This window comes from Ostrea edulis, chromosome 4 (genome assembly GCF_947568905.1).
Source record: "Ostrea edulis chromosome 4, xbOstEdul1.1, whole genome shotgun sequence".
Classification (NCBI taxonomy): domain Eukaryota; kingdom Metazoa; phylum Mollusca; class Bivalvia; order Ostreida; family Ostreidae; genus Ostrea; species Ostrea edulis.
Genome location: NC_079167.1, coordinates 60,620,463 through 60,685,082, shown reverse-complemented (window position 1 = coordinate 60,685,082; position 64,620 = coordinate 60,620,463). Strand labels below are relative to the sequence as shown.

The following is a 64,620-nucleotide window of genomic DNA, read 5'->3' as shown; positions in this document are numbered from 1 at the left end:
TTGTACTTTCCTATGAATATAGTTTGCTAGAACTGACTGCTGGGTCATTAATTTGGCATCTCCACTATATTACAATTTTACATGAGGATTTTTGCATATAAATATGACAAATAAAAGCCTACTTGTTCTAGTGCAGCAAATCACGCTTATGGTGAAGTATTGAGGTTGAACAATTTTGATTCATTATAAACATAATTTGATCCTTATATTCAATGATTTCATATGTTTTAAGCTACAGGGTCTGGGAATGAAGATCACTTCACTCAAAGCATGAATTCATTATAAGCATGTTCGCTATAAACAAGTTTTACTGTAGATATGAAATGTTTGATGATTTTGCCTAATACATGTATGTTATACATTTATTGCATGATAGTGAGGGAAATATGAAGATTTATTCACCCAAGAAAAATCATATTCCTTGAGGGCAACGACCGAGGGGAATATGATTTTTCTTGGGTGAATAAATCTTCATATATATCTCCTGAACATTCATGCAATAAATTGTTTATTATACCGAAACAAAGCAAGACCACAAAATTGCATTTGAAATTGGAGTCCGCTCAACTATAGTCCTACATTGTCTAAGTATGTAGCTGTGATCACCCCAACAGTAACACCGTGCCATCAATGTATTAGAAGGTATAAACAGCGAAATACAGTGTACGTGATATGATAACCAGTTTTTGTTTTTCCATTCTCCTTGAATGTTGATTTACTTGCTTGTTTTTGTATCAACCAAAACCAGGCGATTTAACTGTGTATCAGAGACCCGCATAGTTTGTGCCTTACGAACTATAGAAGTAGAATGACTCGGACTTGTTGTCACGTCACAGTACATTTCGTCATTTTTGACACTGAATTTGTGGAAAATGTACGAGGCTGCCCAAGGGATGAAATATGATAGGGGGATATGATGTCCAAGAGGGAGATATGAAGTTTTGTCATTCCTGGCACGTGACTGTCTAAACCAATCAGATTGCGCGTTGCATAGAATTCTCATACTGAGGTATAATAAATTCCTTTATAAACCCTTCTTGTGGCACCATCTAATAGCCATCATCATAACCCCCAGTCTGGTCGAGACCGGGTTCCATTGATGTATCTTAGTGGCCCAATAGGAGTCATGAAACTGCATGATTACAGAAAGAATAGGATCAGGCTAATTGTAAGCTCTCTCTCTTCATAAAGTGTTGTCTTCACTGGGAAATGTACCGGTAATTGTACACGCCGTATGTGAACTTCATCAATGATCTTATTTCAGTGCTGCATATAGCCGAGTTCTTCCACAAATTGTACATTGCTACTTTATCACTATTATCGTTGTATATATATCATGATATGTATAGGCCTATTAGTCAGGTTATTCTGAAGGTCAGTCAGAAATTGGCAAGGTCCTGTTATATTTGTGTTAATTGGTCCAATAATAGCACTGAATTAGTCAGCTTGACAAATTTAAATAAATTCTTCAGGAATCCGACAATGAAAATGAAAGTGGTTTCCAAATTTATTAACCTGCAAATTTTTGGTATACCAATCCGAATGAGATTTTGTCACATTATTAAAGGGGAGACAACTAGTATTAATATAGCACCATGTTCAATTTGAAATAGTTTAAAGGAGAAGTCCCTGAAGAAAGGGAGAGTTTATGATTTGTTGTTTTAATGTTTATTTGGCCATCTGATTTTCCTTTTGATCCTGCAGAGAAGACCAAACATCTTGTAAATATTTTTGAAGACATTCAAATGACTGTATTAGTCAAATCATAATTGTAAAAAAAATTTTTTGTATTGAACTGTTATGTTTAAAAAATGTGCTAATTTTTTAAAGGAAGATTTTACACAATTCTTGTCATTCCAGACCAAGGTAACAAAGAGGAAACATTTAAAAAATGCCATCATGCTATTCCACTACTGAAAAATTTGAATTACTTCCCCTTAGAAGGAAATATGACCCTTCAGTCGACTTAATAAGCAGAATTCCCTTCACTTTTGTGAATGGGTTTACACAGATAAATCAGTTGTTCTGAAAGGAAATGTTTTCCTTGTGAAAACAGAATACTGATGGGTTTACTAACAAATTAAAATCTTAAAAGGTTTAATTTACTATTCAACCTTAACTCCTTCGATAAATCAATCTATATACTCTTTGAAATTTGATAGGTTTGAAAAATGATTAGTGTACTGTACATTTTGCTTGATACCAAATAAGGTGAAAATCCTAATTAAACGCACACTGACTAAATAAGGATGCAATTACCAGGCTCAGAACTGCAGACTATATAATTACTAGCTTACACTAAAACTGATTGATGGAATAATAAGGATGGGTTTGCACTAATAATATACTGTGAGCATGAATAGAAGAAGAAAAACGAGGGGAAAAGGAAAACAAATCCTTATATATTGGTAATATTTTGCTTACTTCCAACAAAGAAAATAATCTTATTGAATTTGCCTGCAACTTTGATGTATGAGCCATGCAGAGCACATCTTGCAAATTGAATCAGATGACATCAAGCTGCCTCAAATTCCATTTTTATTAACTGCTTGTCTCCCAAGCTCTAAAAGTTGGAATGATTCACCATGAAAATTATTGTCATCCTCTCTCAAATGCATTCATAGAGAACTAATCACAGGTTTATAATGGCAACTAAGATTAAGCTTCCACAGTGAAGTGGCAGCCATCAGGGTCATCTCAGCTGCTCTCTGCTCCATAATTACCAGTTTGTTCCTGTGGACAGGGCATTGGAGATCATTAGCCTTGAACTCTTCATCTAAGGAATTATGGGCAGTATGTCTCATTTCAAAATTTTGTACTTAGTGGGTGCTGGAGTCCATTGTATATTTGAGGTATATCTGCATGACTATCGAGATTTTAAACATTTTAACACACAGCAGATTGATAGAGAGTCATTCAATGTTAAAGTGGTATTATAAACTACATGTATTTTATGTAATTTCAGTTCTATTTGTAGAATTTTAAAAATGGAGTATTGAGACACAGAGTCCCAAATTCCATTTCTGTACACACCAGTATAATACTACGTGCACAGGATTGCTACCATTTCTAAGTATGTCATTTCTGTATAATTTCCAAATAGCATGGAAATTTCACAAAACGTGCAGCTGTCTTTCTGATCCTACATGACAAAGATTTCAAAGGAATTTTCCAATAAAACTTCATCAAATCCTCCAATTGTGGTCCCCTCCTTGGTCCTAGAGATTATTTGAATCTACAATACATGTACATCAGTGGACACCTGCACATTCATTTGACAAACTGTACATTGTGGTTCTTAAATGTCTTGATGTCTAGGGTATAAAAGTATTGAATAACTTGATAATATGATTTTTAATTAGAAGAGGTGTTGTTATGAAATATTCTAAGGGCACTAAACTTTCTAAATATCAAATTATTATTGTTTTTCTATTCTCACCTTATTATTCAATTCCCAACTCAATCTATGCATGTGCATATTTGTTTGGTGCAGAAGAAATGATTTCTCTTTTGGAAAAACGATTCGATAAACTTGACCTTACATGAGGTTTGAAACTCTATTCTTTTAACAAATACACTGCATCACAAATTCTAAAAAAAAAAAATAAAAAAAAAGAGCATACTTTTCATGCATTCAATAGGAAATGGCTATCATTACAATTTCTAAAATCAGCAAAGACAAAAACATTGGAAAATGTAAATATTTAGTAATACTCATAGCTTTAAAATACCACTACAGAAAACTATGAGTATTACTGAATATTCATATTTCAAATTGGCTATGTAGTCATGATAGCTCAGTGGTAGAATGTTCATAATAAGAGATCGATCATGAATTTGAGCCCCACTCTTGCCATGGCCACATCAAACTTAAGATGTAAACATAAGTAGCAATTGTTCCTACACCAAATGCATGGCATCTAGAAGTGATAATCATGGGTCTTTCAGATACAACCTCAAAAACAGAGGTCCGGTGTCGTGGCAGGCATTGGCCACATTAAAGAACCCACACTGCTTCAGCCCAGAGTGCTAAACATAGGTCTAAATTTATGGTATTTCATCTACAGCTGGTGACATCTCAATATGAGTGAAAAATTCTCAATGGGATTGTAAAAAGACCATAATATGAAATGAAACATTTTGCCAAAAGAAATCTATATAGAAAATAAGAAAGCTCAACTATAAATAGTTCAGAAGATATTGAATAGGTTATAAGTTTTCTGAAACAATAGGTCAAACTCTGAGGCCAACGTTACAAGGTTAAAAACTTTGGTGCCAAATAAAAAAGACCTTGTCACATGGAATGCATATATGAACAAGATGTGTTTGTGAAACACAAATGCCCCCGATAATGGCCAATTCCGAAGATGGCCAAGGTCATAAGGGCAAATATCTTGGTACCAGTAGAAAGATCTTGTCAAAAGAAATGCTCATGTACAATATGAAAGCTCTAATATTTACCATTTAGAAGTTATGACCAATGTAAAAAAAAAAATTAAAGTAGGTCAAATGTCAAGGTCAAAAGGTTCAATACCAACGGAAAGATCTTGTAACAAGGAATACTCATGTGAAATATCAAAGCTCTATCTCTTACTGTTCAAATGTTATTAGCAAGGTTAAAGTTTTCAAAAAGTAGGTCAAATGTCAAGGTCACGGGGTCAAAAATGTTGGTACCCACAGAAAGGTCTTGTCACAAGGAATACTCATGTGAAATATCAAAGTTCTATCACTTATTGTTCAAAAGTTATTAGCAAGGTTAAAGTTTTCAAAAAGTAGGTCAAACTCCAAGGTCACGGGGTCAAAAATGTTGGTACCCACGGAAAGGTCTTGTCACAAGGAATACTCATGTGAAATATCAAAGCTCTATCTCTTACTGTTCAAAGGTTATTAGCAAGGTTAAAGTTTTCAAAAAGTAGGTCAAACTCCAAGGTCACGGGGTCAAAAATGTTGGTACCCACGGAAAGGTCTTGTCACAAGGAATACTCATGTGAAATATCAAAGCTCTATCACTTACTGTTCAAAAGTTATTAGCAAGGTTAAAGTTTCAGACAGAATGACAGAATTACAAAATGACAGACAGGACAAAAACAATATCCCCCCCCCCCCCCCATCTTCGATCTCGGGGGCATAAAAATGAGAGACCTATCACTCACCACACAAAATTTATGAGCAAGGTTGAAAGTTTTGGATAAACAGACAGGACAAAAAACTTGAATCCACACAATTTGGGAACATTTGCATTTCAATATTATTTAGTGTGGTTCTGCTAACTCTTGAAAAGAATTTGGTTTAATTAATTTCCTGTATATTATAATACAAAGCTTTGATCTCCTATATTGTGGCCCCACCTAAACCTAGGGGCCCCTGATTTGAACAAACTTGAATTTCAACTACCTGTAGACATGGTAGATGCTTGCAAATGGCCCTGCTGTTGCTGAAATGATGTTTCCCCTATAAATTCTACTTTGATCCCCTATTGTGGCCCCAGCCTATCTCCAAGGGTCATGATTTAAATAAACTTGAATCTGTACTATCTGGGTATGCTTGTATATCACATGACTAATCATGGCCCTTCTGTTTTTAAGAATTAAATTAAGAAGATTTTTTCCTATATCTGCATTACTTTGATCCCCTTTTGTGGCCATATTCTAACCCCTACCAGGGGCCATGATTTGAACAAACCTGAATTTATTTTAGGTCAGGAAGCTACTTTTCTGGCCCAATGGTTCTTGATAAGATTTTTAAATGACCCCACCCTATTTTTGCCTTTCCTTGATTATCTCCACTTTGATGGGAGCATGGTCCTTCATATTGACAAATTTAAATCAATTTACCCTAGGATGACTTAATTGTGTCAAGCTTGGTGGCTCTTGATAAGATTTTTAAAACATGCAACAAAATGTTCACGAATTCTTAATTATCTCCACTTCAAAAAGGATGTACATGGCACTGCATTTGAACAAACTTGATTTCTCTTTACCCAAGTATGCTTTGTGCAAGTTTGGTTGAAATTAGCCCTTGCTTCTGGAGAAGTTTACTGATGGATGCTGGACAAAAGGTGACCAGAAAAGCTTTTACCAAGCTATCTTTGAAAGTATGGAATAAATACTTAATTTGTATTATGGAAGGTATAAAAATAAAGGAAGCATTTGGCAATTTGCATAATTGGTAAAGTCTCCATAAAATTAAACTAGACAATTATTCCTCACATTCATATTTGTGAAACAACATATTTTTATTAGCATTACACAATTATTGACATTCTTTAGGTCAATATATGGTCAAGGCGTTTATGCCAAGTTGACAGGTAACTTGTATATAACAAAGCTTATAAAGAAATCAAAAACCAAAAAAAAGTTTAGTACTGAAATTTTATTTAGATAAGACATTGAAGCTGGGGATGCAGGTTTTGAAGGGGAAGGATTTGGAAAGGGTATTCCCTCCTAACATTGAGAAAATGTCAATTTCAAAATCTTAAGAGATATCATTAATCATTTGGGGCATCTTAAATGTATATTCCTTAGAAAACTGACCAAATTAATGAATAAATCTCAGATCAACTCACAAAGGAGAACTTCAATTTGATACACACGCAATGCACTTAATGTATGACATCGAAGTCATTCATCAATATTTTTATATCGTTATTGATTTACAGAGATGCTTGTCAATGAAGATTATTAAATCTCAGTTATTAAACACTTTATGTATATCATACATACATCAATCAATTCAAGAACTATTAAATGTCTTATTTTCATCAACATATTGTAAGCATGATACAATGTTCAGCCAATGTATTGACATCAACACAAACACAATATGTTGTAACTTTAAGCTCATATGAAAAGTTAACATCTACCATCAAGGATTTTGCTTGCAGCATTGCTTTTTATTTCTTGCATGATATTTAATGAATATCAGTGAATAATATGTAGCTGAGGGGGCTCAGTTCGGAGTCATGGTATGCTAATTAATACTACGAATCAATTTTACCTGTGACAGTAATAGTTCAAGAAAAGTCGAAAGATATATTCCAAATTGCTTGAGTATACATGTATATCCATACCTTATTCCAAAGCAGATTTTCAGAGAAGAAATTTAACTTTCAGTATTTACATGCCTTTAATAAAAACTATTATTTTCATCTTTTTAATAAATACAATGTATAGATAAGCAAACCATAGGATTTTTCATACTTCACTATTTTAAGAAAAACATTCTTTGAGTTACAATTCCACAATATATAGTGATGAAAATTAAAGGAAACGATTACTCATTTGAATTTTTAATCTATGAATATAACATCATTGCAATACACAGAAGTCAAAGGGGAACAACTAGTAAAGTCAGTCCAGTCAAATCTATTCATAAAGATACTTTAGTAATGGATACACATTACTCAGTTTCCAGGTGCCTCAGCTCCCTTGTGCATATAATTTCCATCTGAAGTTGAAAAAACAATGTAAATTGGTCATCAATACACGAAATGCACCTATAAAAAGATGTTTTTGAAGGCTTCAATTTTTGAGTTATGTATTTCCAATGAATTTTAAAGTAAAGATTTGTAAAAAAAAAAAAAAAAAAAGAAAAAAAAAAATGTAAAGAATAAAGGTGGTTTCATAGGGAAAGTTTTGTAGTAAATATAGGTTTTTAGCAATATTAAACATTTGCAAATAGTTTTACAAAATTCTATAACAAATTTTGGGGGGTATCCTATGTACTTAAGGTAGCTCATTACACTAAAAAATTTATTAAATGGCTCGTTAAAGCACCTCTCATGAAGTATGATTTCACCATCAAAAGAGTGATACAACCTCTCAATTATTTTATATGATTTTTTTGTGATTTATCCTGGAATGATTCAATAATTCAATCGATGCACATAATAATTCAGAATTTAAGATATCATTAATTATTTGAAGATATCTTTAATACTGTTGCAGACAGTATAAAGGGAACTTATACTGCCTCACTAGTGAGCTAGCTTTTCTAGATAAGCAATGGCGAGCATGATCAGTCTTTGGATGGATGACCGCTACAAGTTGCAAAATGGAGGCAGTGCTGGAATTTTGATGTTTGGTGAGCCTGCTTTAGGTAGAGTATGGATGTGGTTTTGTCTGGGGATAACATTTAGTTGTTGTTGGAAATGGCGGATGCCGTTGCTGAAGAGTTTCCAAACATTCAGAGAGAATTAACTCACACTAAGCTTTGGGACGAAACTTCTCTGAGCAGGGGGAAGTGTAGTGGACAGTATAGAGAGAACTTATACTGCCTCACTAGTGAGTTAGCTTTTCTAGTGATGAAGGGCCGTAGCAGTGAGGATTCTTTAACTTGCCAATGCCTGCCGCGACACAGTACATCCGTTTTTAAGATCGTATCTGAAAGACCCGTGATTATCACTTCTGAATGCCACAAGCATTTGGTCAAGGAGCAATCACGACCTATATTAACATCTTTAGGTTTGACACATTCATGGCATGAACAGGACTCAAACTCATGACCTCCCGCTTACGAAGCGAACGGTCTACCATTGACCTCCCGCAGATTGTATAAGACAATACTATACTATACAGGTATTGACACTTTTGAGGACAACACATGTACAAAGCTTTAGCTACATGAGAATTACAATATCCAATGAGACACAGAGGGCAAGGAAGATTTGTACTTCAAGTGTATCTAGAGCATCATAGTGATTGAGGAAATGTCAATACATATGTAATCCTTTTATCATATGATTGAATTATTATGATATGATTGAATAACATTGAAAATGTCTCCTAGAACCAACAAAACACTACCTGGTCTGCCACAGTGCAAGACATAGACAAAATTAGAGATGCAGTTTTTGTTTACAATATGATTGAATAATTAAAAACATGGGAATCGACCACTAGAGTCTTAAGCTACGTACCTAAATATACTTAATTTGCCATCATTAGATCAGAATCAATACTACATATAATTCAACAATTGTTACGTATGTATTCCAGTTCGCTGAACTTCACCCTTTCCTTACATTGCTAAAATGCTAGAAATTGCTGAGAGAATAGACACTAGACACAAGTGACAAGACTTTTCATTGTAACTTCTGATCCTCTCACAAGAAGATTGAAACTTTATAGTTATCTTCGTGGATTAGCCTATACTGTCGGCTACCGTTAATGAAAATGTGATCTGGAACTCGGCCAAAGACTGTAATGTTACATTAGATATCCTGATCAGGCTACATTGCATTAATTCAAGTCAAATTACAATGACTAGTAACTAAGATACGTGGCGCGATAAAGGAATCTGCATTCCTCCTGATTTGAAACATAGATTTAGCATACTTACAGTAATCTCGCCGATATTCAACTTTATAATATTCAATTACATCACACAATCTGAAAAACGGTCAGCACCAATCATCATCATGTCATCATGAACATGTGAGAAAAGTAAAAGTGAAAGTACGAAGCATCGGGTAAACCTAGGTTGCCGTATGGTTGAATGTCGTTGTGTATAATCGGTGCACGCGTTTTCATTTCTCAGCGAGACTAACGTGACCAATCAATAAATCTGACACAGCACTATCGTGGAGATGTGGAGTCACAAAACCTTGACTTTGTGCGGACATAATAATTAATCAATTAAACATGCACATGGCGTATGGTATCAAGAAAGGGGAAAATGTGTGGTAGAGCATCTTTACCTGTCTGGAATAATAAAATGTTTAATTCATATCACTATATGTGTTCAGTGTTTTTAATTTTACGATAAATAATATCAGCTTAATAGTGCAATAAATACACACACAGGTTTCCATAGTTGGTATTAAACAACTTTTAACATTTGAATATTTCCCTTATGGCCAGCTATAGTTTATGTTGGTTACGAATTGTTTTTCATGGTTCATCGGTTAGTTTCTTAATTACTGATCACATGACGGTTCTTGGTCAGTGTAAGATTCAGTTTGAATTTAGAAATTGAATTGGGCAGTTGTGTTGTACTTCAGTTAAAAACTTTGGACATTTGGACTACAGACTACAATCTCTAATCAGGTCAGTTACTAATTATATAAAGGATTGCATGCATAGAGTGAGTGAGAGTGAGAGTAAGAGTAGTATGGTTATTTTATTTTTATTGATTTTATAATGAGTATATTGCTTCAGAAATCTGAGTAATATATATGTTTGTATTGATTGATATACACCAGACCGATATGTTACTAGATCCATTCGGATTTTAATACCATATATTTGGTAAGAGTGTGTTATATATTGTTTAGGTGGTGTTTGGTATGTCTGCCTTGCCATTATATGTTCTGGACAGGTTCTTAGTTTTAAATGTAGTATATTAAGTAAACTTTTATTAATTATGATTTTTATGTTTAATGATGTGATCTGATGAAGGAAAGACAATTCTATTTATGTGATTAATGGAACTTTTAAAATATCGAATAATTTCTTTGTCATGTATGTCCGTGTTTTTATGTCATGTGTCATATGTAATGTGTGCATGTTTAATGTTTGTTATTACTTGTTGTAGAATCTGTTGGATGATTTTTTGGATAACATTTAGATGATCTTTGGATGGTGTTATTCTGATTGATTGTGATAAAAATAAACCTTGTGACAGGTATGCTTGTCTGAGTTATCACCCGGTAACATATATGGATGCCCCCCCCCCCCCCCCTTCAAATGAATTAGTACTGTTTGAATAATCTAAGACACAATTGTTGTAACGAGTTAGCTCAATTATCACTTGACATTACGTCTTAGACTGCCGTGGTTTACAGTGTATAATGTACCAAAGCAGCTGTGAAGTGACAATTTCAGTAAACTCTAGAAATAAAATAACCTTGACCTGCAGTAATCAACTTGAGTGACTATGGGGTACAAATTTGTTGCTGTTATCTGCACCATTTCTGTAAAGTAATAATCCATGCCCGGTAAAGATATATGAGCTAGACTATATTAGGTAATACACTTCATGCATTGCCTTGATTACCATGCGTAACCCCGTTCTCTACCCTGAGTTTCATGTGCTACGAGCACTAACACGCCCTCTGAGAAAATGGAGTAACCCTTGTCCGAACGCCTCCATGGATCATATGCAAGGTCGATTTATATAAAGGATTATCAAAGTTCATTGAACACATAGCCTTCTTTTCTTTTTCTTCAAAAGCTTGGTTTTAAAGGGTGGGTGTAATGTCCTGATAAGTGTAGAATGTTCTGATTGACCTCATGGGATATGAAGTAATACTAATAAGGATATAAACTTTGCATTGAAATAATATTTTTTATGATGTTAGAAAAGAAAAAAACTGACAAGAATTTATTTCAACACCCATTTAATCGCATTTACAAAAAGCGAAGAGTGTAATGTCCTGATAATTAGTGTAATGTCCTGATAATTAGTGCAATGTCCTGATAATTAGTGCAATGTCCTGATAATTAGTGCAATGTCCTGATAATTAGTGCAATGTCCTGATGAAGTATTTTACCAATCTGATCTGTAATGTTAAAGGACACAACGCATGTTTCTAAACTTTTTCATTATTTCAGCAACATTAATTCTTTCCATGCCTAAAACTACTTTAAATGTGTTTTTAATGAAATATTTTGCGTAGTTTTCCAGTTTGAAAGCGATAAAATTCAAATCTTGCTATATGCATATTTACTGTCGCTATTTTACGCGCCATGGTGTGTTAATCGACAACAACAAAAAATACCAACAACCCCCCCCCCCCCCCCCCAAACAATTATTACGTTAACGGCTTGTAAATAATATTGCATTAAGGTGTTTAATTGTACCGTGCTCGGGTGTACTGGTTGTCGGTAGAAAGGATTTAGACTGAGTATTTTTCAATTTTTCGAAGAAAGGTACGAGAAAAAGAGAAAGAAAAAACAACGTGGCTCACTACACCCAGAAATAGTTTCTCATATCAGTACGAATTGATTTAATTATCAAAGATATGGAGATATACATGTACATTAAATGGTGATATACAATAAGTCTATATGCCCAAAAAGGCACAAAATGATAAGTCCTATCGTGATCACCGGGGACAATATATAAGAGGGGGGGGGGGGTATAAAACCTCAGACGCTACATGTATGTAATGTCCTGATGAAGATCGACCTGGTAAAACGTGTCGTATAGCTTTATTACGTTACAGTTAATTTGAATGTTATATGTGAAAAAGTGGTTAGTTCATACCCAGGCCTTATTATTTATAAAGTACTGACAATGATTCTTTTAATTTCAGCAATTTGAAAGGGGTATTTTTGGTATTCAAAAACTTGTTGAATTGAAATTATTGGTTTGTGCTCGCAGTATTTCAGATCATACTTTTCATTTATTATTTCTTAAGTTTATGTTATTTATTTATTCATTCATCCAATTTTGGGCTGTGTCGGGCATTCAAAGTTCAAAAAGAAAAAGAAAAAAAATCAAGATGACATCAGTTTACAGTAATAATGGAAAAGTAGACACTCACGCCCATATATATTATGATATATATGTAAGATGCATGACAATAAAAGATGTACATAATTTACGAATTATACCAGTTATACTTTTTTATCACCGTATGTTCAGTGTGTTTATTATTTCTTCTTTTGAAAATGTAAATCGTTGCAATATTACACAAATCTTGTTTTATATTCAATAATCTTGGTATTCATATGCGAAAATCTTGATTTATATTCGATAATCTTGATATCTATATACGAAAATCTTGATTTCTATTCCTTAATCTTGACATATATATGTGAAAATTTTGATTTATATTCGATAATCTTGTTCAATTCATCAAATATAAATAACAAGATTATCGAATATAAATCAAGAGTTGTATCTTCTCTACAGACATACTGACCGACCACAGGCACTCAACGTTTTAAATATATATCATATTAAACAAGAAACAGTGGTGCACACACCAAAGTTATGGGCCGAACAAATTTCCAAGAGAGTATCATTGTTTCCATAAACTAAAACTGTCTCGTAAACATATTGATTGGACAAGTGTCCAAATTCGACCCATTAACATACAAAATGAACAGTAATCTGTTACTCCTTAAATATCTGTGAACTACGTGTATGTCCAGTAGGCAAAGGTTCTCCAGTGGACTTTTTTTAAGAGCAGTCTGAACCTTAACCTTAAACCATTGTGACCTCAGAATAATGTGTTTATATGCTGCTTTACGTCTCATTCTCGAATTTTTCACTCTTATAGAGACGTCACCTTCGGGCGAATTGAGCAGTGAGGGTTCTTTATCGTGCTAACGCCTATCGTGACACAGGACCATGGCTTACAAGCCTCATCTGAATGACCTCAAAATAATAGATATGGGTTATTCTGCTCCTTGGATGTTATAAGTTTGATGAATATTTACAATCTTCATTATTGGAAAATATTGAGCTTTTATCACTTGAATATATTAAGCAAACATTTTCTAATGTGCAAAATAATTCAACCAATGACTGTTGCATGAATACTGCATTAATTTAATTTCACACTTTCCATATTAAAACTGTGACATTTAATTTGGGTTATCCAAATATCATAACCTTTCGCTATGAAATAAATCAGATTTATTCAAGATTGAAAATTTTATTGGCACAACCTGTGACAATATTTAACAAAATAGTATAATGCAATAATCAAAACATTCTTTAGCACCCTTGGAATTATGCATTTTTCAAAACAAAACAAAAAAAGATATCAAATGTGGACTTCAAAGGTTAATGAACAAACAATTAAGGACACTAGATACACTGATGAAAATTTATTTCTAGACATTGAAAAATTATTTCATATAAAGGTGTAAATACTGAGCCATCTATTTCATCTTCATTGTAGGAAAGCAGCTATTTACTCTGAGGAAAATTTTTCAAAATAGCATACGCCATAGCATTGGACTATTGCTGAACGCAAATCAGGGTTGTTTATTTAAATGGGAAAAATACATGCAAATAAAGTGTAACATTACTTAGCATAATGTTAGAAATGTTTGAATTTAATATATCAAGTAATATTTAGAGAAATCAATAAATTAGATGAGAGCAGATCAGTTTAACTGCATAAAAATAACATGAAATGACAACTTTTTAGTGTGCAGTATATAGAGGGTCCTTAAGTGTTAGTACTTCTAAATATGATGACTAGTGAAAAAATGGAATGGACTGGTTGTAATGACTAGAATAAAAAACATCATATTTCAAAAGCAATACTGAACAAAAATAAGACTGTAATACTGACAATAAATATTATACCCATTGCTATAAAAGTTATTGTTTTATCATGATGTAAAATAATTTAAAAGCAAAACAGAACATTGATGACATTAGGTCTTCATTATATTTGATAGTGCTATTGTACATTGTATTGAAACCTATGTCGCATAATAATACAAAAAAATACATGCGTCTACAGTAAGTGCAAATCCTACATTCTTGTACTTCTAATACTTCCTTAGTAATAATGAATTCAAACAAATCTAAAAAGTTCTTTAAAAAAAAATTAGCTACCAAAAAAAGGGCAACATCTACATTGTAGGTGAACTGAAGGTGTGTGACTGCATCCATCTTGCAACATTTAACAATCACTAATATCGTAAAAAGTGTTACGTGCCGAAACTTGGGATTTAAACTTGATTGGCAACTTCCCTAATAGTACACTTAAGCAAGCTGCCTTTGATTCAATAGTAAATGTGTCCATCATGATTTCCTTCAAAGTATCTTTAAAGATGGTTGCTTTTTCATCTCTTTTCGATTCTGTTGAAAACAGAAAAGTTACTCGGATGTTTTTCGCCACCTCTATAAATAGGTCAGCAGATAAGCGCACGTGACCTGTGTGTTACACAAAAAAACCCAACAAAAACAAAAAAACAAAAAACAAAACAAAAACAAATGTTTAAAAAACACCACCGAATTACTTTACATACAAAATGAAAACGTATCATGATAATCAGTAATCCAACTTAAAAAAAAAAAATACACACTCATCCCGCAGAAACTCATACACTTCTCAAATTCTTATTTCATAGAATGGGCCGGCTCATGCCGGCCCATAAAAAAATTGTCTTCCTGTAAATGTAATATTCACAAGGTATATCACGCTGCTATTTTGGTTTTCTTTTTCACCGGCTGCATCGCTCCGAAATTTCGGCGAAAAGTTCGATATGATATGATTATTGGACCCCTGCTTCTCAAATGCGAAAAATCGCTAAAAGGTGACATAATTATGCAAATGAGAATTCCCTTGCTAATGTACCCTCTCACGCTTGTGCGGGGAAAGGTGGAGGGGAGGGGGTGTGACACTGAATGCAGGGTAGTTGCAGCCCTGCAAACAATAAAATTCGGGCACAATTGTGTGGTTTTGGGACAGGCTGGCACGCGAAGTTTAGTAAATCTATCGCAATACCAAAACAACATTAGAAATGCTCATGACCCCCCCCCCCTCCCCCTCCTTGCTTTGACTCCAACCCATCCATTATTGTGACAACACTGAAAAATTACAGATAAGCAGGACAGGACATTTGGATGTATAAATGTCACTCTGAACGTTTGAGAGTATACCCATGTGTACGCGCGCGTGCGCGCGGGTGTTAATTCAATTCTGAAGTTTTCTTATTACGTATGACATTTACTTTCAACGATGCTAATTCTAATACAACGAATGCATGAATAAGTCAAGTTATTATGTTTAACGTTGTAAAAAATAAATAAAGTACATGTATATGCAAATAAAATAGTGTTCAAAATCCATTACTTCGCTCTTTAGAACATAATTACTGCTAATTATATATACTATTTTTGATTTTATCGACCAATGAAAAAAGGGCTACCCCGAAATCAAAATCCTTGCCACATGCACATCTTCCATGCCCATACACATACTCTGTAAAATAAGAAGGTCCTCACTTCGAAACCGTGGAAGGAAAAAACAGACAAATCATGTACTCTCTATGTAATAATTCCACAAAAGTGACTAAGTTCAATAACCTGTAATTTTCTATATAATAAAAAAAAAAAAAAAAAAAAAAAAAATTGAAGAAAATCTTCATCCTTGCCACATGCACATTTTTAATGTCCATACAAACACTCTGTAAAACAAGATGTCCTCCCTTGAAAAGTGTGGGAGGTGTTAGCCGGACAAATTATGTACCTTTTATATAACAATAATTTTCAGATAAAGGGGCAAACTCCTGCAGAAGAGGTCGGAATGGATCAAAATTGCAACAAGATCTAGAGTGATCCACAAACAAACTACATAGCAAGTTTTGGCTTGATGTGTGACAGAGAAATGAAATTAGAAACAGAAAACCCCGAACGGACAGACATACATCGCTGTACCATAATACGTCCAGTCTAAAGATGGGCGTATAAAAAATAAATCAAAAAATTAAAACTTAACATCAAGACATTTTAAAAGGCACATGGCGTTGTCTCCTTGCAAAACATAGTGGATTTCAATTATCTTAATCAGTTAATCTGTAAAAATGATATTATCACCTGCATATTGTGTTTATATCTCTCAACTGATTCGATACGCAAGAGCTTTTTCTGCGTATGTTCAGTTTTTAAATCGAGGCAAGCTACTGACAAACAAGTTGATGGTACAGGGGTTTCAACAGTCTCGATTAATGTCAGCAGTTCGCGAATTATATGGTCGTTATAACGATCTAGTTTGCCAATAAAACCTATCATTGGGTCAAATGCTGTCTGACATCTTTCATACCAATTGTTAGACAGTTCTTGACAGACTGATTTTGACTACAGATAACACCATTTACCTGATCAGGATATAGGGATTACGGCGGGTGTGACCAGTCGACAAGGGGATGCTTACTCCTCCTAGGAACCTGATCCCACCTCTGGTGTGTCCAGTGGCCCGTGTTTGCCAACTATTTGTATTGCTAATAGGAATTATGAGATTGATTACTGTTCGTTATCTTCACCTTTCATATCACTCCTTTAATTATTTAAACTCGAAAATCCAGTGAGTGGTTCAAAACACTTTTTTAATCCAGTGGGTATGTCAATATCATGAACAAAATAAAATACATGTATGTTAGCAACTGAGCCACTGTCAATCATTAGTCAAGAGTGAGACGTGCAAAGACATGAACTGTAAATTGTCATCATAATTTCTTACGGATCAGAAATTCAATTTCTTTAGTTCTACCTAAAACGTCAAAGTTATACACACCATTGGAAGAAAAACATGAAAAGAATAATGGCATCTATATTCAAATAAAGTCCATATCTTTAATGCAGATGATGAGGTTCATCTCCTTAATGTTTTAGTCCAAATAAGTTTCCATACTGTAGTCTAGATAATGTGCAAGGCACGCTCTAATCTCCTCCATGACGACAGTGGCTCAAACTTTTCCTACTTTAGTGAGTGTATCCATATAATGTACAAGTAACACTCTGACCTTCTCTAAGACGACAGTGGCTCAAAACAGTTTTTTAATCCAGTGGGTGTGTCCAGAACATGAACAAAACCAGGGACATTAGCAACTGGTACCACTGTCAATCATCAGTCAGAGTGAGACTTGTAAAAACACGTACTGTAGACTGTCATCCTTATTTCTTAAGCTGGAGCATTTAAGTTTCCTCTACAATCTACACCAGTAAGGTTATGCAGAGAATAGAAATGAAAACTGCAAACTGAAAAGCATTTTTAGATACATAAAATGAAAGAAGTTCTATATCGTTAAAGATGACAAATAAACACCCCCTTCATTGTCTTAGTATTACTAAGCGTTTTCATATTGTAGTCCTGATGTTGTGTAATTCACACTCTAACCTTCTCCAAGACGACAGTGGCTCAAAACAGTTTTTTAATCCAGTGGGTGTGTCCAGAACATGAACAAAACCAGGGACATTAGCAACTGGTACCACTGTCAATCATCAGTCAGAGTGAGACTTGTAAAAACACGTACTGTAGACTGTCATCCTTATTTCTTAAGCTGGAGCATTTAAGTTTCCTCTACAATCTACACCAGTAAGGTTATGCAGAGAATAGAAATGGAAAGTGAAAAGCAGTTTTAGATACATAAAATGAAAGAAGTTCTATATCGTTAAAGATGACAAATAAACACCCCCTTCATTGTCTTAGTATTACTAAGCGTTTTCATATTGTAGTCCTGATGTTGTGTAATTCACACTCTAACCTTCTCCAAGACGACAGTGGCTCAAAACAGTTTTTTAATCCAGTGGGTGTGTCCAGAACATGAACAAAACCAGGGATGTTAGCAACTGGTACCACTGTCAATCATCAGTCAAGAGTGAAACGTGCAAAGACATGAACTGTAAATTGTTCTAATAGTTTCTTACGGAGCAGAAATTCAATTTCTTTAGTTCTACCTAAAACGTCAAAGTTATACACACCATTGGAAGAAAAACATGAAAAGAATAATGACATCTATATTCAAATAAAGTCCATACCTTTAATGCAGACGATGAGGTTCTTCTCCTTAATGTTTTAGTCCAAATAAGAATTTCCATACTGTAGTCTAGATAATGTGCAAGGCACACTCTAATCTCCTCCATGACGACAGTGGCTCAAACTTTTCCTACTTTAGTGAGTGTACCCATATAATGTACAAGTAACACTCTGACCTTCTCTAAGACGACAGTGGCTCAAAACAGTTTTTTAATCCAGTGGGTGTGTCCAGAACATGAACAAAACCAGGGACATTAGCAACTGGTACCACTGTCAATCATCAGTCAGAGTGAGACTTGTAAAAACACGTACTGTAGACTGTCATCCTTATTTCTTAAGCTGGGAGCATTTAAGTTTCCTCTACAATCTACACCAGTAAGGTTATGCAGAGAATAGAAATGAAAACTTCAAACTGAAAAGCAGTTTTAGATACATAAAATGAAAGATGTTCTATATCGTTAAAGATGACAAATACACACCCCCTTCATTGTCTTAGTATTACTAAGCGTTTTCATATTGTAGTCCTGATGTTGTGTAATTCACACTCTAACCTTCTCCAAGACGACAGTGGCTCAAAACAGTTTTTTAATCCAGTGGGTGTGTCCAGAACATGAACAAAACCAGGGATGTTAGCAACTGGTACCATTGTCAATCATCAGTCAAGAGTGAAACGTGCAAAGACATGAACTGTAAATTGTTCTAATAGTTTCTTACGGAGCAGAAATTCAATTTCTTTAGTTTTACCTAAAACGTCAAAGTTATACACACCATTGGAAGAAAAACATGAAAAGAATAATGACATCTATATTCAAATAAAGTCCATACCTTTAATGCAGACGATGAGGTTCTTCTCCTTAATGTTTTAGTCCAAACAATCTTGAGTTTCCATACTGTAGTCTAGATAATGTGCAAGGCACACTCTAATCTCCTCCATGACGACAGTGGCTCAAACTTTTCCTACTTTAGTGAGTGTATCCATATAATGTACAAGTAACACTCTGACCTTCTCTAAGACGACAGTGGCTCAAAACAGTTTTTTAATCCAGTGGGTGTGTCCAGAACATGAACAAAACCAGGGACATTAGCAACTGGTACCACTGTCAATCATCAGTCAGAGTAAGACTTGTAAAAACACGTACTGTAGACTGTCATCCTTATTTCTTAAGCTGGAGCATTTAAGTTTCCTCTACAATCTACACCAGTAAGGTTATGCAGAGAATAGAAATGGAAAGTGAAAAGCAGTTTTAGATACATAAAATGAAAGAAGTTCTATATCGTTAAAGATGACAAATAAACACCCCCTTCATTGTCTTAGTATTACTAAGCGTTTTCATATTGTAGTCCTGATGTTGTGTAATTCACACTCTAACCTTCTCCAAGACGACAGTGGCTCAAAACAGTTTTTTAATCCAGTGGGTGTGTCCAGAACATGAACAAAACCAGGGATGTTAGCAACTGGTACCACTGTCAATCATCAGTCAAGAGTGAAACGTGCAAAGACATGAACTGTAAATTGTTCTAATAGTTTCTTACGGAGCAGAAATTCAATTTCTTTAGTTTTACCTAAAACGTCAAAGTTATACACACCATTGGAAGAAAAACATGAAAAGAATAATGGCATCTATATTCAAATAAAGTCCATACCTTTAATGCAGACGATGAGGTTCTTCTCCTTAATGTTTTAGTCCAAATAAGAGTTCCCATACTGTAGTCTAGATAATGTGCAAGGCACACTCTAATCTCCTCCATGACGACAGTGGCTCAAACTTTTCCTACTTTAGTGAGTGTATCCATATAATGTACAAGTAACACTCTGACCTTCTCTAAGACGACAGTGGCTCAAAACAGTTTTTTAATCCAGTGGGTGTGTCCAGAACATGAACAAAACCAGGGACATTAGCAACTGGTACCACTGTCAATCATCAGTCAGAGTGAGACTTGTAAAAACACGTACTGTAGACTGTCATCCTTATTTCTTAAGCTGGAGCATTTAAGTTTCCTCTACAATCTACACCAGTAAGGTTATGCAGAGAATAGAAATGGAAAAGTGAAAAGCAGTTTTAGATACATAAAATGAAAGAAGTTCTATATCGTTAAAGATGACAAATAAACACCCCCTTCATTGTCTTAGTATTACTAAGCGTTTTCATATTGTAGTCCTGATGTTGTGTAATTCACACTCTAACCTTCTCCAAGACGACAGTGGCTCAAAACAGTTTTTTAATCCAGTGGGTGTGTCCAGAACATGAACAAAACCAGGGACATTAGCAACTGGTACCACTGTCAATCATCAGTCAGAGTGAGACTTGTAAAAACACGTACTGTAGACTGTCATCCTTATTTCTTAAGCTGGAGCATTTAAGTTTCCTCTACAATCTACACCAGTAAGGTTATGCAGAGAATAGAAATGGAAAAGTGAAAAGCAGTTTTAGATACATAAAATGAAAGAAGTTCTATATCGTTAAAGATGACAAATAAACACCCCCTTCATTGTCTTAGTATTACTAAGCGTTTTCATATTGTAGTCCTGATGTTGTGTAATTCACACTCTAACCTTCTCCAAGACGACAGTGGCTCAAAACAGTTTTTTAATCCAGTGGGTGTGTCCAGAACATGAACAAAACCAGGGATGTTAGCAACTGGTACCACTGTCAATCATCAGTCAAGAGTGAAACGTGCAAAGACATGAACTGTAAATTGTTCTAATAGTTTCTTACGGAGCAGAAATTCAATTTCTTTAGTTTTACCTAAAACGTCAAAGTTATACACACCATTGGAAGAAAAACATGAAAAGAATAATGGCATCTATATTCAAATAAAGTCCATACCTTTAATGCAGACGATGAGGTTCTTCTCCTTAATGTTTTAGTCCAAATAAGAGTTCCCATACTGTAGTCTAGATAATGTGCAAGGCACACTCTAATCTCCTCCATGAAGACAGTGGCTCAAACTTTTCCTACTTTAGTGAGTGTATCCATATAATGTACAAGTAACACTCTGACCTTCTCTAAGACGACAGTGGCTCAAAACAGTTTTTTAATCCAGTGGGTGTGTCCAGAACATGAACAAAACCAGGGACGTTAGCAACTGGTACCACTGTCAATCATCAGTCAGAGTGAGACTTGTAAAAACACGTACTGTAGACTGTCATCCTTATTTCTTAAGCTGGGAGAATTTACGTTTCCTCTACAATCTACACCAGTAAGGTTATGCAGAGAATAGAAATGGAAAGTGAAAAGCAGTTTTAGATACATAAAATGAAAGAAGTTCTATATCGTTAAAGATGCCAAATATACACCCCCTTCATTGTCTTAGTATAACTAAGCGTTTTCATATTGTAGTCCTGATGTTGTGTAATTCACACTCTAACCTTCTCCAAGACGACAGTGGCTCAAAACAGTTTTTTAATCCAGTGGGTGTGTCCAGAACATGAACAAAACCAGGGACATTAGCAACTGGTACCACTGTCAATCATCAGTCAGAGTGAGACTTGTAAAAACACGTACTGTAGACTGTCATCCTTATTTCTTAAGCTGGGAGAATTTAAGTTTCCTCTACAATCTACACCAGTAAGGTTATGCAGAGAATAGAAATGGAAAGTGAAAAGCAGTTTTAGATACATAAAATGAAAGAAGTTCTATATCGTTAAAGATGACAAATAAACACCCCCTTCATTGTCTTAGTATTACTAAGCGTTTTCATATTGTAGTCCTGATGTTGTGTAATTCACACTCTAACCTTCTCCAAGACGACAGTGGCTCAAAACAGTTTTTTAATCCAGTGGGTGTGTCCAGAACATGAACAAAACCAGGGATGTTAGCAACTGGTACCACTGTCAATCATCAGTCAAGAGTGAAACGTGCAAAGACATGAACTGTAAATTGTTCTAATAGTTTCTTACGGAGCAGAAATTCAATTTCTTTAGTTCTACCTAAAACATCAAAGTTATACACACCATTGGAAGAAAAACATGAAAAGAATAATGACATATATATTCAAATAAAGTCCATACCTTTAATGCAGACGATGAGGTTCTTCTCCTTAATGTTTTAGTCCAAATAAGAGTTTCCATACTGTAGTCTAGATAATGTGCAAGGCACACTCTAATCTCCTCCATGACGACAGTGGCTCAAACTTTTCCTACTTTAGTGAGTGTATCCATATAATGTACAAGTAACACTCTGACCTTCTCTAAGACGACAGTGGCTCAAAACAGTTTTTTAATCCAGTGGGTGTGTCCAGAACATGAACAAAACCAGGGACATTAGCAACTGGTACCACTGTCAATCATCAGTCAGAGTGAGACTTGTAAAAACATGTACTGTAGACTGTCATCCTTATTTCTTAAGCTGGAGCATTTAAGTTTCCTCTACAATCTACACCAGTAAGGTTATGCAGAGAATAGAAATGGAAAGTGAAAAGCAGTTTTTGATACATAAAATGAAAGAAGTTCTATATCGTTAAAGATGACAAATAAACACCCCCTTCATTGTCTTAGTATTACTAAGCGTTTTCATATTGTAGTCCTGATGTTGTGTAATTCACACTCTAACCTTCTCCAAGACGACAGTGGCTCAAAACAGTTTTTTAATCCAGTGGGTGTGTCCAGAACATGAACAAAACCAGGGATGTTAGCTACTGGTACCACTGTCAATCATCAGTCAAGAGTGAAACGTGCAAAGACATGAACTGTAAATTGTTCTAATAGTTTCTTACGGAGCAGAAATTCAATTTCTTTAGTTCTACCTAAAACGTCAAAGTTATACACACCATTGGAAGAAATACATGAAAAGAATAATGGCATCTATATTCAAATAAAGTCCATACCTTTAATGCAGACGATGAGGTTCTTCTCCTTAATGTTTTAGTCCAAATAAGAGTTCTCATACTGTAGTCTAGATAATGTGCAAGGCACACTCTAATCTCCTCCATGACGACAGTGGCTCAAACTTTTCCTACTTTAGTGAGTGTATCCATATAATGTACAAGTAACACTCTGACCTTCTCTAAGACGACAGTGGCTCAAAACAGTTTTTTAATCCAGTGGGTGTGGCCATGACATGAACAAAACCAGGGATGTTAGCAACTGGTACCACTGTCAATCATCAGTCAGAATGAGACTTGTAAAAACACGTACTGTAGACTGTCTAACTTGGTGCATTTCATTTTCTTCTACAACCTAAACTAATAGTTATGCAGAGAATAGAAATGAAATTGAAAAATTATTGTATCTTGTTTAACGTCCCTCTCGAGAATTTTTCATTCATATGGAGACGTCACCAATACCGTTGAAGGCTTCAAATTTAGGCTAATGCTCGGCGCTTACGGCCATTGAGCAGAGAGGGTTGTTTAGCGTGTCACACCCACTGTGACATGGGAGATATGTTTTTAAGGTCATCTTCGAGAACCCATGCCATTCACACCTGATGCCGAGCGTTTGGCGATGGAATTGTAACTACCTGTTTTAACGACTTAGGTCCGTCGCAGGCAGGATTTGAACCCCGACCTTCTGCATGCCTGAAGAATGAGATGCATTTTGTGACACATAAAATTAAAGACGTTCTATATCTTTAAAGACGCCAAATAAACCTCTCCCTTAATTGTTTTACTCTAATTAAGGGTTTGCATTTTGTAGTCCAAATATTGTGCAAGTGACAGTCTCACCTTTTTCAAGACGAAAGGCGCTCAAAACTGTTTTGTAATCTTTGGGTGTGTCCACATGTGCATGTCACACTCTAACATTCTGCAAGACGACAGTGGCTCAAAATAGGTTTGTAATCCATGTCATGAACAAAACCAGGGATGTTAGAAACTGGAACCACTGTCAATTATCAGTCAAGAGTGAGACTTGTTGATACATGCACTGTGAATATAATAGTTTCTTACGGTACATGGGTTTAATTTCTCTTACACTACCTAAAAAGAAAATGTTATACATAAGACAGAAATAAATCATCAAAAGAAAAATGATATTTATATAAAAATACACCTTTATAGTTCAAATACGTGTTTCCATATTGTATTCTAGATAATTACTTACTTTGACTTTCTTTAAGAGGACAGTGGTTCAAAACAGTTTTGTAATCCAGTGGCTGTATCCATGCGATGAACAAAACCAGGGATGTTACAAACTGATACCACTGTCAATCATCAGTCAGTGAGACTTGGAAGGATCATATATATACTGTAAATTGTCATGATGCCTTCGTAAATTAAAAGGATTTTTAAAAAAATTTACATTACCTAAAACGTATGATTTTATATGTTTACTTTTGAAAGTACTACATTGACGATAAGTGAATGACAAAATGTTTACTTTTTGCTCCCTTCTTTAAGGTTTTTGAAAGTATACAGTGATGCACACTGGACATACCTATCACCTAAACCCTTGTGATTAGACTGCATTCATATCTATCAATTTATAGATCTATCTAAGTGTATATATATATTTTTTATATAATTCTTATGGAGTTCATATATTATAAACATAATCAAGAAGACTCTGAAATAAAGAAACTAGTTTTTTGATTTGTAATGTATCTATAATCTTAAACAAGTAAACTATCTAATGTTGATGTATACTGTATGGTGTATGGATTTTGACTGCTCTCGGATCGGATATATAAATAATCATCAATCAAGGACAGATCCAGGCCAGAGGGGGGGGGGGGGGGTCTAGGAGGTTCGGACCCCCCCCCCCCCCTTTCTTTGCGGATCAAAGAGTTTATAAGATTTATTCAATTCGAACGATTCTTTGAGTCAAAATGATATGAAAGATGGATACTTACATGTAATTGCATCATTAAAATTTATCAACACCAGTGTATTATTTAATTCTAGGATAAATAAGACGACACACTATATTGACATTATTTTCGTCAGATACCAGTAAAAGTATATATATGTAATTGAAAAGATTTCGTTTCAGAAGCAGACAATTTGAAAGTGAAAAAGAAGTGCCATGAAATGCTCAGAATGATTGCAGGATTTTGCAGCATTTACCCCAGAGCTTCTGGGGGCCTAGGCGGCCCCCAACCTCTTGGGAGTAACCTTGAAATCAACTTTTTTAAAATTTCAATTCGAAATCATATCTGAGTATGGCGATTAGAATGACCAGAACTTTGAAAACTAGTAGTAAATAAACTAAACATTTGCATGTATAAAAGTAATTCCAGATCTTTCCCTATGATGTTATGTACACAAGCAAAGGTGTAAAATGGGGTATGGGTGGAGGATGTGAAAACTATCTAAAAGATCAAGTTCCAGGCCCCCCTTTCACAAATTTCTGGATCTGCCTATGTCAATACTTTCAATATTAGAATATTATCTTTAACATCTTAGATGGATTTCAAAAACTGCTGAATATTAGAGTTTTAAACCTGTTCTAGGACCTATATGGATATTTGTTTGTTTTCCCGTGCAGCTTCCGTGATGCAAAACTCGTGTGAGGTCATATCTGCCTCCAGGGTAACCACACACGACCCGAAACAAAGTACGGGAAACGTTTTGACTGTGACGTCATGATACAGGCCCTAAAATTAAGTGACATGACTGACGCTTTTTAAAAGAGTGATGTTTCATTCAAAATTCTACTTTTCCAATGATCATGCATTGTCTAATTTCTGTACAACGAAAATAAGAGATTATATTTCATTGTAAAAGAAAGACATAGGCTAAAAATAAACACATTCACGTTTCTTACAAAAGCGTTTCAATAGGGCCTTAGTATCTTTTTTGACACCACTTCCTTTCTCTCAACATTCCTCCGGGCCCAAATACAACCTGAACCATCCTACTTTTTTTGGATTATCACGGGAAAAATAAACACGGCAACAAGTTTCATTAAAGAATAGTTCGTAGCATGGCATATATATATATATATAGGCTATACTCGATTAGTCCGAAATATCTTACGTTTTCCTGGCTTTTTTACGATTTTGATATTTATCAAAATCATTAAAAAAGCCGTTTCCTGGCACAATAAATATCAAAATAATAAAAAAGCCAGGAAAACGTAAGATATTTCGGACTAGGCCTAATACTCAATATAGGCTAGATCTAGACAGCTCAGTGATCTGCGTTCGGCTCGGTTTCATCTTTAAGAGTTGCATGGATAGAAAATGACACAGTCTGTATATGTTAAAGAAACCTGCTTTAAACCGTCATGGGTCCGATGTATCTGTACTTCCGTGTGTTTTCCCAGTCAATCCGAAGCTTCCGCGCTCTGAAACTCTCTTGTGAAGCCATGGTAACTGCATCCAGGATGTACTGTTAACTTCTTAAGGTAGGAACGGTTCCGTGTTAAATTCCGGATTTCCCTTCAAGGGATACATTGATTGTTACGTCATGAAAAAGACATACTTTTCACCAATGGAATCACGGGCTCGTCCTTTTCTGTAACCGGTAAGAATAAGTAAGAAGAAGTTCATTTGTGGTTACAGAAATAGCCAAGTAGTTACGATTGACTTTACACATTCTATAATTAAAATAATCTTTACTTACAGATCTATACTTCATGCACGCTAATCGATATCAGAACTACTGGTTCTGGTGTGAGCTGGGATGAAAATCTTAAGCGTTTTTACGGTGTGCGAGGACGTAGAAAAAAAAAGGGGGGGGGAGCTTTAATTTGCAAAGCATTTTCATTAATTTTTAATATACTCGGAAATTTTCGTACAATGCGACTCACATCGAGTGAATAAGAGGTAATGAGTTTTTTAAAAAGCCAAAAAATGTATGGCGAGTGAAGTTCGTTATAAATAATATATATAAAGATATATCATCAAAAAATATTTTGAAAATAAAGATGCGTTAAGTTCTACCAGTAAAATCCGCCAGTATATTTAATTACAACTTTCATTATTTTACTAACAAGAAACCTCTGGACAACTGTCGTTGGGAAGAACTAGATTTGAAAATATATACATGCACTAGATTTACTGCCCCCCCCCCCTTTTTTTTGCAATAATTCAATTCGCTTTAAACACTATGAAATTAAAATTGCATGCTTCGTTTTGAAAACACTAACTACTTACAAACCGGTCATCTTTTGAAATTCAAGTTCAGTTTTTTTTAAACATATTTGTAATTGAATTAATTGAATAATTCAATTATTACTTTGATACAGTGTATTAATGCACACATCGAGTAATTTACAGTATTCCTATATGTGATATCGAAAAGAAACAACAAATTTTACCACTATCATCTCATCATCGACACGATCAAAGTCTGCATATTATTCTTACAATACAAAAGAAGTGATTGTCCTATGTCAGAGGTGTAATACAAAACTATGTGTCCTATCTAATAAATGAATATATATGTATGATTAAACAACAAATTTACTTCATTATCATTGTTACAGATCTCATATAATAGTAGTCCTTGAATTTGTCTGGAACCTTCACTCTTCTCCTCCTTGAAGATGGTATATAAATTTTCTTTTCACTTTCGCGATCACTGTCATCAGCACTATTGGTAGCAATACCATCACTATCATCAGAACTATCAAAACTGTCATAGGCTCTGATGACAAGGTCATCTTCACCATCACTTTGGTCTTTTTCAGTTTCTAGCGATAACACTGTAATAGCTACATGACGTTTAACAGCTTTTCTGCCATATTGTGAAATACACCTAACTTGTGATGTTCGAAGTATTTATCTAGAGTTGCAACTGTTTGCTTTTCGATCAAGTTATTTTCAAACATTTCATTCCACTCTATTTCCTCATATGTTCTTTCAGCAACATCGTTTTGTCGTTTTTTGTTGAGAAGAAATATCAAACTACAAAACAACATGTACATGGTAACAAAATAATATGAACAATGTAGACCCTATGTTCTAAAAACTGCCAGGGACCATAGTCCTGATGCACCTGTAATTTTACCGCAGTGTTATATAATTCACTGGTATTAAACTGATGATAATAACGATCGTTACTATCATCAGAAGATGGCGGAAGGAAATTCGGGTAAAACCATGTATTGTTTATTTGCGAATGATATGTAGGTAAGAAATATCATACACTAGCAACAATTACAATCAGGTGTTATTTTATCTTTTATACGGCTCATATGAACAGAAAATTCGTCGTTAAAAAACCCAGCGAGGATGATAGTAACGAAAATGAATGATGATAGTAACGTAAGAACTTATATGTATCAATGTTGATAGTAACGACAAAAAGATGACAGTAACGATAAAAGGGTGTACATGTAGACAATCAACCATAATTATATACACGTATATGAAAGTGTTATTTGAATGTTATATTATTCGAAAGATTTTGAAACATGAAATTGCATAAATATGTTGAAAATTAACATATAAAAAAATGAACATGACATGCAAAATCCAAATTAAAACAAAGCAAACAAACATAAAGAGGAACTTCTTGTATACAGATGATAATCCTGTGATTAAGAACAATTCAAAAATTTTCGAACAGTGTAGAACAAAAAATAATACCATCTACCGACTGTAAAGAAACATCCTAAAATAGAGCAAAACAGGACAGATACAAATCGGACAATTTTGGTGTTGTTTTATCTAGTCTTCATATCCTAAAAGATTAATTCAGTTCTCAAACATTAAACAAATAATAAACATATTATCCACCAGTATGGAAAGATTCAGTGCTATTAAAACGAAGCTAAAAAGTCTACAGTCTACAGACCACTTTTGTACCCTTTCTAAACCATTAAATGTGCATGCATTGTAATTAATATACTATTTTTATATAAGTTATAAAAATCACTAATAGAGATGTATGTCTAAGACCAGAGTAAAAGTAAAAGCATTTATTTAAAGCATAACATTAATATAAATTTTGCAGGGAAATGTTTGTTTTACAGAAACATCGTGTGAACATGGATTTCTGAAATTTCGTGAATTTCAAAGCTTTCATGTATTAAACTTACATGACTTCAATAAAAACAAAGATACCCACAAAAATTGATAGATGGACAAGATACTGTCTGATTCAAAGACTGTTCCATATTAATATTCACGTTATCCATTTCTGAAAATTTAATAAATGTTGAAACAGTAAATATTTGGCCGACTTTTAAACTTTGGTCAGATAAGTGGGTGTTACGTTTTGTTTGAACAGGAATTTTTTTATATGCATTTCGTTTCTTGCTGCAATCTGTTCAAAAAAATCTCTTAAAATTTAAAGACAGGTTGTTGTATAATGTGTAATGAATTGACAGATAAATTTTCACAATTTTTTACTTTTTTTTCCACAAGTAGATTTCTAATAGTGAAAATTTATATATTCTCCAAGTTGTAATATCAATAATAAATTATGATGAAGCTTGAACGTGCATCAGTTTGAACAAAATGCCATGGAAATAACTCACCATACTTCTTGTGAAAAAAGTAAATATAAGAGATAATCAAAGTGCCGTAATCTTATATATGGCTGGATAGGAGGGGGTCTGAACTCGGATTCCCGGGAAATATTTATAAAATACTGAATTTCGAGAAAAAAAATTAATAATCCAGCATCCCGGAAAAAAAAGGGGCAAATCCCGAATCCTAATAAGGTTAATTCCCGAATTCCCGCTGGGGAAAAAAATTGCCAATCCCGGAGTCCCGAAAAAAGGTCCTCCCGTCCCTCCACTTATAGAAAAGATAGGGGAAAATTAAAAATGACAGTTTTAGAAACAGGAGATGTGTACAAATAAGAACGTTTAATGCGACTCAAAAGTTCACGTTACTATCATCTTTTATTTCCGTTACTATCATCTTTATTTTTACTTTTACTTTCGTTACTATCATCCTCGCTGTTTTTTCAACGACGAATTTTCTGTTCATATGAGCCGTATAAAAGATAAAATAACACCTGATCGTAATTGTTGCTAGTGTATGATATTTCTTACCTACATATCATTCGCAAATAAACAATACAAATAGATATAATAAGTAAACACGGTTTTACTCGAATTTCCTTCCGCCATCTTCTGATGATAGTAACGATCGTTACTATCATCAGTTTAATACCAGTGATAATTGTCCTCAGCGTTTCCAGAAACCAAGACAATATAATTTTCAATGACCTGTTTTGATATACAACAAAAATTCAAAGGTCCAGTATTTTATTGCAAATTGTCTTTTGCATTCAACTTGGACATGAGATAAAGCATGCATATTATTCAGCATTATTGTTTGTAAGATAGATAAGTTCTAGGATTTGAATAAAAAGTTTTAAATACTTTTTTATCGCCGATCCCTACGATAATATCCAAAGACCTTTAAAAGTAATAAATACGATCACGAAACGTAGCAGTTTTTAATCATTTTATTTATTATTCTTTGTTGTGGAAATAATCACATAAGATGTAGTTGGAGTTATTATTTTGCATAAAATGGATTACTCTAAGCATTTTGGGTTGCGACATTTATAAAACGTACTTGAATTACCGCTTTTTGGCAGGTGAAAACATTTTCATGATGTTTGTAAAAGAATTTTCAGAAAACAGTTTTGAAAAAAATATGTACCTAAATTACAAATAGTAGCCTCTGCGTGGAGAAATCACGGAAGGGGGTGGGGTGGGGTGGTGTGGGGTGGTGGTGGTGGTGGTGGGAAGGGGGGGGGGAATAATCGCTATCCGGGACTTTCGGCTTTCGGCCATACTACATTTACCACATACCGACATCCGGGTGTTTCCACTTTAAGTCACGTGACAATTAGCATCGTGGAGGAAGGAAAAAAGGTTTGACCTGAACTAAAGATATATTCTTTTCGTCATGAAAATTATTGCATTTTTTAATATATAGATTATTGTGAAGTACTAAGCGTGTAATTACTATATTCAGATGCACCAATATTTTGTCTACCAAACAGGTCGTACTGGGGAAGACTCCCCAGATCTGCATTATGCATTGGGCCAGGGACCTATTTTAGTAGGCTAGATAGAATGTTCTATCGTTAAAATGATAATGTCCTACGGACCCGAATTGAGGGCCCGTCCCGAGACACAGTTAGATTATTCTAACTAGCATTAGGCTAGTTAAACTTGCAGAGCTGGTCTTTTTTCCATGTATGGCAAGGAATAAGGACTCTGTCTTGCCATATCTACTTTTTTCATCCGAGATTGATCAGTCTTTTGCATCTATAACGCTTACTATGTTTCAATCATATTTAATTTTGTGTTCTGCATTCACTTACGGTCTATCCTCTGGAAGATTAGAAAGAAAAGTTTGCATTCGATTGTTCATATGCATACCTTCATCACAGAATCTGAATTTTAATCAATAAATAGTTATAAAAAGAAAAGAAAACAAAAACCAACACCCACACACACATATGATATATATATTTGTACATGGTGGTGAGGCCTTGGTAGGAATGTTTAAAATATCGTTAAAGTATGTCCGTCCGTTGTTGGATTGTTGCGAGGGAGTTTAGACTTCTGAAGCAACGGATGAGAAGGAAAATAATTTCCGAGCTTAATTGATTATAAAATCGGGCCTGAATCGAAGGGGGGGGGGGGGGGGGGGGGGAGCAAAATGTCGTTGCACACCTGGTATATTTATGTATATATATATATATATAGATGGGTTTTTTTTTTCTATAAAATTTATTGATTAAAAATCAGATACCCAGTGTTCGAAATTAACCATAGACCGAGTCTATGCCAATTGTAATTGGGATAGACCAAATTGTCTCTTCCGATTTTCTAGGTTTAAAGCAATAGAGTTATCCCAAAAGTCGACGTCTGATAAATGTTATGAGGAAAGGAGGACATTGTTATGGAAATAGAAAGTAAATATGCTTTCTAAGTACAATAGAAGTAAATGACAATGTTTCAAATTTGTGTTATTTTTTTTTATGTTGCAGCTTATGCCAATTAGATGAGGTCTATATCATCTTGTTTTGGCATAGACCCGTGGTCTATACCAAATTTTAAACCAATTTCGAACACTGGATACCTGTGCCTTAGGGGTGGGATAATTCCCTTCCCAGCTGATCCGATACGTATCACAATACTTGGCTCATGATATGATACATATTGTGGTACTTTGCATATCAATAAAAACTAGAAGAAGAAAAAGGATTTCAAATCTATTCAGTTCCAATCAAAACAAAAAAATATCACTCATTTCAGCTACATGTAGTTACTTGACTAGAATATCACAATGCACCAAATACTTCACAAATTCGATGTTTCTTACACTGTTTTCCCTTTTGTAAACTGGCAAGCCAAACCTCTCCCATACCCCTGACTTGCTCTAAATCGGTTTTGTTAATGTTATGTAGTCCGTCATGTTTTTTTTTTTATGTTCTACTTTTATTTTCTGCAAGGCAGACTTAAAAATAACCATCTTGTGACAATCGAATATTTTTGGAAAACACTGTGATGGGTATCGTCATTTAATTGACATGTATATCGATCCGTATATTGTCAAGATGAATATCACCGATGGATCGTCCCTCCTTTACTGTGCCTTGATTTATGGAAATACACTTAGAAATTAATTATGGTCTTTTTTCCAGTCGATTGATGTTAACATCAAATGTAAGCTTCTTTACCCACAAAGTACAGCTAAGACATTGCATTGTAGGAATACGATATTTACACTGTCGCAATGATCCATACCATTAATGTCAATTATGTGTATCATGCACATAGGTGGCAGTTTGTAAATTACCAGTTTTGCTGCAAACATGACTGATCTTGCTTTTCATACCCATGTTTTTTCTGTTGATATACATGTATATACGCCTACGGTATGACTGTTGGACTGAACTAGTGATGAAACGATTGTCGGTCGGTTAGAGCTCTATGATGCTACTAATCAATAACAAAATAAAAGGTGTCGACATTGTTGACCCCAAAAAAAATGTTAGATTTTCTTTTCGATAAAATGGCGGGAGAATTAACGGTAATAACAACGCCATTCAACATTCAGATTTAAAGGAGTCTGACTCTTATAACTTTTGGACATTGTGATTATAGATAAATTCCATTACTTGATACCTCGAAATTCTCATTGATTTACCTGTGAACAAAAGGAACATAGAAGAATTCAAATGTTTCCATATGTTTAATGATTCTTTTATGTATTTTGAAACAAAAAACCCACTTAAATGACAATTCCGATTATAATCAATTATTAATGGATTACATGTGTCCGATTATTACTGATAATCGATTATGGTTTTTGGTCCTATTGCCCATCACCATGAACTTACTTAGTGGGGTACTTGAGATTCCTCTGTCTCTTATCCCCACTTTTACATTGAAGATTCACTAATCAAATGATTATGCCACAAGTCTTTACTAATATTATGCTATCCATGCGCTTAGTAAAACGTGCCCTATCCCACAGATGAAGCATCACTTTGAATAAGATCCCCTCGCTATTCTCTATTTATTTGCACATGAAGTCAGCACACAAATACACAAAATTCCAATCGGGGTTGGAGTATCACATTTAAATGGATCATTCTGTTATGTTTTTTTGTCCTTTATTAAACAAATATATGGTAGTCACATTTCACAGACTGATTTTTTTTGGGGCCAAAATGCCACCGATATTTGGCTGTTTCCGCTCACTAAAATTAGCTATTTTTTCCCAATTATATATATATATTTTCCCCAATTTCAAATCTAGGGAAATTAGGCCATTTAAAAAAGGGTTACTGTGTATTGCTGACAAAGAGTAAATACGTTTTTTTCTTCAGTTTTATTCTCCAAACTGCACATGCAAAAGGTTTTGTAAAGAATATGTAAAACAATAGAGGCATCCATATAAGCAGATATGCAGTGAAGTATAGATAGTTTCCAGATACACATTAAGCCATATTGTTGACAATTTAGTTTGACCGCCATTGTATGTAGGGTCAGGCTAATAACTGGAAGTGGCCAACAGTATAGGGTTTTACTAAAATCCGAAAAATACAAAAAGGAGAGACATTCTGGAAACTTGATTATTAATATAATATTTACAAGATTATGGGTACAAATGCTGGTGAATTGATAATTTATTATTCTTTATGAAATTAGACAATAAGTATTTCTTAGGAAAAGTAAATAATATCTATGCAAGGTGTGACTTCCAATACATATTTAATGTTAAATAATGATTTATTTTATGATTTTAAATCAGATCTGAAATAAACCTCAAACAAAAAAATTGTTATTTGATTATTTTATGCATCTTTACCATTTTCATTTACTATGAATGATTTTTCCCAATTTGAGGAAAATGTCGCTAATTTTTCCCAATTCAAAAGGAGGGGTGGTAGTTTGAAAAATAAAAAAAATCACTGACAGATAATTGAATTATAATTTTGTATGACTTGTAGACTAATATGGCTGAAGAAACAGACACCACAATGGAGGAAAAGTTGTTGGCTGGTGATGAGGTTAAAAAAGAAGGAGGAGGTAAATTGTATTTAATTATACAGTTATTTTAAGCACGGTGTTATCATCATTACTGTTATTTTTGAGGCACCTGGGTTTGAAGATTTGGGGAACATATTGCAATTAGTTGATCTGCTTTTCTGTCCTTCTCTTCCTCTTTTTCTGGGCTATAACTTTAGAAACGTAAGAAATGTTTCCTATTTTTACTTTGAATTGAATTGCATCTGGGGTCAATGGATTTAGGGCCTCTTACTGGAAATATTCGATGTTTCTATTTGCACCAATAAAAAATCTTGTCTCTAAGGATTGCCATTGTTTATAATTTTACATATGAGTTCCATTTTATTGACCTCTTCTTTCTATTTAAGAGGAGGTGAAGAAATTGGTTAACTCATACAATGTATCATACAAAACAAATTATTAGCCTCGGAATTTCCAAGAAGTTTTTTACTCCTCAAAATTGGGGGGAAATCAGTAGTATGTTGCTTACACAGACATGATTTTTCTCCGCTTTAAAGCGAAATTCCGCTTTCCGAATTTCTCATTTCCGCTCTAAATTTTAAAATCCGCTTTTGTTAGTATTCCGGAATTTTCCGTCATTGATGCGGGTTTTACTTGTTGTAAAATGCTTCAAGTTATATATGTCTTCTGATTGTTCATTGGTTGAATTGTCGTCTCGCTATTCGGTTTCTCCAATCAACAGTTTGTTTAAGTAACTGATCTCATTTTAAAACAATGTCTGCACACGTTGTGCAGCGAGGTGGCGATGTAAAAACTATCGATAAGGGCCTACGTAATGTATGGGAATGGCTGGAGAAGGTAGTCAAATCTTCACAACTTTAATATGGGTCTCTGGAGGTCATTCCTGAGGGGTTTCAAATGTTAAAATAGCCATTTTCGGCAGGGGGCCTTTGGCCTCCTGGACCCCCAGATCAGGGGCGCTGCCCCTTAACACCCCGCTGGGGGAGGACCCCCAGACCCCCTTCAGTTGTTTTTTTCTTTTCTTAGGAATCATGTCTGCTTACAGAATGGTTATGTTTATCAGTAACAGTTAAATAAGAAAGAAATACTGTGAAAAGAATGTCATTTTCCTTGTGGGTGAAAAGGCATGGCATCTGTTAAATGCAGATAGATATTGATAATAGCATTTGTGTTTGTGTGTGTAATGACCCTTACTTTTGAGTGAGCTTAGATGAAAAAAAGTTGGAATATGGCAATGATGGGAGCAATTGGCTTTTCCTAAATCTTGTTTGTTTTTGCCACTAAATAAGTTGTTTCACTTGTAGACACAATGGACACAAGTGAGGATGCAGGAGCATCTGATTTAGTAGAAGTACAAAAGGATGAGGAAGAAGCTGAAGAGGAAGAAGATAAGGATAAAACAACTGAAAAGCGAGAGGAAGAAAACTCGCTTTTAACCAATGGTTTGTTTTGTTATGAAAAATGATTTTTGAAAATTATTTATAAATTGAATACTATAAGGTCACAGTAGGGATGCCAAGTATATAAGGCTTTAGGGGGTGTCTATTTATAATCTCTGTTAGTCTCTTTCATAACTTTGAGAGACATTAGATGATCATAATTTGTACAGAGGTAACATTTGGTATGGCCAGGTGGTGTATCATAACCCTAATACAAGTTTTATGTCTAGGACAGGGTCAGTTCAAATCATAGTCTTGTTCATAACTTTTTAATGACGGGATAGGACCTATATGATATTTAGTGTAACCCCCAGTTTGTTTTGTATTAGTCTCATTAGGGTAGGTCTTATTTAACCCTTTCACTGACTACCCCTATATGATATTTAGTGTAACCCCCAGTTTGTTTTGTATTAGTCCCATTAGGATAGGTCTTATTTAACCCTTTCACTGACTACTTCCCTTATATGAATAACACTACGATGATGGAGTTCTTGAGGAAATTTCATAAAAATGTATATTTTATGTTAAAGTGTCATAATTATTTGATAAAAAAAAAGATATGGAATTGAAATTTGGTTAAGTTGATAGAAAACACGTTCAGGTATATATTCGTACTGTTTGCAAGGTCGTAACGGATTAATTTGCAGGTAAATTAGGTATAGAAAAGCAATTAGCAGGTAAAATCTGAATTTTTAAAACATTTTTTTCTCTCCAAACTTCAATAATTGCGAAAGATTTATTCGACAAACAATTATGTCCATGCATTTTTTCTAGCGCAGTCAATTTTTTTTTTTTCAAACAAAGTGTCCATGAAAAACATGGGAAAAGTTCAAAGGGGAAGAGTTCCCATCAAAAATTCTTCACAGTTCAGACCTTGCTGAAAAATTTGAAGACATGCAGTATGGTGTAATTGAATTGAAAATTGATATCGCAATCATATGCAGGCAAAAAACTGATAAATTCTCCATTGTTTTCCTCCTCATTTATGATTTGTAAAATTATATCAATCAAGTTGCTCATCGTCCCAAGCATGATATAATTTAACAACTTTCTCATTATAATGATTATTTTGACCTGCGCTTGGAAGTACTGTTAAGACCCTCATCTCAGGTCAGCCATTACTGTAAACAAGTTCCCAAATCACATAAAATCTCCCTCAAAGCGACATGCAGTCTTTGTGCGTAACCTTTTTTTTTACTACAAGCCCAATGGGCAAGTATGAGTGCAAAGCTCAGTCAGATTCTTCAGAATCTTCCAGTTCTGATTCTTCTAGCTATTCATCATCGTTGTCATCCTAATTACAGTAAAAACTAGGGTTACCTTATGCTCATACATACTGAAAGTCTGATGCTGCTGTTGTCTAAAATTATTGGAGCCAGACACAAACTTACAATTTACAATGTTTTCCTTCTTGCACCAGATGTGAAATAAGAGACCATCATTGTATTCAAGCCAGGGCCAGTTCTCCTGCCAAACATGCTAATCATTTTTTTGTCACTTTGTTTCCTCATACTCATTAGCACCAACTGTCTCTTCCTCTCTTGTAAAAGGTGCCTCCATGGCTGAGTGCTTCGATCATCACGCTCAAAATCACACTGCCTCTCAACCCTGGTCGGCGTGGGTTCGAATCCCGCTCGCGCCGGTAAGTGAGAACGTTTCCCAGTTTACTTTCGGAAGGTTGGTGGTCTCTTCCCAGGTACATTGTAACTGGGTTCTCTCTCCCACCAATAAAAACTGGGCGCCACCAGATAACTGGAAAATTGATCAATCTCTTGTAAAAGCGAGATATTTCAAGGATTTTCTACAAGCAATCACCCTTGTTGTGAAATCGTAAACTGATTAAACTCTGCCGAAAATATGTACTGGTCCACTGGGCATGCGCGTCAATTTGTGGTAGCCCGATCCCAATTTTACTAACCCCAGTCATCGGACTACCACTTAATTTCGAAGACTGGACATGTTACCTTTTAATCGGTAGGAAAATTCAATTAGTGTTAAATCCCAGTACAATGTTGTGATGGATTTGCTTAACGTGATCCTTGTCTGAGTTGGGAACTGTCGGTGAAAGGGTTATATTTAACAGCGCTAAAATTTTGTCTAATCAGTGTATGCAAGCATTATCATGTAGTGTGATGTCACTCAGACTCTTGTTCGAACATTGTCTTTATGGCTAGTGTGGGGCCATGATTGGGATTCAAAGTGTTGTTTTAAAAATGTTAAAATGACTCTGTGAAGAACAACATGATTTGATTAGGCTAAATATATACTTTATGACTGCATTGATCAACATGTCAGATGGATTCAGCTCTGTTTAGACTGTTCCTCCACTTGGCAAAAGGTGGTGTCTACTTATTGTAAAGGTTTACATAGGAAGTCTTTGAAGATTTAAAAAACATTGACTAAATAACTTTTTGGTGTAAGCAACATTGGAGTCAAATACACAGAGTTTAATACAGATTATTCATAAAAATGTTTTGCACCATTACGAAGATACGATGGAACTTTAGCCCTATCCTGAAAACGTCGGAATAAAAAAAATTGGAGAGGGCTAAATTATTACAGCTAATGGTTATTTAGCTGAAACTATTGCTGTTGATAATGGATTGACCGTATGCAAAACATTGCATGTAGAGACTGGAAATCAAGTGTGCAAACAGCGTACATAACTAAATTGATCTGCTCGCTGAATATTGGGTGTAAAGCATGGCCCAAAGGGTGATGAATTATTTTTGGATAATTTGTAAATATTGGGTGAATTGACACTTCTGCACAGAAACCTTCTTTTTACCTATGCTATTAATTATCTTAACAGCTATCAAAGGACCCATCAGGCTTTCTGTTGTACTCATCAAGGATTTGGGAAATCATGATCTACATCAAGTTCTGCACAGATGCTCCAAAGCCACCCTGGAAATGGAGAGAAGAAGAGGGTACCCGTTTTTGTTTTGATAGTAATATTTGTCATGCCACCTTCAAAGGTGTGAGGCAGATATGCCTTGCATCTGTTGGTCTAAAAAAAATTTACCTAACTGATAAACAGAGATCAAGAGTTTCCAAAAACCAAAAAATTTGTATCAGTCATAGAGACTGGTGGATCTGAGTGTTGTAACACAGACCCAAAAGGAATTCTGTCAGTCAAAATAAATTCTACGATGTCGTATGAATAATTATAGATTCTATTGAGAGGACTGAAATATACTTTGATATTATTTATGATGTACAGTAACTGTTAAATAAGGAAGTGTATTCCAAGTTTTATTTCAATAAGCTGTTTCTACATGTTCATTTCTCCCCCATATATCTCTTAGTCTCTCTCACTTTCATTCTGTTCAGTCTATCTCACTTTTACTTTCAATCTGTTCAAAGTCTCTCTCATTTTCACTTTCAATCTGTTCAAAGTCTCTCTCATTTTCACTTTCATTCTGTTCAAAGTCTCTCATTTTCACTTTCATTCTGTTCATTGTCTCTCTCATTTTCACTTTCATTCTGTTCACAACCTGTCTCATACATTCCACTTGAAATTCTCACATGCAATTGTCGTATTTTTTTTTCATCATCAAGACTACTAGACTAGGCAGGTTGATCATGACTAGTAATTGACCCATATTGATTTTCCCTTTGCCTGATACCCTTGGTTTATCATTAACGAAAAATTAGTAAATGGAAATATTAGAGTTTGATCCCACTTTATTGAATTGCATCTTGTATTTACAGTGTTTTGACCTTGTGGTTTGATCCATGGAGATCTATCGGAGCTCTTGCCATTCTCAAGAAACTCGCAAAGTTGCAATTGTCTGGAGAAGATTTCAAAATGGAGTGCCCGAAAGCTTTAGCATCAATGCTTGGTATGTGACTTCTATATTTGCACGTTTAGAATTTCCTTATACGGAAGTATTGTGTCGGAATATTACAATTTTGGGTTTCTGTAATTTTTAATGTGCTTCTATTCCAGTTATGAATTGAAAAATGTTTTGTATGCTTTAGCAACGTACTAGAGAACTGGAGTATTATTTTACCATTGTTCCTCTGTTGTTTCATTCAGGCTCACAGAAGATAAAAGAAAAATATCCTGATGCCAAATTTGGTAAATATTGATCAAATGAGAGGATATCAAGGGATTGATGTGTATACATACTAGTTATAGGACTTCAATGTTTAACATGTGTATTCCTTTTTGTGAGGGTCATTTAATATATACCATGATTAATGATGTATTCCTTGGAATACTCTAGTTAAGTCAAAGGTCATAGGTTACGATGTTTTCAATTGGGGGAGGGCCATATATTATATGTTTTACAAACAATTCTTGTTAATTTTTCTATTGAATATTGAGCAACATAAACATGTATAATGCTCTTTTCATTGACAGAACTTGCAACTCTTCATTGTTATGATGCATGGATTCTGACTTATGCTAGAGATTGGCACCTGTTCTAAATCAACTTTTTAGAAACCACAATGGTTTCAGCTTAACCCTGTCACCCCCTCTCGGACTATTCCATACAAAATATGGGTCATTTCCAATCAAGCAAGACCAAAAGGGGTGACAGGGTTTTGATATGACTTATGAATTTACAGGAAACAAAAATAAAACTCTCTATGTTCATGACATACCACTCGACACTACTGAGGAAGTTTTACGGGCAATGTTCCCTGATGTATCTAGTGTCAACATGCCCGTCGATAAAGAGGGGAAGAAGCTGGGGTAAGTGTCGGCTACTTGCCACCATGGCAAGTTGCTGTTGCTTTCATTCTACAATATTTCGACCATCAGTTTTGTTTCCACTTAACCACATGCAGAGATCTTCATATTGACCCAGCATGTGTTACCAACTGTATAAGTGGTCACAGAAGACGATAGCTAAGGTCACAGTGAATGATGTTTTGTATTGTCTATGTTTACATTCTGAACAGATAGTTCATTTAGAGTTAATTAAGATGTTTGTTTTTGTAGTTGAACTTCTTTTTAGCTCACCTGAGGCATAAGGTGAAATGATTTATTCTCTCTCGAAATTTGTCATCTGTCATTTACATCCCCTGACCCTGGGGTGCAAACTTGAACACAAGGTTTATGATTTAACAAGAGAATTATCCAGGTACATATTTTAATGTTATTTTCAAGACCTGTAAGGTTTCAGACATCATGCAGTACAGATTCTAGAAGTGAAATGATAAGACAACTTTATAATATAATATGTATTGCGGTATTTGCCGTACTGTGTTATTTTTTTATAGGAAGCATTTTGAAAATCTGTGTATCTTTTCAAGGCAAATGGGTGTATTAGATTCCAGCAGGTGTATTCTTTTATTTTTAATGTTTGTCATTTATCTCAATATTCAATATGGTTATTAAATTTCTTGGAATCCTCATCTCTTTCAAGGGAAAGTAAAATACAACAAATTGTGAACTTTGTCCAAACGAAAACAGTAAAAATTAAAACCATGAATGGATTATAAGGAACCACAGAGAGGTTCAATATGTTGTGAACTGTTTGCACCCATAACAAATTCTTTCAAGTAGTACTGCTTGGGTTAGGGCAGAGCAACAAAATAGAGATAAGAACTTTTATGTAGAAAAGTATTGCAAATGTAAACAGATATTGTAGAAAACCTTGATTTTGAGACCACAAGATTGCATTTTTGTCATATTTACATGTGAACATTCGGTGCAGTAAAAAAATCCATGACCATCATTATGACATTGCTTAATGATAGGATTGGACCAAAGTAGGGGAAATTTTTTCTGGTCGAGCATTCGAAGCTTAATTTGAATTGAAACATGCTCTTGTAACATTAATTAAAAATTATTCAAAAACTTTATACATGCTATGAATCAAAGGGGGGGGGGGGGGATGTAACTGCTCAGGTGAGCTATGTGGTCTTATTGTTTATATGTCAGTCTTGTACATTTACAACTCTGAAATGGAAAAGAGAAGAAGTAATTATAATTAAATGACTAGATGTAAAGCATTCTGTCTTGATTACAGGGTAGCCATTCTGGATTTCATATCTGGAAAGGACTGTGCTGCAGCACTGGAGAGAAATCCTGCTGTTCTGATTGGAGAATCAAACTGTACTGTAGACTGGTACTTTCCTGCACCTGAAGATGGTATTCACATCAAATATTTAATCCTAGTCTATTTATACATGTATATACATAACTGTCCATTTACTGTTACATGATTAGTGAGATATCCAGACATTTAAATCCTGTACAAACATGAGAATTGGAACTACAATACAAGTTTCCACAAACATGCTTATCATTCTTAACACTGCAAAAAAGTGTTCTACGGTACCGAATAGTGGGTTTATTCTGCAGGTCGAAAATTTGGCGATTTGTTGGCTCAAAGGTATGCTGATAATTTTATCGGAATAAATTTTGGCAGACAGGGAAGAGATGTCTCTCTTTCAAATATGCTATCTAATGGCTAAAATAAGCCAATATTATAACCCTGTGGAAAAAACCCGCTCTACGGTATCTTGTAGATGTTGAATTCAGTTTTAAGGCTCGTTAAAATATATAACAATGTTGTGAATTTTTGTGGGTTGTTAAAGCATTCTGTTTTATTACAAGGTAACCATTCTGGATTTTATATCTAGAAAGGACTCTGCATAAGCTTGAATTTTTATTCCCCAATAAATTTCTGAAATTCTACAAAAGGAATGAAAATTCCTTCAATGTAATCATTTATATGGGATGATAAAGTTTTGGGAAGAAGATTGGGGCTTATTTTCAGAACATGTTTATTGTTTCATTTTTTAAAATCATTGTTATTAATGTTCAAGACTTCAAAAATGTTGTTGGTAATCATTAAACAACTTGCATAGGATTTTTTTCAGTACTCTGTATTGGATAATTTTTGATATTTGCCATGTTCATTAGCTAGAATTTTGGGAAAAGAATCCATTTTAATTTAGTAAATGTGGAACTTTTTTGAGATGCAAGTACAAACAAAATCACAAAATACACATATAAATTGCGTAGAAGTATTCTGTATTTAAAGACCCTTTCAAGATCTATTTTCAAGTATGGGTTTTGTTTTTGTGATGCCAAAAACAATAGGGCATATTTTTGAAATACAGTGACTCAATACATTTATATCAAAGGTTATTCAGTAGATTTTATATGATGAGAATATCAAAATGTTTTTAGCAGAGGAGCCCCAAGAGAAGCCTAAAAAGCAAAACAGGGATCACAGTGGTGGCTGGAGGAAGAGAAACCGCGGAGGCCAGAGCAGTGCTAATTTTGGTGGTGGTGGTGGTGGTGGAGGAGGATACCGTGACAATAGGGACAGGGGTTTCCGTGACAACAGAGGTGGTGCCATGGGCGGTTACGGACAGAAATACTGTAAGTGCCTATCAAAAACAAGTTAATACAACAAATACATGAGTACACATGGTGCAGTACAATAAATATGCCTGTATGTGTTCATGAATTACTCAAAGAATGCATCAATAGCAAATACTAAGCTTTGGGAAATCAGTAGGTTAAAGATACTAAGGTACATGTGCAACAAATTCATGCTTTTAAAAAAATCCTTTCAATGAAATTTCACTTTTATAAGATAAAATTTTCATTTTCCAGTGGCAAAACAGGAAAAGATGAATCAAATGTTGATGAACCAAATGCAGAACTTGGCCAGCATGGTGCAGGGGGGAGGAGGAGGACCTCCTCAAGGTTTTAGTAACCAGGGATATGGTTAGTAAATACGAAATTTAGAAATTTGGCTTTCTGGGCATATTTTTAAAAAATTGACGCTTCTTTTACGAGTTGTTTTACTACTTCATTTTTGTTCGCTCACCTGATGGAAATTTGTCTGTTGGCGTAAACTTCTCACATTTTCATCTTCTCCAGAACCACTGGGCCAATTTCAACTAAACTTTGCACAAAGCATCTTTGGGTGAAGGGGATTCAAGATTGTTCAAATGAAGGGCTATGCCCCTTGAAAGGGGAGATAATCACTAAAATAGGGTGGGTCATTTAAAAATTTCTTCAAGAACCACTGGGCCAGAAAAGCTGAAAATTACATGAAAGCTTCCTGACATAGTGAAGATTCAAGTTTGTTAAAATCATGATCCCTGGGGGTAGGGTGGGGGCCATCATAGAGGATCAAAGTTTTACATTAGAATATAGAGGGGAAATCTTCTTCTCAAGAACCAAACGGCCAGAAAAGTGAAGATTCAAGTGCAAACTCCCTGATATAGAGTAGATTCAAATTTGATTAGATCATGGCCCCTGGGGATAGGGTGATGGGGCCACATAAGGGGATGAAAGTTTTACATGCTGACATGTAAGGAAATCTTCTCCAGAACCATTGGGCCAATTTCAATCAAACTTGATACAAATCAGCCTTAGGTGAAGGGGATTCATATCAACTTTGTTAGAATAAAGGTCCATACCCCTTTCAAAGGGGAGATAATCACAAAAACACAAAAATAGGGTGGGACCATTTAAAAATCTTTTCAACAAGAACCACTGGGCCAGAAAAGCTGAGATTTACATGAAAGCTTCCTGACAAAGTGGAGATTCAAGTTTATAAAAAACGTGACCCCTGGGGTTAGGGTGGGGCCACAATTGGGGATCAAAAATTTACGTGCGAATGTATAGGGAACCAAATTTGGCACAAAGCATCCTTAGATGAAATTTGTTAATATGAAAGGCCATACCCATCTACAAGGACATGATATTTAATGAATTTGTAGTCAAATTTGATAAGTAAGTTTGATAATAAATGAATTTTTAGTTGTATTTGCAGTTTTAACTGAATTCATATGATAGACAATTTGCAATGACTTTTATGCTGACTCGATCTAAGGTCGGGGCAGATTGTTTTTGATCTGTTCATTTGCAACATTAACTGTTACAGTAGATCATGCCGCAGTGTGAAGTATAATGTTAACCAGCATATCCTGTTCAATCCTTTACTGAAATATATGTACATTAATTATTCCCATTGTATGTTTTCAGGCAACCAGGGGGTGAGTGATGAATATTTTCATTAGTATTATTATTAGGGCCCGGCTTTGAAATTACAGGAGCCCTCTAAGAATCATATTGTGTATCTGTCCATGTGCCTGTCATCACTTTCATTGTGACGTGGTATCTTGGAAAAGATTTCAACGTAAAACATTCATATTTCGTTCATGGACCATAAAACATTCATATTTCATACTCGGGTAGTTGTCCTTTAAAGGAAGATGTCTACACATGTTGAGGTCAAGGCCACAAGTCTTGTGTATTAAGTTTATCCAAGTTTATTATGCTTTCATTGTGACCTGTTAAGTTGAAGAGTTTTCAAATTTTATATTTTATCCAAAGGTACATTTGTAGATTTTGTTGTTAAGAAGACTATCTTTAAATTTTATGGTCATGAGGTTAAAGGTCAAGTTCACTGCAGACTTGTCATATTCTGCAGGAAGTTAGTTGTTTATTAAAGACTGCGGAATTCTGCCTGTCTGTCATCACTTTTGTTCTGACTAAATATCTTAACAGTTTTTCAATGGAAAGCTTTTATATTTCATAAATAGGTAGTTCTCATGAGTTTGAAAAAGTTGCAAGTGAGAATTGATGATCAATAATAATAGAAATTTGTAGATAAAAATAAAATTTATCTTTCTGAGTTAAAATCCTTTGTTCTGTACAACATAATTATAACAGAAAGCTGTAAATCATTTACAACAACATTTTGTTGTTTGTTAGTCAGACCATGAGTTTCCTATCATATTTATTCATATGACATTTCAGTATGGAGATTATGGTGACCGCGATCAAGGATTCGGTGGTGACAAGTGAGTAACTTCAAGTACATACAGATAATAGAGATTTGTGACAAGTACATACAGATAATAGAGATTTGTGACAAGTACATACAGATAATAGAGATTTGTGACTTTTAAATCTTTTGAGCTCAAGTGAGCTTATGTTATGGCGATTGGATGGTGCGCTGTATGTTGTTATTGATGAGCATTAAATTGTGGGCCATGTCTCAGAAATTCTTAGTTAATTTCTATCATTCTTGGGGTAAGCTAATACTTGGTGTAAATATTGCTGAAGTAGGTGAGGTATACTGAACTTTTACTTAAGGTCATTCAGGTAACGTCAAGGACGTTGTAAAAAACATTTAGAATATGCTATTGGGTATTCATATGGTGTCTTAATGAGGTGCAGAAATGTACTAGCGAATACATACATTTAGGTAAAAAAGAATTAAAACAGCAAGACCACATATGTAATTCAATACTCAGTACTGCTCAAGTACACCAAAAGCTTATACAAAATAACTCATTTGAAGTTATTGGACTATGAGCCTCATGTAAGGCTTAAATTCATACATTTTTACCAGCACTATTCTGTATACTGTGTTAAATGTTTAATTAACTTTTTCAGTTTTGGAAACTACCAGTCTGGTTACTATGGAGATGATGACTACTCAGCACCAAAGAGAATGAAAGGTATATAAACATGTAGTTCCAACAACTGAAGCATTACTTATCAATATCAATGATCTCCATAAGGAAGGATGTGGTATAAACAGTAACAAACTTTTATATGACAACAATTGGTAATGTGGCATTGAAACAAACGGCTAAATTTATATTACATATGCATATTAATTGATTTGATGTACACAGTGATTGGTAGACTTCAAGGACATACATGATGCTTCTCATTGATATATAAGTTTTTGTGACATTTCATGCATAATTCACTTGCATCTATCTCATTTCTATAAAAAATCTTGGGGTATATTACCATAGTTCCTGTTGTTGCTAGTAAAAATGTAAAGTCAGCTGTTATGTATTACAGTAAGTAGTATAAATGTATATTATAGCAAAGGAGACAAAAATCATTGGAAAAATTGGGTATCTAACCAGGGACCCATGCATTACTATTTAAGTGATCTAACCACAGAGCTGTCAAATTTGATGTTTCTACAATATGAAATTTAAACCCATTTCAGAAATCATACAAGCATTCTTCATATTTAGGAAATGAAAAAACGAGAGAAAATGTTAGAAATGTGTATGTCCTTAATTCAGTGTTTTAGTCACACACACTGTAAAAGCAAACATTCAAACTAATTCTGAGTGGAAGGGGCAGAATTAGCTGGAGTAAACCTAATAGGTCTTTACATAGATAACCTAGTAATGTGGCCAGTTGGCCACCAACCTCAATTTTTTGGTGGCCAATTGCTAATTTTAGTGGCCATATTTTAATAACACAATCAAATGTTTCAAAACCAACTTTTAAAAAAAATTGATTATTAAGTTTGGGCAGTTTCTGTATCCCGATTTTAATTCCGTCTTGCCTGCAATCGTAGGATATGCATAGCAATGCACGCAGTACATGGACATCATTTCCTTTTCAAATCACAACCATGAATATACATGTAATTTCAACCACGAATCTTTGAATGTACGTTACTCGCCTTCCTTCGCCGATTCCTCGTGCTGTTTTTAAGAATCATCATGTACGCTTTCCAATCTGTCAGTAGCCCTCGGTTTACTAATGAACCGTTTACTTACGATGCAGACTTTATACAAGTATTAGCCATACTTCAAACAATTTGTTCATTTACGTGAATCAGAGTGGAAACCCCCAGGTTTTCAAATGACGATTGTCCCTTTATTTTTAGTTTCCAGAGACAATTTCGAGTCGAAATTTCGATGATATTAGTCGTTATTTTTAGGCCTGTTTGATAGAATTACATATAATAATGTATCAGTGACTGTATTTTGACAAGTTTGATGCCTACAAAAATCTGATTCATCAGTAAAACAAAATTTTGCATGATCTTTGAATGAGGTTTCTTTCTTCCATAGGCAACAGACATATGAGACGAGGGAACATGGGTGGAGGTGGAGGATGGTAAACTGGTGAGAATTCTTTGTCAGATTAAAGATGCATAATGTTAAACTCAGAGGTCCAATTTATCTAATGACAGAACAAAAATTAACGATTTTAATGAGTAGCATATTTGATTTAGTTTTATTCATATAGTTATTCATATAACTATATGTTGTCATTTGTAAACATCACATCTATTTATAATGGCTTTTTATAACTTTGATAGAAAAAAGAAAACATTGACAGTATATTAAAATTTGTTATATTAATGAGCTGCATAAGTTTTGGATTATTAAACAAATCTATAGTGAATCTAAAATGTACATGTATATGATATTGTTTTCATTGATATGTAAAAATTTAACAATTCTATCAATTAATTGAGAGTCTTTGAAAATCTCTCCTTTATTGATTTACTTCTCTCATATTAACTGTCAAATCTGTCATTACCTACGATATTGATTTCACTCCACCACTGACAGAAATGCTATATGTCACATAAAGATAAACTGCAATGATCTTACGAACCATATTCTGCTGGTATCTGAATGGTGAAAATGCTAACTCTCAACACAGTAGTGATTTAAATCTCTGTTGCATAAAACACCACATTTTGTGCACATCACTCAGACGCCATATTTGTTGTTTTGGTGTATGTAGAATCTAAACTGTACCGAAATCCGGAATTTGTAATCGGTGCATCGAATGGAATGGTATGAAAATTTTGGTGCACCGCACAGCCCTTTCATTGAAGTTTACATTGTCAAAATTCTGACTTGCTTCTCAAGAGTGCATTGTTGTATCCAGCTGTTTTGGGTCCACTTGTTCACCCAAACCTGTGGTTGTTGGAACCATTGATGGTTCAGTTTTCATTGAATATGGGTGAATATTACTTTAATATTCAATGATATTTTCCTACACCATGTTTTACACTATAGGAGAGGGATTTTTCTCACCTGTTTTCAAGTAGAGAAGTGTGTCTCGCTTATTTAACAAAAGTCAAATGAAGTTTTGATGTCAAAACTTCACATATTCAACCACTGTTGCCTATAGCTGTTTGGAAACAATCACCCAATTGGCTATTACCAAGAGTCTTCCTAGCAGATTGATCACATTTTTGGAGAATTGATCAGTCAATGGATCAGACTGCAGTTATTATCGCAATTCACCTTTGAATTAGAATGCTTTACCCGATATAGTATTGCGTTGTGTGACAACACAATTGAATGAGACGATTGAACAATTTGAATGACACGTTTGATGTAATACAACAAGAGTTTTCATTGGCCGATTACAGCCCACCCACTTTCTCGAGTGGATTCAGTGTAGCTGGAGAACTGTACATAGCTCTCTGAAAAGATCCACCTCTTATAAAAACCTTCGATTTACGGGTCACAAAAAGCTGCGGACGGTTGAGGCCTGAAATCGGTGTATTCTTGTGTTGCTGTCTCATAAACTCGGTATAAAAAAATCTATTTTCCTACTATATACTTGCGTCCAAACATACATTCAAATATTCATTAAAGCCACACACCACCCGAAAACTTGCAGCTTCAAATGATTTCGTTTGTTGACGTAGCCATGTTAGGTAGCCGGTCAATTCGAACTCTTGCTATTGGTATCTATTCATAAAATCGGTTGTAAGTTATGTATTTGCTCTTCATTTATTATCAACACGAATAATTAATAGAAATTAAAACATTTTTGTACCAGTTTTTGTAATTAGGTAAAGTAAGCTCTAGATGAACGAAAATGCTACATAAGCCCATTAGATGGAGACCGGCCGGCGCGGCTGCTCATGACTAATGAAAGCCGCACTGCCATGAGTTTAGCTTTTTGAATAATTATCATTTAAGGTAGGTAAATGCTATTAGAAATTTCTGTCAATCAAATCTTTTTTTCATTTAAATAACTTTAACAACTCATAAACTAACTAAAAAGGCCATATAAGGCATACCTTTGCAGGTTTATTTTTATACTATGTGCTACAGAGCACATATACCCCCAAATGCAAAAGCCAAATTCTAACACAAGAATGCATTATCTCATATTTTATTAAAAATATGCACCAAAGCACATCATATTAAGCTATAATATATAAAAACCAATAGCTATTCATTTACTGAGAGAATTTTTAAAGATATTCAATTGAAAACATACACAATTGCTGTTTAATCTGCTCGCATCCTTCAGAAAAAAATCACAGAATATCGCAATTTTGAAAAATTCTCAAAATGTAAATTGTTTACATGCCAGTTTTTCTTTAAAAATATTTAGAATTATATCTTAGGTTAACAAAAAAACATATTTTACCATAGTTGACCAGAGATATTTTGCAAAATGGTCTTTTGAATATGTAAACCCCCATTTTTAAATTTAAGTTTGACAATTATTCTTTGCACACTTTGAAAATAGTAAATTGTAACAGCAAATACAGTCTTAAAATCAAGATTAACAGAATATGACAATATATATATATGTAAAACATACTGAAAATTTTGTCCTACCAGAAACAAGGGGGGGGGGGGGTGCACCCCCTCCCCTTCCTTTTTCTCACAATTTTTTTGGTGTGTATGTTATTCTTTTTTTGTTTGGCTATCAATCATATAATACATAAAAATACATACATGCTATCTCATACTTATAGAAAAAATAAATATAGAGTAACATATATGTAGATTCTAGCAACTACAGCTCATGTACAAATAATTTTGTTTCTTGAAAGTACTTGTGAAGAAGAGTTCAAATATTCAACAACTTTGCTGATGATTTTCTGAGGATTTATAATTCTGGGTTTCTTTGAACCAAACACACTCCCTAAAATTCAGTGTGAATTCCACTGTGAGGATCATGCCTATGTATGATTTTTAACTTGTTCAGGCTTAGATTGCAAGCTATGAGCCTTTTAAGCCTATGAGCCTTTCAGTGTAGATATTACATTGCTTTGTACCATTGGAGCTAGTGATGACTTCACACTATAATAATTCATGGTAAATATATCTAAGATTCACATTTGAATGCTAAATTTGACTCGTGCAGTTCTCGTAAACTACAAACATCAAACAAAGAAGTTATAACTGGAACTTTCTAGTCGGTGTTTAAAATTTAAAACCGGATACGTAAAAGCACGGACTTTCCTTAATAGGACTGGAGTGGTATATTATTTAAACAATTTAGCTAAAATATTTGTGGGGAATTAGTACACATCTAGACGCTATTGTGCCAATATGGAAATGAACCGGGATTCGAATTGACTGGCTACCTAACATGGCTACGTCTAAGAACGAAATCATCAAAAGCTGTGATCGAGTTTTTGGGTCGTATGGGGCTTTAATAAATATTTGAAGGTATGTTTGGACACAAGTATAGTAGGAAAATATGTTTGGAATTTTTTTTATATTAAATTTATGAGACAACAACAAAGAATACAACTTTTTCTCTTTCTTCCTTTGAAGTTTTTTTCCATCTAGCATCTGGCCGTCATGTTTTCAAATGCTGACTACTCCCGTATCAATCGGATCACGCGCTCGTCCTTTTCCGTAACCGGTTCATTTGCAGTTACGGAATTAGCCGAGTAGTTACAATTGTTCCCGTATAAGGGAATTTGGGCGGACTTGTACATATGGACCAATGAGAGTTTCTGTTGCATTTCGCAATTGTATTACAAACAGATTCAATTGTGTCGTCACACAACGCAATACTATATCAGCCAAAGCGTTCTAATTCAAAGGTGAATTGCGATAAGGGAACTTGTGGACCCAAAACTTTAGAATGCATTGATTAAAAAATTTAAACTAAGGTTTCTTCAGAAATAAATAGAACTTCCGATGTGACATAAAAATGCTAAACTATTGAATGATGAGTGTGGAACGTTCTTAAAATTTTGCAGTTTATAATATTTTATTCAATTTAATTTTCTGATGCTGTATACAAACTTTATGATGGATCCAAAGGATCTCAATCGGAGATTTCATGGCCTTTAAGTTCTGTATTCCTGCTGAAAATTTCATGCTATTTCTTTTCTGTAGGTGAAGATCTGGCTCATCATCAGAGAACAGAGTTGTTGTGATGTTGTGGAAATAGACATTTGTTCGTTTCATCCAAAAATCATGAACAGAAATCAAGTTTTAACTCTCATACTTCTACATTTTCATTGTCGTGTTTTTGTTTTTTTTTATCTTATATGGAGAAAAAGAATTACAAGTAATAAAATACATGTTCACATACTTTGGAGTCATGTTTTTTTGTGTATTCTTCGTATAATCATATGAGAAAAATTTAATTTTTCGGTTTTACTGATAAGTTTACTGATGTTTTCCAACTTCGAAGTAAACATGAAATTGAAACTAAAATTGATTCTTTGATCAGTTCTTTATTAGATTTGCGAACATTTGATATTGGCATTGCTTACAGAAATACAGCTGTATTATAACAAACATCTCTACTGTAAAAAAAAAAAAAAAAAGGAGACCAGTTATTTCCCTGTTAACTAGCTCTCTGTTATGTCAAAATATTTTTCAGAGAGCTACAGTTCTGCAGCTACCTGTTAACTTGAAATTGCGGTATCTTGTACAGATACTATCTATGGGAAAAGGAATTCTGTTGAATTTCAGGTTCAAAGGTCAAGTAAACTGGACTGTTGAGATGGGGAAAATGGTCACAACAAGCGATTTATCTTTTGGCATGAGTTAATACATAAAATGTCAAAGGAGCTTGGTCTGTTGTGTTCGGAAGGGTATACATCAGTTCGTGTCTAAAGTAGTTAACGCAACGGTATGGAAAGCATGGCTTGAATTCATTTATCTTATGTTATTTGAATTTGGGAGTTTTGTAGGGGAAAAATGGTCAAAGTAGAAAATTCTGTTGCCATATTTTGAAAGGGGTAGAGTTTCAGTTTTGTTTACAATAGAACTCTGTGAAAATCTTGCCAAAATATAGGAAGAGTTCAGAGCACTTGGAGAGGGGGGGGGGGGGGGGGTGAGTTAACATAGATAATGGACACTTGATGCACCATATACCTGCAATAAGTTAGCTCTATCTGATTTTTTAACACCCCGAAATATGAGAATATTAAAAATTGACGAGGGCCACTATACAGCAATTAAACCATGCTTCCCAATACTGCTTAAGGAACTGCACCATGAAAGTTGTAATATCGGGAACAGATACGTCAAATTCCTATGGAATAAATTAAATATACTGAATGATTTTTAAACTACATTGTGTTATGATATACTTTAATCAAGAACAAAATCGCAATGAAAATGGTGTACACCAGGCCAGTCCGGCTGTATACTGGAATCGGGCTGTCCGTCTACAGACACAATGGTTTCTGGACTCTAAAGCATTATCTTTTCCACCTACAGTCACCATGTCATACATATGGACTACCAATGGGATGAAGATTTTCCCTATTGATTTTGGGATCCAAAGGTCAAGTGCACTGGACATCAAAGTAACAATATGGTTTCCGGGCTCTAAAGCATTATTCTTTCCACCTACAGTCACCATATCATACATATGGACTACCCATGGGAAGATGTTCCCTGTCGATTTTAGGGTCAAAGGTTAAGTAAACTCCTTGAGAAGAGACTACCCAAGGTTTTGTCATGCCCTTTCTTTTTTACACTTGGGGAAAGAGGTAATTTATACCTATTAACACCTTTTGGGAGATTGGGGTTAGTGGGGGGTATTCTTTGTGAGCATTGCTCACAGTACCTCTTGTTAAAAAAATGACAACAAACTAGTGTATAGCCAAATTCATATAGATGTCAGAAGCTATTCAATACAATGCAGTTTAAAAATCACCCAGTATATTTAATTTATCCCATAGGAGTTTGACGTATCTGTTCCCGATATTACAAGTTTCATGGCGCAGTTCGTTAAGCGATATTGGGAAGCGTAGTTTAATTGCTGTATAGTGGCCCTCATCAATTCCTAAGGGAATAGGAAAGACCAAATATATATAACCTCGTTTCCACAGAAATTACCATTTGTCATGAAATTCTTCCCTTTTTCAGCACTGTATGTCTTGAACACATGCACAAACACACACACATATAGATGCATTATAAACATTAAATGCATTTTTCGTTAATCCAAAATGGTCAATAATTGGAATTGATTTTCTATATTTCGTTCCCTTGCAGGGATGAAATGTTTAAAAACAGGTATTTGAATTTTGATCAATAAATAGATACAAAAAGAGAAAAGGAGGGGAAAAACCTATCTATATATAAATACTGTATTAAATAGCGTATTTATTTATTTTTTTTGTCTTCTCTTTTTATATCTATTGATTGATCAAAATTCAGATACCTGTGGTTTAACTTTTCAGAATGCTTAGTATGACATGTAAGAAAATGCATACTCATTTAGACTTTTGAGTCGGGGACTAATTTTACCCAAATCAATTTACGGGATATGCTTGTAGCGAGTCGTACGTTGTTTTTTCTAGTGTCGTCAACTTTCATCCTGTTACTAGAATTAATTTTAGAAGATGTGGCCACAAATGTGAACGGAGGATGGTAATGTGTTATTGTGTTCGTCATAAAGGCCTTTATTGTCAAATTACTAACATTACACGTGTGTATATTGAGAAACTCGAATTTCCTCTGCTCATTTTCAGGTACACTGATGAAAAGCTGTTATTGGCCTCTCCAGGTCCTTGTACGGTTGAAGTTCGAGATGCGGCATCTCTTTCACAGGAAGAATTTTTGAAAAGGTGACATGGCTTCATTGTTAAATTATAAGTCTTTGCATTAATTTTACAACAGCTGTACAACCAGCGAGTACAAATACAATGCATAAAATCAATATGTATACAGGTAGGCCTAGTGTATTGTCTTAATCTCATAGAAGTCAAATAAAGTTGTCTTATTTTAGATACGCTTACACAAGACCAGTGATTATACAGCATGCAACGGATAATAAAGTAAGTGCATTCTGAACACAGTCATATTTCACATTAGGCTATAGGCTGAGTATATAAGTAATGTCACAAACATGTTTTAGAAGTGAACAAATCGGTCTCCTAATTTAGTATGAATCTGAACGTAACTTGTGTTGTGATTCTCCTCACTGGCTGACTACTGCATACTTTTGAGGGCTAACAATATTTCAGGTCATTGTAACCATATTAAGCTCTTCTTGTTCCTTTCAGGCATTCCACCAAATATGCGAGAAAGATACCATGTTGGAAAAATATGGAACCAAAAAGATAAGATTAAGTTCCGCAAATACACACTCTTATGATAAAAGTGAGTTATCAAGGTATTTAGATCTATTAATTTCTGTGGAAAGGAGGGGGTTATCCTGCTGGGGATAGGAAAGACCGAATATAAATAACCCCTCGTTTCCACCGAAATTAGATGTTTATATGGTAATATGTTAATTTGCCGGTTCTACTATAAAACAGAGTACGCTAGAGTATGTTAGAGTACGCTGGTAAAATTTCATAATTCAATGCAATTAAACCGGTATGTGTAGGTGTTATTACTTTAGTTTAACCCAATAAATATATTGCAGTATCTGGAATATAGTGTGTTTGTTTTCATTATTTTAGGAAAATATTTCATAGATTGTGAGAGGTTACAGTTTACTGTTTGACCCCAATCCCAATCAAATTTAACTACATACATCAATGTGTACCAAAAAAAATATCTAGTGCTTTATATCTAAATTTCCAAGATCATACTTTTATTTTATTTTTTTAGAAACCAAATAAACAAAACGTATTAATGAATAAATAACAAAAAGGTGGATGATATTGCATATATAAAAAAAAAAACTAATGCGAAATAAAAGAAGAAAATCAAAGATCATAAATTTATATTCAGGGTTACTATCAATTATAGATAAAATTAATTGCTGATGTCAAAACAAACTAATGATAATTGGAATCACGATGCCTTAAATCTTTAATGTTTGATCAAATATTGCTAAAACAAATATTGTTTACAAATATTGCAATATTATTTTATGAAAATGTTTATATAATTTAAGCGGTATACATATGAATCAACATTTAAATTGCATTAAATTATGATATTTTAGCAGCGTACTCTAAAACACTCTAGTGTGCTCTTTTTAGTTGTACCCGTTAATTGCTGATCAGATTTTTATATATGTGATCATGTTGGAAAAGTTGCTTGCAATGTCATTCCTAAGAAAAAAACAACCTCATGTAATGTCCAGGTTTAGAAAACTAATTACAAACTTTATGAAAAACATGTGGAGAAGTTGTAGACTAATGATTTAGGAATTCTGTGTATGTTTCTAATGTAGAATGAGCAACTTTTGGTGGGCAAAATTTCATGATCCCCAGACTTGATATTGTGTATAGTTGTAAACAAAATTAATTGTCTTTAATTGTAAATGATATTTAGGTTTGGATTGAAAACTTGAAGTGTACTTTGCAACCCTTGTCTTCTGTGACATTTCTTACCCATGCCCAAATATCACTTGTATTTCAAGTCAGTAACATGTATTTCATATCTGATTATTTCAGGGGATGTAACTTTAAAGTATTATGTTGAAAATGTGATGAAACCCCAGACTTTGGAAATGTTAGGAAATGGTAAGCTGTGTACAATTAAAGATGAATGTGAAATATTTACTTTGTCTCAACAAACTCAGTAATACTTGTGTTGTTTTTGAAAAGGAATTCTAAGGGTGCTTTGCATAAGCCCCCACCACACAGTGCCTTTCTGATAGCCACTCAATATGCCAAATAATTGAGGATGAACATGTGATATCGGTGCTATGCAGAGGAAAGTTTATCCTTTCTTCTGGTTGCAAAAAATCCTGTTCAGTCCTGACAGTTTTGAACGTGAAGCAATGTGAATGTAATGTAAATTTGAATTTTCAATAATGAACCAAAACTATCACGATTGAAGATCGGCACACTGCCACAGTTTGACAGGGGCTTAAGCACTGTGTTGCTGGCAGACTGTGTTACCATTGAACTTGTTAATGCAAATTTTTGTTGCCAGAATTGTCAGTCAGTAACTCTGCAATCTGTAAAGGGTGATGATAGCAACTCTGGCAAATGGCATACCAATCATATATTGTAAATGGTCATGAATATCTAATGCACGTGACTGTTAACAATATTCACAAATTGTAAATAATCATAAATATTCTAGGCTCGGTGTATGTGAATAAATTTTAGTTTTACAGGACAATGTAGCTCTGGTAAACAATCTAGCTTTACCATACCAAATGTAATTTTGCAGACCTAAATTTCTAATGTGCAAAATTTGTAAATTTTTTATCGACTGAAATTCTAAAATGTATGTCTTCCCCTGATTTACCTTGCATATATTTCAATCCAAACATGTTCATTTTGAAAAAAGGAGGCAGGAGTACAAAACTGAAAATATTATAAACCAAAAAAAAAAACCAAAAAAAAACCCCACACACACACCAAAAAAAACAAAAACCCAGATATTTGGTCCGGAATTATAGAAATTTTACTGGACTGACTCCCCCCCTCCCCTTTTTTTTTTTTACCAGAAATGTCTGATGACTTTCGCATAGTCTGCTAGTGCACTTTTGATGATATTCCAAAAATGTAAATGATTGTGAATATCCATTGCACTGTTGGCAATATTCAGAGATGTCAATTATCGTGAATATTCTATTTTAATTTTGATATTATTCATATATTGTAAATGATCATGAATATTCTAGTGCAATTTTGATAATATTCATAGATTGTAAATAATTCTGAATATCTAATGCATTGTTAAAATATTCACAGATTGTTGGACATGTAAAATTATGTGCATAGTATATGTTGCCACATTTGGTGTACAAAGAAAACTTTACAATGAAATTTGGTTTTTAGAACATCTGAAATACAGGATTATTACACAAGATTTTAAAGTTTGATGCTGATATATTTGTTCAGACATCGAAATTAAACAAGTTCCATATACTGGTACTGTTTATGAGTATGATGAAAAAGCAACAAATCACTTTTCCTGAGGACATATGGATGCACAGTTTAACTACTGCAGAACAGAACCTTTACATGATTGTGTACATTTTCTTGGAAACTCCGGACAATACTATTACTATTTTCTTCAATGATAATTTCAGAAACATTTTATTGGTTTGGGGACAATAACTACACTGAATGGGAGGAGCTATTTCATCAGTACACGCCTCCTCCCTATCGGTTACCAAGGATGACAGGAGCTTACAGCTTTGGAGTGGCAGGTATTAAACAAATACTAGTATGACATTGAGAATTACATTAAGGATGAATGATTGATACACCACAGAAAATCTTATCTGGAGAGAAAGTGAAGGATATTTTACAATAATATTTTAAAATTGAATGCTTACATTTATCTTATTTAGTTAAAAAATGCAGTTTTAGTAGAAAGTAATCTGAAAAATATTAAAACCCCTGCTAGACTCGAACCCACAATCTACAGATCAGCAGTCGACATGTTAACTGACTGAGCTAACCAGCTAGGTGATTAGATTTAAAAGGAAATATACATGCATTGCTGATATTTGTATTTTCATTCAAGTTTCAAAAAGGAACACAGCCATTAATATGATTATGACAATGTAGCATTCCTCCTTAATGAATTCGGATGTATCTTTTCATACATATTTTCCAAACTGCAGCATATTGACAACATTATTAACATGTAATTAGTTAAAGGAAAGAATTTAACATTATGAATATTAATGAGTAGAGCAGGAAAGGTCTATCATTTAGACATCTGCAGCTGTACAAAATTTGAAATCCACAAGTGCTCCAATAAATCCCCAATAAACAAAGATACACTGTACAGATCACAGAGTCAATGTTCAATGTTAGGTCATTCAGTTGTATGCAAAAAAAGTGAGTTCACTATGTTATAGATGTGAAAAGTTAGGGCACTCACTTTACAACTAGAAGGCCCAAAGTTCTATAGTCACTATTCCTTTACCAAGCACTAGGAGTCGCACATCTTTTAGATATGACCTTAAAAACGGAGACATTGTGTTACTGAAAGCATTGACAAAATAAAGAATTTTCACTGCTACAGAATTAAGAATCATGCATTGATAAAAAATTGGTGGTACTTTACCTTACAATTGGTGACATTTCTATAAGAGGAAAAGATTTTCAAATTGTACATATTGAAAAAAAAAAGATATATATACATGTATAATGCAAAATTCAATTCAAAGCTACAATTGTATTGGTAAATAAAATGTGTGCATTATGTGAATGAAGGTCATGCATTTTTAATGGGCCCAACTTCAAAATTACAGTTCAGTTTTTGAAACTTTTTTCTTGAAAAATCTCTTGAATCATAGTAGCGACCATTGCTAGAATGTTAAAAATGGAAGTGACAGGAATTTTTATGTTACTGTTAATGGGATCTTTCTCTTCACTGATCCAGGGGCTGGTACCGGTGTGCCATTTCATTTCCATGGTCCTGGATTTGGGGAAGTTATTTTTGGCAGAAAAGTAAGTACACGTTTTGTTTATTGCGTTTAAAAGCAAGCATTTTGTACGTAGTATTTTAAACCTTTTGACCTTATTGTTGTTGCCAAGTAATGAATTGTTTGTATATAGAGATGGTTTCTGTATCCCCCGGAGAAAACCCCCTCCTTCCATCCCAACAGGACAACCTTACAGTGGTTGATGGAGGACTATCCAAAACTCCACCCTGAAGACTATCCGTTAGACTGTACAATCAATCAAGGGGAAGTAAGTACATACATTTATGTAGTAGAGGTACGGGAATGTTTTGACGTAGAGGTTAGGAGATGTAAAGTTGCAATATAGAAATGTCTGATAGAACATAGAAGTATTATTCTGTCCAGTTGAAGCATCAGATGTTGGGGGGGGGGGGGGGGGGGGGGGGTCTGGGTGGAGTTTTCAAAAGTGATGTATTGCACCACCACAGAAGTGCTACACGTATAACCTTACCTATTTTATATGATTTTAATTATCACAAAAAATATATGTAGAAAATAAAAAAGTTTTAAACTAGAATATATCTTGTACTTTCAGATAATATATTTTCCAGACAGATGGTGGCATGGTACTTTAAACATTGACACAAGTGTTTTTATTTCAACATTTTTGGGTTAATAAAAATGATACATATATATATCTTTTGTTAGAATGAATATTATACGGTACAGTATATACTATTTACTAAATAGCTGGGTTTTTTTTCTCAAAATAAAAAAATATTGTATGTGTAAAATAATTTTATATCCTCCTTCCAAAATTTGTCTGAAATTTGAATTTGCTTTACTCTATATTTGTTAAGAAAAGTTTATTTTTCTGCACATGACAAATTTTGCAGGTGAAGCTTTAGCCACAGAACTAATAATGGAGCTCTAGGGAGAGGGTTAAAATAGGCTATGTCTGCCGCCCAGTCACAGTCACTTATTTTGTGAATTGATATTATTTAAAGTTGAAAATAGAGCTCTCAGAAGGAGTGGGTGGGGGGGGGGTGGGGGGGGTGTTGACAGACTGGTCAATCCCAATTTCTCCTGACAGTTCTGCGGCTAGTAAAACTTGAGATCTTGTTTAATTTTCAATACTCGGATAAACAAAATAAGTTTTTGTAATGACTCATAACATTTCTAATCAGTCACAAATTCGTTGCATTTCCCATAGTTTTCTTTCAATTATTCAAAAATTGTCATATTATTGTAAGCTGCTTGACTTTAGAACGTATGAGCTGTTTGACTTTAGAACGTAAACGTATGAGCTGCTTGACTTTAGAACGTATGAGCTGTTTGACTTTAGAACGTATGAGCTGCTTGACTTTAGAACGTATGAGCTGTTTGCAATATTGTTTTTGTTTTCGTTTCACAGTATTTCAAAATGGAAATTACTTTAACGTCGATGGGAAAAAAGAAGGTTGGTTTAACGTTTTACATATGCACATGCAGGGTTCATTCATATAAAATCGTCTTCTCTAGAAGGTTATTTTGTCTAAATGATATGTAAGCATTCCCTTGAAGTGTAGATTCTATTATGTTAAAGCCAAAACATTCGGGGCTACAAAAGTTTTTTTTTTAAAAAGTTTTACATAGGCATATAACATCCACGCCACGGCTGAAACGGAAAGGAGCGCATAAGTTCAAGCCCCGCTATTACTTTGGTCGTGTAAAAATAGGCAGTTGTTTTTTTATTTTATTTTATTTTTTTTGCTATACGTTTGGACGAGAGTCAAAGGTCTATCGGATGAGTCCCGTATCATGACAGACGTTAGCACGATAAAGACTTCACTGCTACGGACCCGAGCATTATGCATAGATCTGACTACAAGTGTATTTGTTTCAAGTGACATCTCGATAAGAGAGGGCCATAAAACAAAAATAAAGAAACAAAATATATTGATACAGAAGAAAATTTAATTTATCTGTAAGTAGTGTAGACCCAAGCATATTCAAACCTTGACCTACGGGGCTACACTATGGGTTTATTGCAAACAATTCTTGAAAAAACTGAAACGACACAAGGATTCAATAATGCGATCTGACAGATGGGCCTTCCCCATAAATATATTCTACAAATGGCAGGAGAGTAACCTATGAATTGCAAGACCTGAAATTCCGTCCATCCTTTAGTTGCTTCTAGGCCTTTTCTAACATACTATTGTTTCAACAACAGCATGACACTTCGCTTGATCGGGCATGCAAATGTTTTGGTTGGGTTAGCACGTCGACTGCTGAACTGTAGATCGCGCGTTCAAGTGATATAATATCTTCAATATCAAGGGACGTAATGTGTGTATAAGTGAACGTATCCACTGATGCGAAACACCTCAACGAATTCCTAACCACCTGTACCTCAACGAATTCCTTACCACCTGTACCTCAACGAAATCCTTACCACCTGTACCTCAACAAATTCCTTACCACCTCCTCAACGAATTCCTTACCACCTGTACCTCAACAAATTCCTTACCACCTGTACCTCAACGAATTCCTTACCATCTGTACCTTAACAAATTCCTTACCACCTCCTCAACGAATTCCTTACCACCTCCTCAACGAATTCCTTACCACCTGTACCTCAACAAATTCCTTACCACCTCCTCAACGAATTCCTTACCACCTGTACCTCAACAAATTCCTTACCACCTGTATTGATCGTTTTCTTATTACACTTGAGTTGTTTACTACAATGTTGAAGAACTTTCTATATGAGAGATCTGACCGACTTTAATGGCTCTATTCCTTACCACCTGCATTGATCGTTTTCTTATTACACTTGAGTTGTTTACTACAATGTTGAAGAACTTTCTATATGAGAGATCTGACCGACTTTAATGGCTCTATGAGATTGCATGCTTTTCGAACACTTGTCAACCTTATCGGCGTTCGTTTTGCTACTCTGTTGATGTCTCTTTCAGACATGGAGACTGTTCGTACAATGGGAATTCTCCTAGATGTTATTGACAGTATAGAGGATATTACTAGTGACATGTTAGATACAGTATCATCGCATGCATTGAATATGAATGCATCGGTGTCCGTCATGCTTTGTGATCCTTAATTGAAAACGCAGTCGATGTTAGTCAAAGATCCACGAGATAATTCATAGAGCTTTGTTTGCTTCCATCTCATTTTCACCGTGGATTTCAACATCAATCTCACTCTCTTTAAGATATGCCTTGCATACAATTTTAACAGCTTTTGATTTTAGCAGTCTGTTTATCGTTTTGTTCAAAAAATACTCCGTATATTCCATTAAGTAAACTGATAGAGTATCAACCCCCCTCCCCCCTGCTCTCTCCATATTTCACTTCATTTAGAAGGTGTTTCATTAGTTTAGTTTCTTTGCCGCCTGACGAATTTGGCCTTTCATCTATAGCAACATATTGTAACTACGCAACCTCTAATCGGAGTTTCGCAACCAGCGGCCTAAACAATTAATACTGCCCTATACAATTGCGAAATACAGAGGTCTTAGGAAAGAATGAAATTTTTCCATTGAAACCATGTGCCTCCATTGAGAAAAGGTCGAATTTAACAATGCCCGTTTTGAGATACCTTTGGGTATACTGGCTTCTGTATTTTAGACATTAAAGACAAAAAATTCTGACATCGACGAACTGCCAAAAAGTTCTTGTCGAAATTAACTGCATCAGCGTACACAGGGGACATGTTTTCAGCATTTCCTCAATGTAAATTTAAACACTGTATAAATGTGAAAACATTTTTAGGTCACCTGAGTAAACTCGGGTAACCTATTACAATTGGTCGTCGTCCGCTGTCCATCGTGCGTTAACAATTGAACATTTTTAACTTCTTAAAAACTACCAGTCCAATTCTTTTCAAATTTGGTATGAAGCATCATTAGGACAAGAGGGACATAAATTGTAAATTTCAGGACTCCAGCACCCCTGGGGCCCTAGGGGCTGGGCAAAAACTGCCCAAAATTGACCAATTTTCAAAAATCTTCTCAAGAACCACACACATGTAAGAAAAACTAAATGCATAGTGATGTAGAACAGGAAGGCCTCTACCAAAATTGTAAATTTCATGATCCCCGGGGTAGGGGTTCTGACCCTAGGGCGGGGCCAAACTTGTTATATAGTGTTTATGTGTAAAACACTCAAATAACATTTTCTTTAGTGCTTTTGATACCAAATTGCAACTAAATGGATAGAACAGGTAGTCTTTTACCAAAATTGTAAAATTGATTTTCACCAGAGTAAGGGTTTTGACTCCAGGGTGGGGCCAATCTTAGTATATAGTATTTATGGGTAAGTTTGCTGATGCAGTATAAAATCTAAATGCATACTTAGGAATAGCAGAAAAGGATGTGCAAAAATGGTGAATTTCACAACCCAGGGTTATGACTTTAGGATGAGTCCAAATTAGTCATATCTTTTGATGTTTTTTTAAAATGTTAATACACCTATTATTTAAAGCCTTTCATTAGTGTATGCACTTTTGAGGGCAGTGAAGTTTTAAGAATACATCTTGTTTTATACTGTTGATGAACATTAGAATTTAGCATAGATAATCAGAGCAGGAATTATTTCTAGATTTCATAGCCCATGGAAGTAGTGATACTTTTTCACTAGTATTCAGGTGACCGATAAGGCCTGTGGCCGGCCTCTTGTTGTTTTAAAAAAAATCTGCGGCGTTGGAAATAAAACGTAATCATTTCACCAAGTCGTCTACATTTTGCCCAAATTTAAACAGATGAAAAAATTGAATACAATTTTGCACAGTGCACTAGGTGCACTAGGTTTTTGCAATCCTAACAGTAAGACATTTATAATACATGCCTAAAAGTCATTATTTGAATTTAAAAAAAACAAACAACTAGATCCCCAAGGACGAATTAAAATTCACACTCAGTTACATGTAATTTTCGAATGGAGATGAGTTTCCAACTTCAGAATGTTATAATATAAGATAACGGTATATAAAAAAACAAAACAACAACAACACCACACAGCCAAATTGAACAGAGTGTCAACAGACCCAAGCTAATTTCGAATAAAATAGACCCAATCGTGTAGAAGTA

The 64,620-nt window shown here is 34.5% G+C and overlaps 2 protein-coding genes across 5 annotated transcripts in view; one reads left to right on the top strand and one right to left on the bottom strand.

Moving 5' to 3' along the window:
• Nucleotides 1-9,496, bottom strand: part of LOC125671154 (DNA-directed RNA polymerase III subunit RPC8-like) — a 46,857-nt gene extending 37,361 nt beyond the window's left edge. For 2 of the 4 annotated variants that reach the window (XM_048906656.2, XM_056163252.1), the window contains exon 1: nt 9,340-9,487. The gene's annotated coding sequence lies outside the window, so the exon portion shown is untranslated. Of the gene's footprint in view, nt 1-3,439; nt 3,587-9,339 lie in introns of those variants that run through there. The other 2 variants (XM_048906657.2, XM_056163251.1) reach the window with 2 other exon arrangements.
• Nucleotides 9,497-31,108: 21,612 nt separating this feature from the next.
• LOC125669075 (uncharacterized) lies at nt 31,109-60,226 on the top strand. The gene is made up of 23 exons (XM_056161418.1): nt 31,109-31,169; nt 34,769-34,847; nt 36,113-36,250; nt 39,060-39,177; nt 39,962-40,092; nt 40,290-40,331; nt 40,826-40,952; nt 42,235-42,356; nt 43,404-43,598; nt 43,836-43,949; nt 45,219-45,229; nt 45,996-46,039; nt 46,638-46,702; nt 48,074-48,120; nt 54,477-54,625; nt 54,727-54,822; nt 54,984-55,032; nt 55,261-55,357; nt 56,608-56,676; nt 58,203-58,322; nt 59,510-59,577; nt 59,686-59,820; nt 60,127-60,226. The coding sequence occupies exons 2-23, from the start codon at nt 34,775-34,777 to the stop codon at nt 60,205-60,207; spliced, it is 2,091 nt and encodes a 696-aa protein (XP_056017393.1). The 5' UTR covers nt 31,109-31,169; nt 34,769-34,774; the 3' UTR covers nt 60,208-60,226.
• The last annotated feature ends 4,394 nt before the right edge of the window (nt 60,227-64,620 follow it).

What these genes read in the sequence shown, in the direction of transcription:
- LOC125669075 (XM_056161418.1), top strand. Translation starts at nt 34,775, where the DNA reads ATGGCTGAAGAAACAGACACCACAATGGAGGAAAAGTTGTTGGCTGGT. An exon ending in AGCACCAAAGAGAATGAAAG is followed by an intron (nt 46,703 to 48,073) that starts GTATATAAACAT and finishes TTTCTTCCATAG; the next exon opens with GCAACAGACATATGAGACGA. An exon ending in AGCATGCAACGGATAATAAA is followed by an intron (nt 55,033 to 55,260) that starts GTAAGTGCATTC and finishes TGTTCCTTTCAG; the next exon opens with GCATTCCACCAAATATGCGA.